Source organism: Salvelinus alpinus, chromosome 17, assembly GCF_045679555.1.
Source record: "Salvelinus alpinus chromosome 17, SLU_Salpinus.1, whole genome shotgun sequence".
Lineage (NCBI taxonomy): Eukaryota > Metazoa > Chordata > Actinopteri > Salmoniformes > Salmonidae > Salvelinus > Salvelinus alpinus.
In genome coordinates, this window is record NC_092102.1 from 53,595,059 (window position 1) to 53,667,147 (window position 72,089).

Here is a 72,089-nt window from a genome sequence, read left to right on the forward strand (position 1 = left end):
TTGACTAATCACTAAACCAATAGATGAGTATCTGGATTGACTGAACGACAGACGACTAAGTGCCCAGAGTTGGAATAAGCACAGTCCACCTCTGTCTCTCCAGCCCCTACACACAGATTACACCGTAGAATCTATTCATTTGAATGAGGCATTCTTTTTCTGTGAATGGAACACACGGAAAGCTGCTTGTTTCTGTGCTGAGCAGACATAGTTATATAGCTCTGTAGCTGTCTCCAGACATAGTTATATAGCTCTCTCTCTCTGTCTCCAGACATAGTTATATAGCTCTGTAGCTGTCTCCAGACATAGTTATATAGCTCTGTAGCTGTCTCCAGACATAGTTATATAGCTTTGTAGCTGTCTCTGTCTCTAGACATAGTTATATAGCTCTCTCCCTCTGTCTCCAGACATAGTTATATAGCTCTGTAGCTGTCTCTGTCTCCAGACATGGCTCTGTAGCTGTCTCCCTCTGTCTCCAGACATAGTTATATAGCTCTCTCTCTCTGTCTCCAGACATAGTTATATAGCTCTGTAGCTGTCTCCAGACATAGTTCTGTAGCTGTCTCTGTCTCCAGACGTAGTTATATAGCTCTCTCTCTCTGTCTCCAGACATGGTTATATAGCTCTGTAGCTGTCTCTCTCTGTCTCCAGACATAGTTATATAGCTCTCTCTCTCTGTCTCCAGACATGGTTATATAGCTCTGTAGCTGTCTCTGTCTCCAGACATAGTTATATAGCTCTGTAGCTGTCTCTCTCTGTCTCCAGACATAGTTATATAGCTCTCTCTCTCTGTCTCTAGACATGGTTATATAGCTCTGTAGCTGTCTCTGTCTCCAGACATAGTTATATAGCTCTCTCTCTCTGTCTCTAGACATGGTTATATAGCTCTGTAGCTGTCTCTGTCTCCAGACATGGTTATATAGCTCTGTAGCTGTCTCTGTCTCCAGGTATATAGCTCTGTAGTTGTCTCCAGACATGGTTATAAAGCTCTGCAGCTGGGTATCTCTGTCTCCAGACATGGTTATATACAGTGGGGAGAACAAGTATTTGATACACTGCCGATTTTGCAGGTTTTCCTACTTACAAAGCATGTAGAGGTCTGTAATTTTTATCATAGGTACACTTCAACTGTGAGAGACAGAATCTAAAACAAATATCCAGAAAATCACATTCTATGATTTTTAAGTAATTAATTTGCATTTTATTGCATGAAATAAGTATTTGATACATCAGAAAAGCAGAACTTAATATTTGGTACAGAAACCTTTGTTTGCAATTACAGAGATCATACATTTCCTGTAGTTCTTGACCAGGTTTGCACACACTGCAGCAGGGATTTTGGCCCACTCCTCCATACAGACCTTCTCCAGATCCTTCAGGTTTGGGGGCTGTCGCTGGGCAATACGGACTTTCAGCTCCCTCCAAAGATTTTCTATTGGGTTCAGGTCTGGAGACTGGCTAGGCCACTCCAGGACCTTGAGATGCTTCTTACGGAGCCACTCCTTAGTTGCCCTGGCTGTGTGTTTCGGGTCGTTGTCATGCTGGAAGACCCAGCCACGACCCATCTTCAATGCTCTTACTGAGGGAAGGAGGTTGTTGGCCAAGATCTCGCGATACATGGCCCCATCCATCCTCCCCTCAATACGGTGCAGTCGCCCTGTCCCCTTTGCAGAAAAGCATCCCCAAAGAATGATGTTTCCACCTCCATGCTTCACGGTTGAGATGGTGTTCTTGGGGTTGTACTCATCCTTCTTCTTCCTCCAAACACGGCGAGTGGAGTTTAGACCAAAAAGCTATATTTTTGTCTCATCAGACCACATGACCTTCTCCCATTCCTCCTCTGGATCATCCAGAGGGTCATTGGCAAACTTCAGAAGGGCCTGGACATGCGCTGGCTTGAGCAGGGGGACCTTCCGTGTGCTGCAGGATTTTAATCCATGACGGCGTAGTGTGTTACTAATGGTTTTCTTTGAGACTGTGGTCCCAGCTCTCTTCAGGTCATTGACCAGGTCCTGCCGTGTAGTTCTGGGTTGATCCCTCACCTTCCTCATGATCATTGATGCCCCACGAGGTGAGATCTTGCATGGAGCCCCAGACCAAGGGCGATTGACCGTCATCTTAAACTTCTTCCATTTTCTAATAATTGCGCCAACAGTTGTTGCCTTCTCACCAAGCTGCTTGCCTATTGTCCTGTAGTCCATCCTAGCCTTGTGCAGGTCTACAATTTTATCCCTGATGTCCTTACACAGCTCTCTGGTCTTGGCCATTGTGGAGAGGTTTGAGTCTGTTTGATTGCGTGTGTGGACAGGTGTCTTTTATACAGGTAACGAGTTCAAACAGGTGCAGTTAATACAGGTAATGAGTGGAGAACAGGAGGGCGTCTTAAAGAAAAACGAACAGGTCTGTGAGAGCCGGAATTCTTACTGGTTGGTAGGTGATCAAATACTTATGTCATGCAATAAAATGCAAATTAATTACTTAAAAATCATACAATGTGATTTTCTGAATTTTTGTTTTAGATTCCGTCTCTCACAGTTGAAGTGTAACTATGATAAAAATTACAGACCTCTACATGCTTTGTAAGTAGGAAAACCTGCAAAATCGGCAGTGTATCAAATACTTGTTCTCCCCACTGTAGCTCTGTAGCTGTCTCTGTCTCCAGGCATGGTTATATAGTTCTGTAGCTGTCTCTCTCTGTCTCCAGACATGGTTATATAGCTCTGTAGCTGTCTCTGTCTCCAGACATGGTTATATAGCTCTGTAGCTGTCTCCAGACATGGTTATAAAGCTCTGCAGCTGGGTATCTCTGTCTCCAGACATGGTTATAAAGCTCTGTAGCTGTCTCTGTCTCCAGGCATAGTTATATAGTTCTGTAGCTGTCTCTCTCTGTCTCCAGACATGTTTATACAGCTCTGTAGCGGTCTCTGTCTGCAGGAATGGTTATATAGCTCTGTAGCTGTCTCTTTCTCCAGCATGGTTATACAGCTCTGGAGTTGTCTCTGTCTCCGTACATGGTTATACAGCTCTGTAGCTGGGTATCTCTGTCTCCAGGCATGGTTATATAGCTCTGTAGCTGTCTCTCTCTGTCTCCAGGCATGGTTATTTAGCTCTGTAGCTGTCTCTCTCTGTCTCCAGGCATGGTTATATAGCTCTGTAGCTGTCTCTCTCTGTCTCCAGGCATGGTTATATAGCTCTGTAGCTGTCTCTCTCTGTCTCCAGGCATGGTTATATAGCTCTGTAGCTGTCTCTCTCTGTCTCCAGGCATGGTTATATAGCTCTGTAGCTGTCTCTTTCTGTCTCCTGGCACGGTTATATAGCTCTGTAGCTGTCTCTCTCTGTCTCTAGACATGGCTATATATAGCTTTGTAGCTGAATATCTCGGTCTCCAGACAGAAATGCATACTGGCTGTTGTATTGTAAAAGTCAGAGTAGAGCCCGGTGGTATGTCTATATCATATACATGTATCTCATATCATATCCCCATTAGGTACTGGGGGCCTGAGGCAGTGGTGGTGGATGAGCTGAGTTCATCCCCATATAACCTAAAGCGCTTTATGCAGCTGTTAAAGCACTACAGACAGTCCATTCGTCCACGAGTCCGTTACGACACCGTAGACTAGACATCTGTAAAGATCTTCTTGCTAATGCTGATGCTGTTCGCTGTGATGTTGTGTGTCACGGTTGTCATGGTAGCAGCGGTTGTCATTGAGAAGTTCTGCTGCTGTTTGAAGGTACTGCTGTTCAGTGCTCTGTGTTCCTCTATTACCATGTACTCACTCTTACTGAGCAATGAAGAGCTGCTCCTCTTCCTCACCCCCTGCCCTTCGTCCATCTCGGCCGCCAGTGGCTGACAGCTGCCCACGTGGAGGTACTGCGTCTGCTCCTCCCCCTCCGTCTCCCGGTGGTAGAAGTAGTTGAAGTTGGACACGATGACGGGGACGGGCAGGGCGATGGTCAGCACGCCAGCGATGGCGCAGAGAGAGCCAACAATCTTCCCGCCTATGCTAATTGGGTGCATGTCGCCGTAGCCAACGGTAGTCATGGTGACCACGGCCCACCAGAAGGCGTCTGGGATGGAGCTGAAGCCGGAATCTGGGTCATCGGCCTCTGCAAAGTAAACAGCACTGGAGAAGAGGATGACTCCAATGAAGAGGAAGAAGATGAGGAGGCCAAGCTCCCGCATGCTGGCCTTCAGGGTCTGGCCCAGGATCTGGAGCCCCTTGGAGTGTCTGGACAGCTTGAAGATCCTGAACACCCTGACCAGACGGATGACCCTGAGGATGGCGAGGGACATGGCCTGCTGCCCATTCCCCTGCTGCTCTGCCAGCTCTGTGCCCAGCGTTATAAAATATGGTATTATGGCCACGATATCTATAATGTTCATGATGTTCCTAGAGAAGGTGGCCTTGGAGGGACAGGCGAAGAACCGGACCAGCAGCTCAAAGGAGAACCAGATGATGCACAGCGTCTCCACCACGAAGAACGGTTCGGAGAACGGAGAGGAGAAGTACGGCTCGGTGCCGTTAGTTACGGGAGCCAACGGGACTGGCTCCTTGTGGTCCTCCCTGAACTCCGGTAACGTCTCCAGGCAGAAGATGACGATGGAGATGAGGATGACGAGGACGGAGACGATGGCTATCCCCCGCGCCGGACCACTGCTCTCAGGGTACTCAAACAGCAACCACACCTTTAGGATGAGAGGAGATATACTGTATTAACCACACCTTTAGGATGAGAGGAGATATACTGTATTAACCACACCTTTAAGATGAGATATACTGTATTAACCACACCTTAAAGAGGAGATATACTGTATTAACCACACCTTTAAGATGAGATATACTGTATTAATCACACCTTTAAGAGGAGATATACTGTATTAACCACACCTTTAAGATGAGATATACTGTATTAACCACACCTTTAAGATGAGATATACTGTATTAACCACACCTTTAAGATGAGATATACTGTATTAACCACACCTTTAAGATGAGATATACTGTATTAACCACACCTTTAAGAGGAGATATACTGTATTAACCACACCTTTAAGATGAGATATACTGTATTAACCACACCTTTAAGATGAGAGGAGATATACTGTATTAACCACACCTTTAAGATGAGAGGAGATATACTGTATTAACCACACCTTTAAGATGATAGGAGATATACTGTATTAACCACACCTTTAAGATGAGATATACTGTATTAACCACACCTTTAAGATGAGAGGAGATATACTGTATTAACCACACCTTTAAGATGAGATATACTGTATTAACCACACCTTTAAGATGAGATATACTGTATTAACCACACCTTTAAAGGAGATATACTGTATTAACCACACCTTTAAGAGGAGATATACTGTATTAACCACACCTTTAAGATGAGATATACTGTATTAACCACACCTTTAGGATGAGAGGAGATATACTGTATTAACCACACCTTTAGGATGAGAGGAGATATACTGTATTAACCACACCTTTAGGATGAGATATACTGTATTAACCACACCTTTAAGATGAGATATACTGTATTAACCACACCTTTAGGATGAGAGGAGATATACTGTATTAACCACACCTTTAAGAGGAGATATACTGTATTAACCACACCTTTAAGAGGAGATATACTGTATTAACCACACCTTTAAGAGGAGATATACTGTATTAACCACACCTTTAAGATGAGATATACTGTATTAACCACACCTTTAGGATGAGAGGAGATATACTGTATTAACCACACCTTTAGGATGAGAGGAGATATACTGTATTAACCACACCTTTAGGATGAGATATACTGTATTAACCACACCTTTAAGATGAGAGGAGATATACTGTATTAACCACACCTTTAAGATGAGATATACTGTATTAACCACACCTTTAAGATGAGATATACTGTATTAACCACACCTTTAAAGGAGATATACTGTATTAACCACACCTTTAAGAGGATATATACTGTATTAACCACACCTTTAAGATGAGATATACTGTATTAACCACACCTTTAGGATGAGAGGAGATATACTGTATTAACCACACCTTTAGGATGAGAGGAGATATACTGTATTAACCACACCTTTAGGATGAGATATACTGTATTAACCACACCTTTAAGATGAGATATACTGTATTAACCACACCTTTAGGATGAGAGGAGATATACTGTATTAACCACACCTTTAAGAGGAGATATACTGTATTAACCACACCTTTAAGAGGAGATATACTGTATTAACCACACCTTTAAGAGGAGATATACTGTATTAACCACACCTTTAAGATGAGATATACTGTATTAACCACACCTTTAGGATGAGAGGAGATATACTGTATTAACCACACCTTTAGGATGAAAGGAGATATACTGTATTAACCACACCTTTAGGATGAGATATACTGTATTAACCACACCTTTAAGATGAGATATACTGTATTAACCACATCTTTAAGATGAGATATACTGTATTAACCACACCTTTAAGATGAGAGGAGATATACTGTATTAACCACACCTTTAAGATGAGATATACTGTATTAACCACACCTTTAAGATGAGATATACTGTATTAACCACACCTTTAAGAGGAGATATACTGTATTAACCACACCTTTAAGAGGAGATATACTGTATTAACCACACATTTAAGATGAGATATACTGTATTAACCACACCTTTAAAGGAGATATACTGTATTAACCACACCTTTAAGAGGAGATATACTGTATTAACCACACCTTTAAGATGAGATATACTGTATTAACCACACCTTTAGGATGAGAGGAGATATACTGTATTAACCACACCTTTAGGATGAGAGGAGATATACTGTATTAACCACACCTTTAGGATGAGATATACTGTATTAACCACACCTTTAAGATGAGATATACTGTATTAACCACATCTTTAAGATGAGATATACTGTATTAACCACACCTTTAGGATGAGATACCCTGTATTAACCACACCTTTAGGATGAGAGGAGATATACTGTATTAACCACACCTTTAGGATGAGAGGAGATATACTGTATTAACCACACCTTTAAGAGGAGATATACTGTATTAACCACACCTTTAAGAGGAGATATACTGTATTAACCACACCTTTAAGATGAGAGGAGATATACTGTATTAACCCCACCTTTAAGAGGAGATATACTGTATTAACCACACCTTTAAGAGGAGATATACTGTATTAACCACACCTTTAAGATGAGAGGAGATATACTGTATTAACCACACCTTTAGGATGAGAGGAGATATACTGTATTAACCACACCTTAAAGAGGAGATATACTGTATTAACCACACCTTTAAGATGAGATATACTGTATTAACCACACCTTTAAGAGGATATATACTGTATTAACTACACCTTTAAGAGAAGATATACTGTATTAACTACACCTTTAAGAGAAGATATACTGTATTAACCACACCTTTAAGATGAGAGGAGATATACTGTATTAACCACACCTTTAAGAGGAGATATACTGTATTAACCGCACCTTTAAGAGGATATATACTGTATTAACCACACCTTTAAGATGAGAGGAGATATACTGTATTAACCACACCTTTAAGATGAGAGGAGATATACTGTATTAACCACACCTTTAAGAGGAGATATACTGTATTAACCACACCTTTAAGATGATAGGAGATATACTGTATTAACCACACCTTTAAGAGGAGATATACTGTATTACCCACACCTTTAAGAGGAGATATACTGTATTAACCACACCTTTAAGATGAGAGGAGATATACTGTATTAACCACACCTTTAAGAGGAGATATACTGTATTAACCACACCTTTAGGATGAGATATACTGTATTAACCACACCTTTAAGATGAGAGGAGATATACTGTATTAACCACACCTTTAAGAGGAGATATACTGTATTAACCACACCTTTAAGATGAGAGGAGATATACTGTATTAACCACACCTTTAAGATGATAGGAGATATACTGTATTAACCACACCTTTAAGAGGAGATATACTGTATTAACCACACCTTTAAGATGAGATATACTGTATTAACCACAACTTTAAGAGATATACTGTATTAACCACACCTTAAAGAGGAGATATACTGTATTAACCGCATCTTTAGGATGATATATACTGTATTAACCACACCTTTAAGATGAGATATACTGTATTAACCACATCTTTAGGATGAGAGGAGATATACTGTATTAACCACACCTTTAGGATGAGAGGAGATATACTGTATTAACCACACCTTAAAGAGGAGATATACTGTATTAACCACATCTTTAGGATGAGATATACTGTATTAACCACACCTTTAAGATGAGATATACTGTATTAACCACACCTTAAAGAGGAGATATACTGTATTAACCACACCTTTAAGATGAGAGGAGATATACTGTATTAACCACACCTTTAAGATGAGATATACTGTATTAACCACACCTTAAAGAGGAGATATACTGTATTAACTACACCTTAAAGAGGAGATATACTGTATTAACCACACCTTTAAGATGAGATATACTGTATTAACCACACCTTTAGGATGAGAGGAGAAATACTGTATTAACCACACCTTTAAGATGAGATATACTGTATTAACCACACCTTTAAGATGAGATATACTGTATTAACCACACCTTAAAGAGGAGATATACTGTAAATAAAATGCAAATTAATTACTTAAAAATCATACAATGTGATTTTCTGGATTTTTGTTTTAGATTCCTTCTCTCACAGTTGAAGTGTACCTATGATAAAAATTACAGACCTCTACATGCTTTGTAAGTAGGAAAACCTGCAAAATTGTCAGTGTATCAAATACTTGTTCTCCCCACTGTATATATATATTCTTAAAATATATGTGTTGAACGAATATAAGCAAAGTGATGTCTGCTAAATAATCAAGTTAGGTTTCTCCAGAAATAAATAATTCTAAATAACAAACTGGCTTTATTTACAAATTATTGAGAAGATCTCACCCCATGTTCAAGAATTGCCTTTTTCCCACTCACCCTAGGTTAAATAAAAATGAATTAGTTACTCTTTAAACAAAGTGATTATTGTTATTAGTTTTATTTTAGTATTATTTTATTAATTTATAATTATATAAAAGCCCCTTAGATATTAATGTAGAATCGTCCAATCCTCTATATGTAGTTATTGGCGGAGAGTCACATCATTGAAACAACTATTTTTAGATTTTTACCGTAGACTAAAATAGTATTGGTTACACTACAATTAGGGTGTGGAAGTGTTATGCCCCTTAGATTGTAATTTAGGATCCTCCAATCCTCTTATGTTGTAGCCTTCTCCCGACCTTCACGTTTAACGGTGCAATATTTTCCATTCCATCCTAACGGAAACTAAAGGGTTTCGTTTTTCGTTAGAAACACCATAATGTTAAATGTTAATGTTAAAAGTGGCTGACAATTAAATAACGTGCCATAGAATGCTGCAACAGCACGGTGTGCTGCAGTATTTCGCAACTTTTAAAGAGGAACCACTGCACGGTGTGCTGCAGTATGACGCAACTTTTAAAGAGGCACCACTGCACGGTGTGCTGCAGTATTTCGCAACTTTTAAAGAGAAACAGGGGGTACCGGTACAGAGTCCATGTGCACCGGTTAGTCGAGTTAATTGAGGTAATATGTACATGTAGGTAGATTTATTAAAGTGACTATGCATAGATAATAACAGAGAGTAGCAGCGGTGTAAAAGAGGGGAGACAATGCAAATAGTCTGGGTAGCCATTTGATTAGATGTTCATGAGAATTATGGCTTCGGGGTAGAAGCTGTTTAGAAGCCTCTTGGACCTAGACTTGACGCTCCGGTACAGCTTGCCGTGCGGTAGCAGAGAGAACCGTCTATGACTAGGGTGGCTGGAGTCTTTGACAATATTTAGAGCCTTACACCACCTGCTATAGAGGAACTGAATGGCAGGAAGCTTGGACTCTGTGATGTACTGGGCCGTACGCACTACCCTCTGTAGTGCCTTGCGGTCAGAGGTTGAGCAGTTGCTTTACAGGCAGTGATGCCACCCGTCAGGATGCTCTTGATGGTGCAGCTGTAGCACCTTTTGAGGATCTGAGGACCAATGCCAAATATTTTCAGTATCCTGAGGAGGAATAGGTTTTGTCGTGCCCTTTTCCCGACTGGCTTGGTGTGCTTAGACCATGTTAGTTTGTTGGTGATGTGGACACAAAGGAACTTGTGTCTCTCAACCTGCTCCACTACAGCCCTGTTGATGAGAATGGGGGTGTGTTCAGTCCACCTTTTCATGTAGTCCACTTTCATCTCCTTTGTCTTGATCACGTTGAGAGAGAGGTTGTTGTCCTTGCACCACATGGTCAGGTCTCTGACATCCTCCCTATAGGCTGTCTCGTTGTTGTCGGTGATCAGGCCTACCACTGTTGTGTCATCTGCAACCTTAAGGGCCCGTATGAAAGTCCAGGATACAGTTGCAGAGGGAGGTGTTTAGTCCCAGGGTCCTTAGCTTGGTGATGAGCTTTGAGGGTACTCTGGTGTTGAACGCTGAGCTGTAGTCAATGAATTGCATTCTAACATAGGTGTTCCTTTGTCCAGGTGGGTAAGGGCAGTGTGGAGTGCATTAGACATTGCATCATCTGTGGATCTGTTGGGGCGCTTGGAGTGTGTCTAGGGATTCTGGGAAAATGGTGTTGATGTGAGTCATGACCAGCCTTTCAAAGCACTTCATGGGCCACAGACGTGAGTGCTATGGGTCGGTAATCATTTAGACTTGTTACCTTGGTGTTCTTGGGCACAGGGACTATGGTGGTCTGCTTGAAACATGTTAGTATTACAGACTTAGACAGGGAGAGGTTGAAAATGTCAGTGAAGACACTTGCTAGTTGGTCAGCGCATGCTCGCAATACACTTCCTGGTAATCCATCTTGCCCTGCGGCCTTGTGAATGTTAACCTGTTTAAAGATCTTGCTCACATTGGCTGCAGAGAGCTGATCACACAGTCATCCGGAACATCTGATGCTCTCATGCATGTTTCAGTGTTGTTTGCCTTGAAGCGAGAACAGAAGTAGTTTAGCTCGTCTGGTAGGCTTTAGTCACTGGGCAGCTCTCGGCTTTGCTTCCCTTTGTGGTCTGTAATGGTTTGCCCTGCCACATTCGACGAGTATCAGAGTCGGTGTTATACGATTTGATCTTAGTCCTGTATTGATTCTTTACCTGTCTGAAGGTTCGGCAGAGGGCATAGCAGAATTTCTTATAAGTGGCAGCTCTACCCTTTAGCTCGGTGCAAATGCTGCCTGTAATCCATGGCTGTACGTACAGTCACTGTGGGGATGACGTCATTTTTGCACTTATTGATGAAGCCAGTGACTGATGTGGTGTACTCCTCAATGCCATCGGAAGAATCCCGGAACATATTCCACTCTGTGCTAGCAAAACAGTCCTGTAGCTTAGCATCTGCTTCACCTGACCACTTTCTTATTGACCGAGTCACTGGTGCTTCCTGCTTTAATTGTTGCTTGTAAGCAGGAATGAGGAGTGTATAATTATGGTCAGATTTGCCAAATGGAGGGTGAGGCAGAGCTTAGTATTGTCTCCGTGTGTGGAGTATAGGTGGTCCAGAGTTTACGAAAATACAGATTAACTGTCTAGGTAGATAGTGTGGTCTACAACTTATCATGACATACTCTACTTCTGGCGAGCAAAACCTTGAGACATCCTTAGATATTTCGTGCACCAGCTGTGTTTACAAATATATATAGACGGTCACCCTTTTTCTTACCAAAAACTGCTGTTCTGTCCTGCCGATACAGTGTACAACCCGCCAGCTGTATGTTATTAATGTCGTCGTTCAGCTACGACTCAGTGAAACACTGAGATATTACAGTTTTCAATGTCCCATTGGTAGGATATATGTGCTTTTAGTTCGTCCCATTTATTTTCCAGCGGTTGGATGTTGGCTAATAAGACAGATGGCAAAGGCAGATTAGCCACTCGTCGCCTGATCCTCACAAGGCATCCCGATCTCCTTCTGCAAAATATCTGTCTCTTTCTCCCCCGAATGACGGGGATGAGGTCCTGTTCGGGTGTCTGGAGTAAATCCCTCTCATCCGACTTATAAAAAAAAAAAAATCTTCGTCCAATTCAAGGTGAGTAATCGCTGTTCTGATGTCCAGAAGCTGTTTTCGGTCATAAGAGACGGTAGCAGCAACATTATGTACAAAATAAGTTACATACAATGTGAAAAAATAAATAAATAGCACGGTTGGTTAAGAGACAATAAAACGGCAGCCATCCTCTCCGGCGCCATTAAGGTTAGGTCAAAAAAGAAGATAAGAGATAAGATAAGAGAAGACATAGTGTTTTAACCTTTAAGATGAGATGAGAAATACTGTATTAACTTCACTGGGGTAGGGGGCAGCATTCTGACTTGGATGAATAGCATGCCCAAATTAAACTGCCTGCTACTCGGGCCCAGAAGCTAGGATATGCATATAATTGGTAGTATTGGATAGAAAACACTCTAAAACTGTTAAAATATTGTATGTGAGTATAACAGAACTGATATGGCAGGCGAAAACCTGAGGAAAGCCCATCCAGGAAGTGGGATTTTTTTGATGTGGGTGGTTTTCCATTGAAAGCCTATTGCATATCTAGTGGGTTAGGACCCAGATTGCAGTTCCTATGGCTTCCACTAGATGTCAACAGTCTTTAGACATTGTTTCAGGCTTGTTTTCTGAAAAATGAAGAAGAATGAGACCTTTCTGTCAGTGGACTGTAGAATCATGCAGTGCTGGTTTGTGTGCGCCCTTCGTTGTTTTTCCTTTCTATTGAATACGCTCCGGTATCCGGTTGAAATATTATTGATTATTTAGACAATTGACAACCTGAGGATTAATTCTAAACATCGTTTGACAAACTTTACCGAAACTATTAGAATGTATTCGTCTGCGTGTTTTGACCGCCTTTGAGCCAGTTGATTACTGAACAAAACGCGACAACAAAACAGAGTTTTTGGGATATAAAGAGGGACTTTATCAAACAAAACAAACATTTATTGTGTAGCTGGGACTCTTCTGACTGCAACCATATGAAGATCTTCAAAGGTAAGGGATTCATTTTATCGCTATTTCTGACTTTCGGTACTCCTCTACTTGGTTGTAAAATGTTTGTATGCTTTTGTAAGCGGGGGGCTGTCCTCAGATAATCGCATGTAAAGCCTTTTTTGAATTCTGACAAAGCAGCTCGATTAACAAGACGTTCATCTTTAAGCCGATGTATTTGTATTTTTATGAATGTTTATTATGACTATTTCTGTATTTTGAATTTGGCGCTCTGCAATTTCACCGGATGATGTTGAGGTGGGTCGCTAGCTGTAACGGCAGCCTTCCTCCTCTTCAAGCGGAAGAGGAGGATCGGACCAACACGCAGCGTAGCCAGTGCTCAACATGTTTAATAGACGAAAACAGTGAACACTTACAACAATACAAAATAACAAAAATGTGGCAAACCGATACAGCCCTATCTGGTGCAGAGAAAACACAAAGACAGGAAACAACCACACACAATCCCCAACACAAAACAAGCCACCTAAATATGATTCCCAATCAGAGACAACACAAAACACCTGCTTCTGATTGGGAACCATATTAGGCCAAACATAGAAACAGACAAACTAGACACACAACATAGAATGCCTACCCAGCTCACGTCCTGACCAACACTAAAACAAGCAAAACACACAAGAACTATGGTCAGAACGTGACACTAGCGGAATGACTGCGCCAGAGAGGTTAAGATAACTTGTTATGGCTGCAGGGGGCGTATTGAAAAACTGGAAAATATGTGCCCATTTTCAAATGGCCTCTTACTCAATTTTTGCTCGTACAATATGCATATTATTATTACTATTGGATAGAAAACACTGTCTAGTTTCTAAAACAGGTTTAATTATTTCTCTAAGTGAAACATAACTCTTTTTACAGCCCATTTTCTATCCGGAAGTGAAATTTCCAAGAAGCTATGTCTCTCTTCAAGATACTCTCTATAAAAGGCCTTGGCACTTAGGACTGTAGAAACACGTCACACGCCTTCCCCTGGGTGTCATGCGGAAGTGAGAGAAGAAATGACTTGATTATCTCTGTCAGGGACTGAAAACAACATCTTGGAGTGAGAAGTGCGCACTTTATTTTTTTTTCTGGGCGCGAAGTAGGAACTGGACTGCACTCCTGGAAAACCCTCGTTATAGGTGAATATGACCTCCGGCTTCGATTTTATTTGATACATGTCACAATATCATCCTAAAGTATGTTTTTTCAATATACTTTAATTATATTATTGAAATTTATTCTGGACTTTAGACGTGATGCGACGCAAGAATTTTGTCAAGACGGAGAGGTTAGCACGGCATGGCCAGTGTGCATGCTAATTCAAGAGGGACATCGTTCGTTCTGGGTCCAAATGAAGACGGTTCTGAACAAAGGACCCTTTGGAGAACATTCTGATGGAAAATCAACAAAGATAAGGACCCAATTTGGGATGTTTTTTCATATATCTGTCGAACTGTGCTATCGCTAGCGTTTGACTAGAATCAATGCTGCTGTGTGTTAGCTATTGTAGTAAGCTAATATAACGATATATTGTGTTTTCGCTGTAAAACACTTCAGAAATCGGAAATATTGTCTGTATTCACAAGATCTTTCTCTTTCATTAGCTATCCACCATATATTTTTCTGAAATGTTTTCTGATGTGTAATTAGTAGTTGACGTTGGTGTCTGTATTTTCTCTGGCTACTCCCGTGCGATTTCTGACTGTAGCTATGATGGTAGCAGTAATGTAAAACTGATTTATAGCTAAAATATGCATTTTTTTTTAACAAAACATAGATTTATTGTGTAACATGTTATAGGACTGTCATCTGAGGTAGTTTTTTCTAGGTTATTTAGGTTGGTTCTAGGTTAGTTAGGTTGGCTTGTGCATGCTACTTGGATCCTACTTGTGCTGTGAAAAATGTCTGTCTCTTTTTTATTTGGTGGTGAGCTAACATAAATATATGTGGTGTTTTCTCTGTAAAACATTTAAAAAATCGGACATGTTGGCTGGATTGACAAGATGTTTATCTTTCAAATGCTGTATTGGACTTGTTAATGTGTGAAAGTTAAATATTTTAAAAAAATTGATTTTGAATTTCGCGCCCTGCATTTGAGCTGGATGTTGTCATAGGTGTACCGGTGTCGGGCTGCAGCCATAACAGGATAAGATAAGAAATACCATATATATTACTTGAAGATAAGAAAGAGAATACATACAATATTAACTACACCTTTAAGACAAGATATACTATATTAACCACACCTTGAAGATAAGAGAAGACATACTGTATTAACCACAACCTTTAAGATGAGAAAGAGAAGACATACAATATTAACTACACCTTTTAAGGTGTGATTTTCATCTATAAGTCTTTGCTAGGTAAAGCCCCGCCTTATCTCAGCTCACTGGTCACCATACAAAACCCACCCGTAGCACACGCTCCAGCAGGTATATCTCACTGGTCATCTCCAAAGCCAACACTTCCTTCGGCCGCCTTTCCTTCCAGTTCTCTGCTGCCAATGACTGGAACGAATTGCAAAAATCTCTGAAGTTGGAGTCTTATATCTCCCTCACTAACTTTAAGCATCAGCTGTCTGAGCAGCTTACCGATCACTGTACCTGTACACAGCCAATCTGTAAATAGCCCACCCGACTACCTCATCCCCATATTATTACTTATCCTCTTGCTCTTTTGCACCCCAGTATCTCTACTTGCACATTCATCATCTGCACATCTATCACTCCAGTGTTAATCCTAAAATTGTAATTATTTTTGCCACTAGGGCCAAAATATTTCCTACTTCCCTACTCTTCTACATTTGCACACCCTGTATAAAGATTTTTAAATTTTTCTTCTGTGTTATTGACTGTACGTTTGTTTATGTGTAACTCTGTGTTGTTGTTTTTGTCGCACTGCTTTGCTTTATCTTGGCCAGGTCGCAGTTGTAAATGAGAACTTGTACTCAACTGGCCTACCTGGTTAAATAAAGGTGAAATAAATAAAATAAATACAATTAAAATAAGAGAAGACATACTGTGTTAACCTTGAAGATGAGAGGAGAAATACTATATATTAGTTTACACAAGATGGAGCACAAACAAAAGTTCATGCTGGATAGCAAACAAACACAAAAAGCCTTTGTGCAAAATCAAGGCATCATGGAACAATTAAAAGCCTTTATTTATTTTACAGCGTATGTACAGCAAGCATAAAAAACGTCCTGACTCGTTGCGGCTTCAAAGACCTTTGTGAGGGTGACAGAGAATAGGGGTGGACAGACAGGTTATTCACAGCTCTCACAGGAAGTGACTCAATTAATTAGCATATGTAATTGATGAACTAAAGAGAAAGCTTGGGGGGAAAAAAACGACATTCAAGATACAAAATAAGTACAAACCACACCTTTCTCTGCAGTTCGTTGTCGGGTAGTGGTCTCTCCTCTTCCTTAATAAAACCCTCATCCTCTCTGAACTTCTCCATGGCCTCCTCTCCCAGCTCGTAGAAGCAGATCTCCTCGGAGAAGATGTCTATGGGCACGTTGACGGGTCTCCTGATACGCCCGCCCGACTGGTAGTAGTAGAGGATGGCGTCAAAACTGGGCCGGTTCCTGTCAAAGAAATACTCGTTCCTCAGAGGGTCAAAGTACCTGGAGAGGGGGGGTGACAGAGCAAGAGAGAGGGAGGACAGAGAAAGCGAGAGAGGGGACAGAGAAAGCGAGAGGGGTGACAGAGAAAGAGAGGGGGGGACAGAGAAAGAGAGAGAGGGGGATAGAGAAAGAGAGGGGGGACAGAGAAAGAGAGAGGGGGACAGAGAAAGAGAAAGGGGGGATAGAGAAAGAGAGAGGGGGACAGCGAAAGAGAGGGAGAGAGGGAGCGAGACATATACAAATGAAGTAATACTTTATTGATTAACAGACAGACAGAGGCAACAAAAGAGACAAAGAAAGAGAGACATAGAGAGAGAGACAAGCACATAAATAGACATAAATACATTTATATATTACTACATAATTGATTAATTGTCAGCAGTAAACTCGACACACGTTAAGACAACACAAAACATAGTAAACAGTAACCAGTAACTAGTAGAGTAAATATTAAGTGCTTCCCTACCTCATCCTCTTGTTGGGGTTAGAGTTAGGGTTATGATCAATACAGGATAATAACATATATAAGTGGTATAGTTACCTCATCCTCTTGTTGGGGTTAGAGTTAGGGTTATGATCAATACAGGATAATAACCTATATAAGTGGTATAGTTACCTTATCCTCTTGTTGGGGTTAGAGTTAGGGTTATGATCAATACAGGATAATAACCTATATAAGTGGTATAGTTACCTAATCCTCTTGTTGGGGTTAGAGTTAGGGTTATGATCAATACAGGATAATAACATATATAAGTGGTATAGTTACCTAATCCTCTTGTTGGGGTTAGAGTTAGGGTTATGATCAATACAGGATAATAACCTATATAAGTGGTATAGTTACCTCATCCTCTTGTTGGGGTTAGAGTTAGGGTTATGATCAATACAGGATAATAACCTATATAAGTGGTATAGTTACCTAATCCTCTTGTTGGGGTTAGAGTTAGGGTTATGATCAATACAGGATAATAACCTATATAAGTGGTATAGTTACCTAATCCTCTTGTTGGGGTTAGAGTTAGGGTTATGATCAATACAGGATAATAACATATATAAGTGGTATAGTTACCTAATCCTCTTGTTGGGGTTAGAGTTAGGGTTATGATCAATACAGGATAATAACATATATAAGTGGTATAGTTACCTAATCCTTTTGTTGGGGTTAGAGTTAGGGTTATGATCAATACAGGATAATAACCTATATAAGTGGTATAGTTACCTCATCCTCTTGTTGGGGTTAGAGTTAGGGTTATGATCAATACAGGATAATAACCTATATAAGTGGTATAGTTACCTAATCCTCTTGTTGGGGTTAGAGTTAGGGTTATGATCAATACAGGATAATAACCTATATAAGTGGTATAGTTACCTAATCCTCTTGTTGGGGTTAGAGTTAGGGTTATGATCAATACAGGATAATAACATATATAAGTGGTATAGTTACCTAATCCTCTTGTTGGGGTTAGAGTTAGGGTTATGATCAATACAGGATAATAACCTATATAAGTGGTATAGTTACCTAATCCTCTTGTTGGGGTTAGAGTTAGGGTTATGATCAATACAGGATAATAACCTATATAAGTGGTATAGTTACCTTATCCTCTTGTTGGGGTTAGAGTTAGGGTTATGATCAATACAGGATAATAACCTATATAAGTGGTATAGTTACCTTATCCTCTTGTTGGGGTTAGAGTTAGGGTTATGATCAATACAGGATAATAACCTATATAAGTGGTATAGTTACCTTATCCTCTTGTTGGGGTTAGAGTTAGGGTTATGATCAATACAGGATAATAACCTATATAAGTGGTATAGTTACCTTATCCTCTTGTTGGGGTTAGAGTTAGGGTTATGATCAATACAGGATAATAACCTATATAAGTGGTATAGTTACCTTATCCTCTTGTTGGGGTTAGAGTTAGGGTTATGATCAATACAGGATAATAACCTATATAAGTGGTATAGTTACCTAATCCTCTTGTTGGGGTCCCCCAGCAGAGTTTCAGGGAACTGGGAGAGGGTCTTCAGCTGCGTCTCGAAGCGCAGCCCGGAGATATTGACGACTACACGCTCGCAGCACTCGTGGTCCGGTTGGGTCCGTTCGTAACTGTCCAGAGAGTGGTGACCTGGTAAAGCTCCCGACTCCTCCAGCATGTTGTCTCCTCCGCATGCCACGACCATCGTCACGTCGATGTCTGTCTCCGTGAATCCGTGGTTCACAAGGGTGTCGCGGTTCCGCAGGTTGGGGTGGTCCCGATGGGTCTTGGTAACAGAATGAGGTGGGGATTGCAGGATGCTGAGGTGGTCGTCCATGGGAACACTGAGATGGAGATGTATGCAGGGGCACCAGCTGCAACCCCCTGTTAACCTGACACCGCCATGGCTTCTCCTCTCTCTCTCTCTCTCTCTCTCTCTCTCTCTCTCTCTCTCTCTCTCTCTCTCTCTCTCTCTCTCTCTCTCTCTCTCTCTCTCTCTCTCTCTCTCTCTCTCTCTCTCTCTCTCTCTCTCTCTCTTTCTTTCTGTCTATCTCTCTCTCTTTCTGTCTATCTCTCTCCTCTCTCTGTCTCTCTCTCTCTCCCTATTTCTGTCTGGTCTTCTCTCCCTCGGACTCTCTCCAATTGGTGTCCCCGCCCACGACATGAGAGCTGGGGTTTATAAACACGAACGTTACTCTGAGCTGGGGTTTATAAACACAAACGTTACTCTGACCTGGGGTTTATAAACACAAACGTTACTCTGACCTGGGGTTTATAAACACCACCACTAAAACACCAGGACTAAAACACCACCACTAAAACACCAGGACTAAAACACCACCGCTAAAACACCAGGACTAAAACACCACCACTAAAACACCAGGACTAAAACACCAGGACTAAAACACCAGGACTAAAACACCAGGACTAAAACACCAGGACTAAAACACCAGGACTAAAACAACAGGACTAAAACACCAGGACTAAAACACCAGGACTAAAACACCACCACTAAAACACCACCACTAAAACACCAGGACTAAAACACCAGGACTAAAACACAACCACTAAAACACCACCACTAAAACACCAGGACTAAAACACCAGGACTAAAACACCAGGACTAAAAGACCAGCACTAAAACACCAGCACTAAAACACCAGGACTAAAACACCAGGACTAAAACACCACCACTAAAACACCAGGACTAAAACACCACCACTAAAACACCAAGACTAAAACACCACCACTAAAACACCAGGACTAAAACACCACCACTAAAACACCACCACTAAAACAACAGGACTAAAACACCAGGACTAAAACACCAGGACTAAAACACCAGGACTAAAACACCAGGACTAAAACACCAGGACTAAAACACCACCACTAAAACACCACCACTAAAACACCAGGACTAAAACACCAGGACTAAAACACCAGGACTAAAACACCACTAAAACACCAGGACTAAAACACCACCACTAAAACACCAGGACTAAAACACCACCACCAAAACACCAGGACTAAAACACCAGGACTAAAACACAACCACTAAAACACCACCACTAAAACACCAGGACTAAAACACCAGGACTAAAACACCAGGACTAAAAGACCAGCACTAAAACACCAGCACTAAAACACCAGGACTAAAACACCAGGACTAAAACACCACCACTAAAACACCAACACTAAAACACCACCACTAAAACACCAAGACTAAAACACCACCACTAAAACACCAGGACTAAAACACCACCACTAAAACACCACCACTAAAACAACAGGACTAAAACACCAGGACTAAAACACAACCACTAAAACACCAGGACTAAAACACCAGGACTAAAACACCAGGACTAAAACACCACTAAAACACCAGGACTAAAACACCACCACTAAAACACCAGGACTAAAACACCACCACTAAAACACCAGGACTAAAACACCACCACTAAAACACCAGCACTAAAACACCAGGACTAAAACACCACCACTACAACAACAGGACTAAAACACCAGGACTAAAACACCAGCACTAAAACACCAGGACTAAAACACCACCACTAAAACACCAGGACTAAAACACCAGGACTAAAACACCAGTACTAAAACACCAGGACTAAAACACCAGGACTAAAACACCAGGACTAAAACACCAGGACTAAAACACCAGGACTAAAACACCACCACTGAAATACCAGGACTAAAACACCAGCACTAAAACACAAGGACTAAAACACCAGGACTAAAACACCAGGACTAAAACACCACCACTAAAACACCAGGACTAAAACGCCAGGACTAAAACACCAGGACTAAAACACCAGGACTAAAACACCAGGACTAAAACACCAGGACTAAAACACCAGGACTAAAACACCAGGACTAAAACACCAGCACTAAAACACCAGGACTAAAACACCAGCACTAAAACACCAGCACTAAAACACCAGGACTAAAACACCAGGACTAAAACACCAGGACTAAAACACCAGGACTAAAACACCAGCACTAAAACACCACCACTAAAACACCAGGACTAAAACAACAGGACTAAAACACCAGCACTAAAACACCACCACTAAAACACCAGGACTAAAACACCACCACTAAAACACCACCGCTAAAACACCAGCACTAAAACACCAGGACTAAAACACCAGGACTAAAACACCAGGACTAAAACACCAGGACTAAAACACCAGGACTAAAACACCAGGACTAAAACACCACCACTAAAACACCAGGGCTAAAACACCAGGACTAAAACACCAGCACTAAAACACCACCACTAAAACACCAGGACTAAAACACCACCACTAAAACACCAGGACTAAAACACCAGGACTAAAACACCAGGACTAAAACACCAGGACTAAAACACCATCACTAAAACACCAGGACTAAAACACCAGGACTAAAACACCAGGACTAAAACACCAGGACTAAAACACCAGCACTAAAACACCAGCACTAAAACACCAGGACTAAAACACCAGGACTAAAACACCAGGACTAAAACACCAGGACTAAAACACCAGGACTAAAACACCAGGACTAAAACACCAGGACTAAAACACCATGACTAAAACACCATCACTAAAACACCACCACTAAACACCACCACTAAAACACCACCACTAAAACACCACCACTAAAACACCAGCACTAAAACACCAGGACTAAAACACCAGGACTAAAACACCAGGACTAAAACACCACCACTAAAACACCACCACTAAAACACCACCACTAAAACACCAACAGGACTAAAACACCAGGACTAAAACACCAGGACTAAAACACCACCACTAAAACACCAGGACTAAAACACCACCACTAAAACACCAGGACTAAAACACCAGGACTAAAACACCAGGACTAAAACACCAGGACTAAAACACCAGCACTAAAACACAAGGACTAAAACACCAGGACTAAAACACCAGGACTAAAACACCAGGACTAAAACGCCAGGACTAAAACACCAGGACTAAAACACCAGGACTAAAACACCAGGACGAAAACACCAGGAAAAAAACACCACTAAAACACCAGGACTAAAACACCAGGACTAAAACACCACCACTGAAATACCAGGACTAAAATACCAGCACTAAAACACAAGGACTAAAACACCAGGACTAAAACACCAGGACTAAAACACCAGGACTAAAACACCAGGACTAAAACACCAGGACTAAAACGCCACCACTAAAACACCAGGACTAAAACACCAGGACAAAAACACCAGGACTAAAACACCAGGACTAAAACACCAGGACTAAAACACCAGGACTAAAACACCAGGACTAAAACACCAGGACTAAAACACCAGGACTAAAACACCAGGACTAAAACACCAGGACTAAAACACCAGGACTAAAACACCAGGAATAAAACACCAGGAATAAAACACCAGCACTAAAACACCAGCACTAAAACACCAGCACTAAAACACCAGGACTAAAACACCAGGACTAAAACACCAGGACTAAAACACCAGGACTAAAACACCAGCACTAAAACACCACCACTAAAACACCAGGACTAAAACACCAGGACTAAAACACCAGCACTAAAACACCACCACTAAAACACCACCGCTAAAACACCAGGACTAAAACACCACCGCTAAAACACCACCGCTAAAACACCAGCACTAAAACACCAGGACTAAAACACCAGGACTAAAACACCAGGACTAAAACACCAGGACTAAAACACCAGGACTAAAACACCAGGACTAAAACACCAGGACTAAAACACCAGGACTAAAACACCAGGACTAAAACACCAGGACTAAAACACCAGGAATAAAACACCAGCACTAAAACACCAGCACTAAAACACCAGCACTAAAACACCAGGACTAAAACACCAGGACTAAAACACCAGGACTAAAACACCACCACTAAAACACCAGGACTAAAACACCAGGACTAAAACACCAGGACTAAAACACCATGACTAAAACACCATCACTAAACACCACCACTAAAACACCAGGACTAAAACACCAGCACTAAAACACCACCACTAAAACACCACCACTAAAACACCACCACTAAAACACCACTACTAAAACACCAGCACTAAAACACCACCGCTAAAACACCACCACTAAAACACCACCACTAAAACACCACCACTAAAACAACACCACTAAAACACCAGGACTAAAACACCACCACTAAAACACCAGGACTAAAACACCACTAAAACACCAGGACTAAAACACCACCACTAAAACACCAGGACTAAAACACCACCACTAAAACACCAGGACTAAAACACCAGCACTAAAACACCACCACTAAAACACCACCACTAAAACACCACCACTAAAACACCACCACTAAAACAACACCACTAAAACACCAGGACTAAAACACCACCACTAAAACACCAGGACTAAAACACCACTAAAACACCAGGACTAAAACACCACCACTAAAACACCAGGACTAAAACACCACCACTAAAACACCAGGACTAAAACACCAGGACTAAAACACCACCACTAAAACACCAGCACTAAAACACCAGGACTAAAACACCACCACTACAACAACAGGACTAAAACACCAGGACTAAAACACCACAACTAAAACACCAGGACTAAAACACCACCACTAAAACACCAGGACTAAAACACCAGGACTAAAACACCAGGACTAAAACACCAGGACTAAAACACCAGGACTAAAACACCAGGACTAAAACACCACCACTGAAATACCAGGACTAAAATACCAGCACTAAAACACAAGGACTAAAACACCAGGACTAAAACACCAGGACTAAAACACCAGGACTAAAACGCCACCACTAAAACACCAGGACCAAAACACCAGGACAAAAACACCAGGACTAAAACACCAGGACTAAAACACCAGGACTAAAACACCAGGACTAAAACACCAGGACTAAAACACCAGGACTAAAACACCAGGACTAAAAAAACACCACTAAAATACCAGGACTAAAACACCAGGACTAAAACACCAGGACTAAAACACCAGGACTAAAACACCAGGACTAAAACACCAGGAATAAAACACCAGGAATAAAACACCAGCACTAAAACACCAGCACTAAAACACCAGCACTAAAACACCAGGACTAAAACACCAGGACTAAAACACCAGGACTAAAACACCAGCACTAAAACACCACCACTAAAACACCAGGACTAAAACACCAGGACTAAAACACCAGCACTAAAACACCAGCACTAAAACACCACCACTAAAACACCAGGACTAAAACACCACCGCTAAAACACCACCGCTAAAACACCAGCACTAAAACACCAGGACTAAAACACCAGGACTAAAACACCAGGACTAAAACACCAGGACTAAAACACCAGGACTAAAACACCAGGACTAAAACACCATCACTAAAACACCAGGACTAAAACACCAGGACTAAAACACCAGGACTAAAACAACAGGACTAAAACACCAGGAATAAAACACCAGCACTAAAACACCAGCACTAAAACACCAGCACTAAAACACCAGGACTAAAACACCAGGACTAAAACACCAGGACTAAAACACCACCACTAAAACACCAGGACTAAAACACCAGGACTAAAACACCAGGACTAAAACACCATGACTAAAACACCATCACTAAAACACCACCACTAAACACCACCACTAAAACACCAGGACTAAAACACCAGCACTAAAACACCACCACTAAAACACCACCACTAAAACACCACCACTAAAACACCAGGACTAAAACACAACCACTAAAACACCAGGACTAAAACACCAGGACTAAAACACCAGGACTAAAAAACCAGCACTAAAACACCAGGACTAAAACACCAGCACTAAAACACCAGGACTAAAACACCAGGACTAAAACACCAGGACTAAAACACCAGGACTAAAACACCAGCACTAAAACACCAGGACTAAAACACCATCACTAAAACACCAGGACTAAAACACCAGGACTAAAACACCGGGACTAAAACACCAGGACTAAAACACCAGCACTAAAACACCATCACTAAAACACCAGGACTAAAACACCAGGACTAAAACACCAGGACTAAAACACCACCACTAAAACACCAGGACTAAAACACCAGGACTAAAACACCAGGACTAAAACACCAGCACTAAAACACCAGCACTAAAACACCAGGACTAAAACACCAGGACTAAAACACCAGGACTAAAACACCAGGACTAAAACACCAGGACTAAAACACCAGCACTAAAACACCAGGACTAAAACACCAGGACTAAAACACCAGGACTAAAACACCAGGACTAAAACACCAGGACTAAAACACCAGGACTAAAACACCAGGACTAAAACACCAGGACTAAAACACCAGGACTAAAACACCAGGACTAAAACACCAGGACTAAAACACCAGGACTAAAACACCAGGACTAAAACACCAGGACTAAAACACCAGGACTAAAACACCATGACTAAAACACCATCACTAAAACACCACCACTAAACACCACCACTAAAACACCACCACTAAAACACCACCACTAAAACACCAGCACTAAAACACCAGGACTAAAACACCAGGACTAAAACACCAGGACTAAAACACCACTAAAACACCAGGACTAAAACACCACCACTAAAACACCAGGACTAAAACACCACCACTAAAACACCAGGACTAAAACACCAGCACTAAAACACCAGCACTAAAACACCAGGACTAAAACACCACCACTACAACAACAGGACTAAAACACCAGGACTAAAACACCATGACTAAAACACCATCACTAAAACACCACCACTAAACACCACCACTAAAACACCAGGACTAAAACACCAGCACTAAAACACCACCACTAAAACACCACCACTAAAACACCACCACTAAAACACCAGGACTAAAACACAACCACTAAAACACCAGGACTAAAACACCAGGACTAAAACACCAGGACTAAAAAACCAGCACTAAAACACCAGGACTAAAACACCAGCACTAAAACACCAGGACTAAAACACCAGGACTAAAACACCAGGACTAAAACACCAGGACTAAAACACCAGCACTAAAACACCAGGACTAAAACACCATCACTAAAACACCAGGACTAAAACACCAGGACTAAAACACCGGGACTAAAACACCAGGACTAAAACACCAGCACTAAAACACCAGCACTAAAACACCAGGACTAAAACACCAGGACTAAAACACCAGGACTAAAACACCAGGACTAAAACACCACCACTAAAACACCAGGACTAAAACACCAGGACTAAAACACCAGGACTAAAACACCAGCACTAAAACACCAGCACTAAAACACCAGGACTAAAACACCAGGACTAAAACACTACCACTAAAACACCTCCACTAAAACACCAGGACTAAAACACTACCACTAAAACACCACCACTAAAACACCAGGACTAAAACACCAGGACTAAAACACCAGGACTAAAACACCACCACTAAAACACCAGGACTAAAACACCAGCACTAAAACACCAGGACTAAAACACCAGGACTAAAACACTACCACTAAAACACCTCCACTAAAACACCACCACTAAAACACCACCACTAAAACACCACCACTAAAACACCAACACTAAAACAACACCACTAAAACACCAGCACTAAAACACCAGGACTAAAACACCAGGACTAAAACACCACCACTAAAACACCACCACTAAAACACCACCACTAAAACACCAGGACTAAAACACCACCGCTAAAACACCAGGACTAAAACACCAGGACTAAAACACCAGCACTAAAACACCAGGACTAAAACACCACCACTAAAACACCACCACTAAAACACCACCACTAAAACACCAGGACTAAAACACCACCGCTAAAACACCAGGACTAAAACACCAGGACTAAAACACCAGCACTAAAACACCAGGACTAAAACACCACTACTAAAACACCAGGACTAAAACACCAGGACTAAAACACCAGGACTAAAACACCACCACTAAAACACCAGGACTAAAACACCACCACTAAAACACCACCGCTAAAACACCACCACTAAAACACCACCACTAAAACACCACCACTAAAACACCAGGACTAAACACAATTTTAATGCTGCACGTGCCCACTGTTTACCATTCCAATAAATATGCTCTGGTTGCATGCCAATTGGGTTCAAGTCATACACACACTGCCTCATGGTAAAAAATGTATAACAGCTTATCCAGATCTGACTGTCAATGGAAGTGGTTTGTGACATCTTCAGTTGTTTAGGTTGTTCAGAATGTAAGCAACAGTTTAGAGATAATAGCCAAAAACATAAGGAATATGTTTCTAAACATGTCCGTCCGTCCGTCCGTCTCTCTGTCTGTCTCTCTGTCTCTCTCTCTCTCTCTCTGTTTCTCTCTCTCTGTTTCTCTCTCTCTCCCTCTGTTTCTCCCTCTCCTTTTTTTCTCTCCTTTCTTTCTCTCTCTGTTTCTCCCTCTCCTTTCTCTCTCTCTGTTTTCTCTCTCCCTCTGTCTATTACCAGCCCTACCTGCCTCACACACACAGGAAGGAGAGTAGGAGGAACATTGAGGTAATTCTGAGTGATCATTGATGTTACTGGGCATCTGCTTCCTGTAATATGAGAGAGAGAGAGAAAGAGAAAACTCTAAACTAACAACAACACAAAGAGTTATCTATCCAAAACTGAGATGTATGAATTAACCACTTCTTCAATCTTTTTGGCCCTACCACAAAGAACAAACAGTAAAAACATATACACGATCAAATACAAATTTTAGAATAAACTATTAAAGACTCCCAGCGGCGTCTTGTAAGACAAGGGGTGGCGGTCTACGTATTTTTGTAAACAACACAGTATCTATGGACGTCTCGAGCTATTGATCGCCTGAGGTAGAGTATGTCATGATAAGCTGTAGACCATACTACCTACCCAGAGAGTTTTCAACTGTATTCTTTGTAGCTGTTTACGCAACAACACAGTCAGAGGCTGGCACTAAGACAGCATTGAATGAGCTGTATTCCGCCATAAGCAAACAAGCAAACGCTCACCAAGAGGCGGCGCTCCTAATAGCCGGGGACTTTATAATGCAGGGAAATTTCAATCAGCATGTTACATGTGCAACCAGAGGAAAAAAAACTCTGGACCACCTATACTCCACACACAGAGACGCATACAACGCTGTCCCTCACCCGCCATTTGGCAACTCTGACCATAATTCTATACTCCTGATTCCTGCTTAAAATTAAAGCATGAAACACCAGTGACTAGATCAATAAAAAAGTGGTCAGATGAAGCAGATTCTAAGCTACAGGACTGTTTTGCTATCACAGACTGGAATATGTTCCGGGATTCCTCCGATGGCATTGAGGAGTAAACCACATCAGTCATTGGCTTAATCAATAAGTGCATTGATGACGTTGTCCCCTCAGTGACTGTACGTATATACCGTACATACCCAAACTACAGGCAGAATCCACACTGAGCTAAAGGCTAGAGCTTCCACATTCAAGGAGCGGGACTCTAACCCGGAAAATTATAAGAAATCCCGCTTCGCCCTCTGACGAACCATCAAACTGGCAAAGCGTCAAAACAGGACTAAGATCGAGTCGTACAACACCGGCTCTGACGCTCGTCGGATGTGGCAGGGCTTGCAAACCATTACAGACTACAAAGGGAAGCACCGCCGAGAGCTGCCCAGTGACACGAGCCTACGAGATGAGCTAAACTACTTCTATGCTTGCTTTCGAGGCAAATAAAACTGAAACATGCATGAGAGCACCAGCTGTGATCACGCTCTCCGCAGCCGATATGAGAAAAACCTTTAAAAAGGTCAACATTCACAAGGCCGCAGGGCCAGACGGATCACCAGGACGTGTACTGCAAGCATGCGCTGACCAACTAGCAAGTGTCTTCATTTCATTGGCTAATGTCTTCACTGACATTTTCAACCTCTCCCTGTCCGAGTCTGTAATACCAACATGTTTCAAACAGACCAGCATAGTGCCTGTGCGCAAGAACATTAAGGTCCTGCCTAAATGACTACCGACCCGTAGAGCTCATGTCTGTATCCATGAAGTGCTTTGAACGGCTGGTCATGGCTCACTTCAACACCATATTCCCAGAAACCCTAGACCCACTCCAATTTTAATAGCACCCTAAAAGATTCACCATCACCATCATTAACACCATCATTAAGTTTGCCGATGACACAACAGTGGTAGGCCTGATGACCGACAACAACGAGACAGCCTGTAGGGAGAGAAACCTGGCCGTGTGGTGCCATGACAACAACCTCTCCCTCAACGTGATGAAGATAAAGGAGATGATTGTGGACTACAGGAAAAAGAGGACCGAGCACGCCCCCATTCTCATCAACAGGGCTGTAGTGGAGCAGTTTGAGAGTTTCAAGTTCCTAGGTGTCCACATCACCAACAAACTAACATGGTCCAAGCACACTAAGGCAGTTGTGAAGATGGCACGACAAAACCAGTGTGCACACTGCAAAAAACACAAATTTCTTTCCACAGGTCCGTGGGGTGAGACAGGGATGCAGCTTAAGCCCCACCCTCTTCAACATTTTTATCAACAAATTGGTGAGGGCACTAGAAAAATCTGCAGCCCCCGGCCTCAACCTACTGGACACAGAAATTAAATGTCTACTGTTTGCTGATGATCTGGTGCTTCTGTCCCCAACCAAGGAGCACAGCCACACCTAGATCTTCTGCAAAGATTCTGTCAGACTTGGACCCTGACAGTAAATCTCAGTAATACCAAAATAATGGTGTTCCAAAAAAGGTCCAGTTGCTAGGACCACAAATACAAATTCCTTCTAGACACTGTTGCCCTAGAGCACACAAATAATTACACCTCGGCCTAAACATGTAACTTTGACAAGGCATGATCTAAGAGACAAGCCAAGAAGGGCCTTCTATGCCATCAATAGGAACATAAAAAAGCTCAACATCCCAATTAGGATCTGGCTACAAATACTTCAGTCAGGTATCGAACCCATTGCCCTCTATGGTTGTGAGGTCTGTTGTCAACTCACTAACCAAGAATTCACACAATGGGACAATTGAGACTCTGCAAGCAGAATTCTGCAAAACTATACTTTGTGTAGATTGAAAAACCCCCAAAAATGCATGCACAGCAGAATTAGGACTATACCCACTAATTATCAAAATCTAGAAAAGAGCTGTTCAATTCTACAACCGCCTAAAAGGAAGCGATGCCCACACAGTCCAACTCAAAGCCCTCACCTACAGAGAGATTAACCTGGAGAAGAGTCCCCTCAGCCAGCTGGTTCTGGGGCTCTGTTCACAAATACAAACAAACCCCACAGAGCCCCAGGACAGAAGCACAATTAGACCCAACCAAATCATGAGAAAACAAAAAGATAATTACTTGACACATTGGAAAGAATTAACAAAAAAACAGAGCAAACTAGAATGCTATTTGGCCCTAAACAGAGAGTACACAGTGGCAGAATACCTGACCACTGTGACTGACCCAAACTTAAGGAAAGCTTTGACTATGTACAGACTCAGTGAGCATAGCCTTGCTATTGAGAAAGGCCACCGTAGGCAGACATGGCTCTCAAGAGAAGACAGGCTATGTGCTCACTGCCCACAAAATGAGGTGGAAACTGAGCTGCACTTCCTAACCTCCTGCCCAATGTATGACCATATTAGAGAGACATATTTCCCTCAGATTACACAGACCCACAAAGAATTCGAAAACAAATCCAATTTTGATAAACTCCCATTTCTACTGGGTGAAATACCACAGTGTGCCATCACAGCAGCAAGATTTGTGACCTGTTGCCACAAGAAAAGGGCAACCAGTGAAGAACAAACACCATTGTAAATACAACCCATATTTATGCTTATTTATTTTCCCTTGTGTACTTTAACCATTTGTACATTGTTACAACACTGTATATATATAATATGACATTTGTAATGTCTTTATTGTTTTGAAACTTCTGTATGTGTAATGTTTACTGTTAATTTTTATTGCTTATTTCACTTTTGTATATTATCTACCTCACTTGCTTTGGCAATGTTAACACATGTTTCCCATGCCAATAAAGCCCCTTGAATTGAATTGAATTGAATTGACAGAGAGAGAGAGACAGAGAGAGACAGAGAGAGAGACAGAGAGAGACAGAGAGAGAGAGAGAGAGAGAGAGAGAGAGAGAGAGAGAGAGAGAGAGAGAGAGAGAGAGAGAGAGAGAGAGAGAGAGAGACAGACAGACAGACAGACAGACAGACAGACAGACAGACAGACAGACAGACAGACAGACAGACAGACAGACAGACAGACAGAGACAGACAGAGACAGACAGACAGACAGACAGACAGACAGACAGACAGACAGACAGACAGACAGACAGACAGACAGACAGACAGACAGACAGACAGACAGACAGACAGACAGGCAGACAGACAGACAGACAGACAGATGGAGAGTCTATGTACAGTATCAGTCAGAGATTTGCTGTCACTATTGAGGCCAGTACAGTACTGCTCAGTATTATAAGGCCCTGTGTCCAGAGGGACTGAAGCTAAGGGACAGGGACAGCCAGAGGCTCTTTAAAATGGGTTCCTCTCTTTCAGTACTATATATAGGGTCTCCAACCACTCGATTAACCTCAGGAACTAGGCTACATCCTCAGCACTCCTCATGGCTCTACATTATACACTTACATTAGCGTGTCTCACAGCTGAAAGACATGGAAACAACCACAGATAACTGCTGAATGTAGTACATGAACTGGGTCTTGGTCTGGCTGCAGAAAGTCAAATGGACCTGTTAGAGTGACAGACACCATTTAATGTAATGATAATACTAGTCTGAGAGGATGAGAAAAATTCGCAATGAGACTGCCTCTATGTCCCAAATCCACTCCAATCTTTTTAATGCCTAAACACTAATGACATAGTAGTGACAGATGAGGAGATGAGGAAAGGCAATATTTCAATCAGAAGGTCCTGGCTTCTAGTGTGAGAGTCCCATAGCTACTGACTGAAGGTCTAGATGGGATGTGGTAGCTAACAGAGTCCCATAGCTACTGACTGAAGGTCTAGATGGGATGTCGTAGCTAACAGAGTCCCATAGCTACTGACTGAAGGTCTAGATGGGATGTGGTAGCTAACAGAGTCCCATAGCTACTGACTGAAGGTCTAGATGGGATGTCGTAGCTAACAGAGTCCCATAGCTACTGACTGAAGGTCTAGATGGGATGTCGTAGCTAACAGAGTCCCATAGCTACTGACTGAAGGTCTAGATGGGATGTCGTAGCTAACAGAGTCCCATAGCTACTGACTGAAGGTCTAGATGGGATGTCGTAGCTAACAGAGTCCCATAGCTACTGACTGAAGGTCTAGATGGGATGTCGTAGCTAACAGAGTCCCATAGCTACTGACTGAAGGTCTAGATGGGATGTCGTAGCTAACAGAGTCCCATAGCTACTGACTGAAGGTCTAGATGGGATGTCGTAGCTAACAGAGTCCCATAGCTACTGACTGAAGGTCTAGATGGGATGTCGTAGCTAACAGAGTCCCATAGCTACTGACTGAAGGTCTAGATGGGATGTCGTAGCTAACAGAGTCCCATAGCTACTGACTGAAGGTCTAGATGGGATGTGGTAGCTAACAGAGTCCCATAGCTACTGACTGAAGGTCTAGATGGGATGTCGTAGCTAACAGAGTCCCATAGCTACTGACTGAAGGTCTAGATGGGATGTCGTAGCTAACAGAGTCCCATAGCTACTGACTGAAGGTCTAGATGGGATGTCGTAGCTAACAGAGTCCCATAGCTACTGACTGAAGGTCTAGATGGGATGTCGTAGCTAACAGAGTCCCATAGCTACTGACTGAAGGTCTAGATGGGATGTCGTAGCTAACAGAGTCCCATAGCTACTGACTGAAGGTCTAGATGGGATGTCGTAGCTAACAGAGTCCCATAGCTACTGACTGAAGGTCTAGATGGGATGTCGTAGCTAACAGAGTCCCATAGCTACTGACTGAAGGTCTAGATGGGATGTCGTAGCTAACAGAGTCCCATAGCTACTGACTGAAGGTCTAGATGGGATGTCGTAGCTAACAGAGTCCCATAGCTACTGACTGAAGGTCTAGATGGGATGTCGTAGCTAACAGAGTCCCATAGCTACTGACTGAAGGTCTAGATGGGATGTCGTAGCTAACAGAGTCCCATAGCTACTGACTGAAGGTCTAGATGGGATGTCGTAGCTAACAGAGTCCCATAGCTACTGACTGAAGGTCTAGATGCGATGTCGTAGCTAACAGAGTCCCATAGCTACTGACTGAAGGTCTAGATGGGATGTCGTAGCTAACAGAGTCCCATAGCTACTGACTGAAGGTCTAGATGGGATGTCGTAGCTAACAGAGTCCCATAGCTACTGACTGAAGGTCTAGATGGGATGTCGTAGCTAACAGAGTCCCATAGCTACTGACTGAAGGTCTAGATGGGATGTCGTAGCTAACAGAGTCCCATAGCTACTGACTGAAGGTCTAGATGGGATGTCGTAGCTAACAGAGTCCCATAGCTACTGACTGAAGGTCTAGATGGGATGTCGTAGCTAACATAGTCCCATAGCTACTGACTGAAGGTCTAGATGGGATGTGGTAGCTAACAGAGTCCCATAGCTACTGACTGAAGGTCTAGATGGGATGTCGTAGCTAACAGAGTCCCATAGCTACTGACTGAAGGTCTAGATGGGATGTCGTAGCTAACAGAGTCCCATAGCTACTGACTGAAGGTCTAGATGGGATGTCGTAGCTAACAGAGTCCCATAGCTACTGACTGAAGGTCTAGATGGGATGTCGTAGCTAACAGAGTCCCATAGCTACTGACTGAAGGTCTAGATGGGATGTCGTAGCTAACAGAGTCCCATAGCTACTGACTGAAGGTCTAGATGGGATGTCGTAGCTAACAGAGTCCCATAGCTACTGACTGAAGGTCTAGATGGGATGTCGTAGCTAACAGAGTCCCATAGCTACTGACTGAAGGTCTAGATGGGATGTGGTAGCTAACAGAGTCCCATAGCTACTGACTGAAGGTCTAGATGGGATGTCGTAGCTAACAGAGTCCCATAGCTACTGACTGAAGGTCTAGATGGGATGTCGTAGCTAACAGAGTCCCATAGCTACTGACTGAAGGTTTAGATGTGTTGTCGTAGCTAACAGAGTCCCATAGCTACTGACTGAAGGTCTAGATGTGATGCCGTAGCTAACAGAGTCCCATAGCTACTGACTGAAGGTCTAGATGGGAGGTGTGGATGGAGTGATGGAGGGAAGGATTGTGGATAGATGGTGAGATGAGGGATGGAGGGAATAGAAGGATGAGGATATGGAGGGATGAGGATATGGAGGGATGATGGATGGATGGAGTTATGGAAGGATGAGGATATGGAAGGATGGGGAAATGGAGGGATGATGGATGGAGGGATGTAGTATAGATGGTGAGATGAGGGATGGAGGGATGAGGATATGGAGGGATGATGGATGGATGGAGGGATGTAGTATAGATGGTGAGATGAGGGATGGAGGGATGAGGATATGGAGGGATGATGGATGATGGAGGGATGTAGTATAGATGGTGAGATGAGGGATGGAGGGATGAGGATATGGAGGGATGATGGATGGATGGAGGGATGTAGTATAGATGGTGAGATGAGGGATGGAGGGATGAGGATATGGAGGGATGAGGATATGGAGGGATGAGGATATGGAGGGATGATGGATGGATGGAGGGATGTAGTATAGATGGTGAGATGATGGGGACAACAGACATGTCAATCTCTTTCCATTTTTCTCTGTTGTCAATCAGTCAGACATCAGAGTACCCATCACTCACCTCTAACCTACATTAGACTGGTTTAACCTTTAGATTAAAAATCTCTTCCTGTGACTCAACAAATCAAGCACTCACCCCTGCCCCCGGCCCCACCCCCGCCCCTTCCCAAGCCAATGGGGGTTACCTGGAGGAGGTGGTGGTTGTTAAAAGATACAGAACAGTGGTACTCAGTTGATCATCAGCTGTCTTAGACAGGAGGAGAAGGACAAGGTCATCTGTAGAGCAAAGTCTCCCCGGCCAGGAGTTGCCGTGCCGTAACCCAGGAACCAGAGGATGAGAGAAAATGAGTGATGACAGAAAGAGAGAGCGAGAGAGAGGTCTGGTCTTGGCCGCTTGTTATTGTGTGACATAATCAGCATCTCAACACAATGACAGAGAAGAACAGTTAGAAAGCATTATATACACACACACAATGCTGTGCAACCTGATCTCATAGTTTCACTTCTTGATTTGACGTAATTGACCTAGGTCTATTTTACAAATGCAACCAATACAGTGGTCTCCAAAATTACTGGCACCCTTGACTGGCACAAACAATACTTACAAAAATATAAACAATATGATTTTAGAGAGAAACTCAAAATACCAACTTAACAACAGAAATACTGTACCAAAATCATAAAATGTTTTATGCAAAATACATTTCACCAGAATCAATGTTTCATTATTATTGGCACTCCTCATTTAGTACTTAGTGCAACCACCTCTGGCAAGGATAACAGCATGGAGTCTTTTCCTGTAATGTTTGACAAGGTTAAGGAACACATTTGGAGGGATTTTGAACCATTCCTCATGCAGATCCTTTCAAGATCCTTCACATTCTTGGGTTTGCGCTTATCAACTGCCCTCTTCAACTCAGCCCACAGGTTTTCGATTGGATTGAGGTCCGGCGACTGAGATGGCCATGGCAGAACATTGATTTTGTTGTCACAGAACCATTTCTGTGTGAATCTTGAGGTATGTTTTAGGTCATTGTCTTGTTGGAAAGTCCACCTACGTCCAAGTCCCAGCCTTCTGGCAGAGGCAACCAGATCGTCAGCCAAAATGGCCTGATACTTGGTGGATTTCATTATGCCATCAATCTTAACCAGTGCCCCTGGACCTCTGGAATTAAAACAGCCCCAAAACATCTCTGACCCACCACCATATTTCACCGTGGGTATGAGGTGCCTCTCCTTGTATGCATCTCTGACCCACCACCATATTTCACCGTGGGTATGAGGTGCCTCTCCTTGTATGCATCTCTGACCCACCACCATATTTCACCGTGGGTATGAGGTGCCTCTCCTTGTATGCATCTCTGACCCACCACCATATTTCACCGTGGGTATGAGGTGCCTCTCCTTGTATGCATCTCTGACCCACCACCATATTTCACCGTGGGTATGAGGTGCCTCTCCTTGTATGCATCTCTGACCCACCACCATATTTCACCGTGGGTATGAGGTGCCTCTCCTTGTATGCATCTCTGACCCACCACCATATTTCACCGTGGGTATGAGGTGCCTCTCCTTGTATGCATCTCTGACCCACCACCATATTTCACCGTGGGTATGAGGTGCCTCTCCTTGTATGCATCTCTGACCCACCACCATATTTCACCGTGGGTATGAGGTGCCTCTCCTTGTATGCATCTCTGACCCACCACCATATTTCACCGTGGGTATGAGGTGCCTCTCCTTGTATGCATCTCTGACCCACCACCATATTTCACCGTGGGTATGAGGTGCCTCTCCTTGTATGCATCTCTGACCCACCACCATATTTCACCGTGGGTATGAGGTGCCTCTCCTTGTATGCATCTCTGACCCACCACCATATTTCACCGTGGGTATGAGGTGCCTCTCCTTGTATGCATCTCTGACCCACCACCATATTTCACCGTGGGTATGAGGTGCCTCTCCTTGTATGCATCTCTGACCCACCACCATATTTCACCGTGGGTATGAGGTGCCTCTCCTTGTATGCATCTCTGACCCACCACCATATTTCACCGTGGGTATGAGGTGCCTCTCCTTGTATGCATCTCTGACCCACCACCATATTTCACCGTGGGTATGAGGTGCCTCTCCTTGTATGCATCTCTGACCCACCACCATATTTCACCGTGGGTATGAGGTGCCTCTCCTTGTATGCATCTCTGACCCACCACCATATTTCACCGTGGGTATGAGGTGCCTCTCCTTGTATGCATCTCTGACCCACCACCATATTTCACCGTGGGTATGAGGTGCCTCTCCTTGTATGCATCTCTGACCCACCACCATATTTCACCGTGGGTATGAGGTGCCTCTCCTTGTATGCATCTCTGACCCACCACCATATTTCACCGTGGGTATGAGGTGCCTCTCCTTGTATGCATCTCTGACCCACCACCATATTTCACCGTGGGTATGAGGTGCCTCTCCTTGTATGCATCTCTGACCCACCACCATATTTCACCGTGGGTATGAGGTGCCTCTCCTTGTATGCATCTCTGACCCACCACCATATTTCACCGTGGGTATGAGGTGCCTCTCCTTGTATGCATCTCTGACCCACCACCATATTTCACCGTGGGTATGAGGTGCCTCTCCTTGTATGCATCTCTGACCCACCACCATATTTCACCGTGGGTATGAGGTGCCTCTCCTTGTATGCATCTCTGACCCACCACCATATTTCACCGTGGGTATGAGGTGCCTCTCCTTGTATGCATCTCTGACCCACCACCATATTTCACCGTGGGTATGAGGTGCCTCTCCTTGTATGCATCTCTGACCCACCACCATATTTCACCGTGGGTATGAGGTGCCTCTCCTTGTATGCATCTCTGACCCACCACCATATTTCACCGTGGGTATGAGGTGCCTCTCCTTGTATGCATCTCTGACCCACCACCATATTTCACCGTGGGTATGAGGTGCCTCTCCTTGTATGCATCTCTGACCCACCACCATATTTCACCGTGGGTATGAGGTGCCTCTCCTTGTATGCATCTCTGACCCACCACCATATTTCACCGTGGGTATGAGGTGCCTCTCCTTGTATGCATCTCTGACCCACCACCATATTTCACCGTGGGTATGAGGTGCCTCTCCTTGTATGCATCTCTGACCCACCACCATATTTCACCGTGGGTATGAGGTGCCTCTCCTTGTATGCATCTCTGACCCACCACCATATTTCACCGTGGGTATGAGGTGCCTCTCCTTGTATGCATCTCTGACCCACCACCATATTTCACCGTGGGTATGAGGTGCCTCTCCTTGTATGCATCTCTGACCCACCACCATATTTCACCGTGGGTATGAGGTGCCTCTCCTTGTATGCATCTCTGACCCACCACCATATTTCACCGTGGGTATGAGGTGCCTCTCCTTGTATGCATCTCTGACCCACCACCATATTTCACCGTGGGTATGAGGTGCCTCTCCTTGTATGCATCTCTGACCCACCACCATATTTCACCGTGGGTATGAGGTGCCTCTCCTTGTATGCATCTCTGACCCACCACCATATTTCACCGTGGGTATGAGGTGCCTCTCCTTGTATGCATCTCTGACCCACCACCATATTTCACCGTGGGTATGAGGTGCCTCTCCTTGTATGCATCTCTGACCCACCACCATATTTCACCGTGGGTATGAGGTGCCTCTCCTTGTATGCATCTCTGACCCACCACCATATTTCACCGTGGGTATGAGGTGCCTCTCCTTGTATGCATCTCTGACCCACCACCATATTTCACCGTGGGTATGAGGTGCCTCTCCTTGTATGCATCTCTGACCCACCACCATATTTCACCGTGGGTATGAGGTGCCTCTCCTTGTATGCATCTCTGACCCACCACCATATTTCACCGTGGGTATGAGGTGCCTCTCCTTGTATGCATCTCTGACCCACCACCATATTTCACCGTGGGTATGAGGTGCCTCTCCTTGTATGCATCTCTGACCCACCACCATATTTCACCGTGGGTATGAGGTGCCTCTCCTTGTATGCATCTCTGACCCACCACCATATTTCACCGTGGGTATGAGGTGCCTCTCCTTGTATGCATCTCTGACCCACCACCATATTTCACCGTGGGTATGAGGTGCCTCTCCTTGTATGCATCTCTGACCCACCACCATATTTCACCGTGGGTATGAGGTGCCTCTCCTTGTATGCATCTCTGACCCACCACCATATTTCACCGTGGGTATGAGGTGCCTCTCCTTGTATGCATCTCTGACCCACCACCATATTTCACCGTGGGTATGAGGTGCCTCTCCTTGTATGCATCTCTGACCCACCACCATATTTCACCGTGGGTATGAGGTGCCTCTCCTTGTATGCATCTCTGACCCACCACCATATTTCACCGTGGGTATGAGGTGCCTCTCCTTGTATGCATCTCTGACCCACCACCATATTTCACCGTGGGTATGAGGTGCCTCTCCTTGTATGCATCTCTGACCCACCACCATATTTCACCGTGGGTATGAGGTGCCTCTCCTTGTATGCATCTCTGACCCACCACCATATTTCACCGTGGGTATGAGGTGCCTCTCCTTGTATGCATCTCTGACCCACCACCATATTTCACCGTGGGTATGAGGTGCCTCTCCTTGTATGCATCTCTGACCCACCACCATATTTCACCGTGGGTATGAGGTGCCTCTCCTTGTATGCATCTCTGACCCACCACCATATTTCACCGTGGGTATGAGGTGCCTCTCCTTGTATGCATCTCTGACCCACCACCATATTTCACCGTGGGTATGAGGTGCCTCTCCTTGTATGCATCTCTGACCCACCACCATATTTCACCGTGGGTATGAGGTGCCTCTCCTTGTATGCATCTCTGACCCACCACCATATTTCACCGTGGGTATGAGGTGCCTCTCCTTGTATGCATCTCTGACCCACCACCATATTTCACCGTGGGTATGAGGTGCCTCTCCTTGTATGCATCTCTGACCCACCACCATATTTCACCGTGGGTATGAGGTGCCTCTCCTTGTATGCATCTCTGACCCACCACCATATTTCACCGTGGGTATGAGGTGCCTCTCCTTGTATGCATCTCTGACCCACCACCATATTTCACCGTGGGTATGAGGTGCCTCTCCTTGTATGCATCTCTGACCCACCACCATATTTCACCGTGGGTATGAGGTGCCTCTCCTTGTATGCATCTCTGACCCACCACCATATTTCACCGTGGGTATGAGGTGCCTCTCCTTGTATGCATCTCTGACCCACCACCATATTTCACCGTGGGTATGAGGTGCCTCTCCTTGTATGCATCTCTGACCCACCACCATATTTCACCGTGGGTATGAGGTGCCTCTCCTTGTATGCATCTCTGACCCACCACCATATTTCACCGTGGGTATGAGGTGCCTCTCCTTGTATGCATCTCTGACCCACCACCATATTTCACCGTGGGTATGAGGTGCCTCTCCTTGTATGCATCTCTGACCCACCACCATATTTCACCGTGGGTATGAGGTGCCTCTCCTTGTATGCATCTCTGACCCACCACCATATTTCACCGTGGGTATGAGGTGCCTCTCCTTGTATGCATCTCTGACCCACCACCATATTTCACCGTGGGTATGAGGTGCCTCTCCTTGTATGCATCTCTGACCCACCACCATATTTCACCGTGGGTATGAGGTGCCTCTCCTTGTATGCATCTCTGACCCACCACCATATTTCACCGTGGGTATGAGGTGCCTCTCCTTGTATGCATCTCTGACCCACCACCATATTTCACCGTGGGTATGAGGTGCCTCTCCTTGTATGCATCTCTGACCCACCACCATATTTCACCGTGGGTATGAGGTGCCTCTCCTTGTATGCATCTCTGACCCACCACCATATTTCACCGTGGGTATGAGGTGCCTCTCCTTGTATGCATCTCTGACCCACCACCATATTTCACCGTGGGTATGAGGTGCCTCTCCTTGTATGCATCTCTGACCCACCACCATATTTCACCGTGGGTATGAGGTGCCTCTCCTTGTATGCATCTCTGACCCACCACCATATTTCACCGTGGGTATGAGGTGCCTCTCCTTGTATGCATCTCTGACCCACCACCATATTTCACCGTGGGTATGAGGTGCCTCTCCTTGTATGCATCTCTGACCCACCACCATATTTCACCGTGGGTATGAGGTGCCTCTCCTTGTATGCATCTCTGTTTCGACACCAAACTTGCCGATGCTGTATCTGACCAAAACGTTCAATTTTGGTCTCATCTGACCAGAGCACCTTCTTCCAGTCATAATTTAATTGCCGTTTGGCAAACTCCAAGCGCTTGCATCTGTGTCTTGGGGGTCAGAAAGGGCTTTCTTCTGGCAACCCTTCCAGAGAGCCTGTGGATGTGGAGGTGGCGTCTTCTGGCAACCCTTCCAAAGAGCCTGTGGATGTGGAGGTGGCGTCTGATGGGGCTTTTTGAAACCTGGTGACTCCAAGACGTGGTTTAATTTTGGTAGATGTTATTTACAATAATATTTAAGGGTGCCATTAATTGTGAAACCTTGATTTGGAGGACAGAGATTTTTTATTAAATCAATAAATTATGTTGGTGGGTTCCATTGAAACATTAATAAAGTACAGTGTTTCTCACATGTTGGTATTTCGAGTTTATCTCTATAATTATATTGTTTACATTTTTACAAGTATTGTTTGTGCATTGCTAGTCAGGTATTTTGTTGGTATTTTGAGTTTGTCACGTTCCTGACCTTATTTCCTTTATTTTGTCTTTGTTTAGTATGGTCAGGGCGTGAGTTGGGGTGGGCATTCTATGTTATGTGTTTCTATGTTGGGTTCAATGTATTAGCCTGATATGGTTCTCAATTAGGGGCAGGTTGGCAGACTCCTCATTGGCAGACTCGACAGCCTTGGTTTCTCTAATGATTGCCTCGCCTGGTTCACCAACTACTTCTCTGATCGAGTTCAGTGTGTCAAATCGGAGGGTCTGTTGTCCGGGCCTCTGGCAGTCTCTATGGGGGTGCCACAGGGTTCAATTCTTGGACCGACTCTCTTCTCTGTTTACATCAATGATGTCGCTCTTGCTGCTGGTGATTCTCTGATCCACCTCTACGCAGACGACACTATTCTGTATACTTCTGGCCCTTCTTTTGACACTGTGTTAACAACCCTCCAGGCGAGCTTCAATGCCATACAACTCTCCTTCCGTGGCCTCCAACTGCTCTTAAATACAAGTAAAACCAAATGCATGCTCTTCAACCGATCACTGCCTGCTCCTGCCCGCCTGTCCAACATCACTACTTTGGACGGCTCTGACTTAGAATATGTGGACACCTACAAATACCTAGGTGTCTGGTTAGACTGTAAACTCTCCTTCCAGACTCACATCAAACATCTCCAATCCAAAGTCAAATCTAGAATTGGCTTCCTATTCCGCAACAAAGCATCCTTTACTCATGCTGCCAAACATACCCTTGTAAAACTGACCATCCTACCAATCCTCGACTTCGGTGATGTCATTTACAAAATAGCCTCCAAAACCCTACTCAATAAATTGGATGCAGTCTATCACAGTGCCATCCGTTTTGTCACCAAAGCCCCATATACTACCCACCACTGCGACCTGTACACTCTCGTTGGCTGGCCCTCGCTTCATACTCGTCGCCAAACCCACTGGTTCCAGGTCATCTACAAGACCCTGCTAGGTAAAGTCCCCCCTTATCTCAGCTCGCTGGTCACCATAGCAGCACCTACCTGTAGCACGCGCTCCAGCAGGTATATCTCTCTAGTCACCCCCAAAACCAATTCTTCCTTTGGACGCCTCTCCTTCCAGTTCTCTGCTGCCAATGACTGGAACGAACTACAAAAATCTCTGAAACTGGAAACACCTATCTCCCTCACTAGCTTTAAGCACCAGCTGTCAGAGCAGCTCATAGATTACTGCACCTGTACATAACCCATCTACAATTTAGCCCAAACAACTACCTCTTTACCTACTGTATTTATTTATTAATTTATTTTGCTCCTTTGCACCCCATTATTTCTGTCTCTACTTTGCACTTTCTTCCACTGCAAACCAACCATTCCATTGTTTTTTTTTAGTTTTTATTTTACTTGCTGTGTTGTACTCACTTCGCCTCCATGGCCTTTTATATTTTTATTTATTTATACATATATTTGTTTGCCTTCACCTCCCTTATCTCACCTCACTTGCTCACATTGTATATAGACTTAATTTTTTTTTTTTTTTTTTTTTTTTTTTCACTGTATTATTGACTATATGTTTGTTTTACTCCATGTGTAACTATGTGTTGTTGTATGTGTCGAACTGCTTTGCTTTATCTTGGCCAGGTCGCAATTGTAAATGAGAACGTGTTCTCAATTTGCCTACCTGGTTAAATAAAGGTTAAATAAATAAATAAATAAAATAAATAAAAAAGGTGTTTTACGTTTCCTCTGATTGAGAACCATATTAAGGTAGGCTGTTCTCACTGTTTGTTTGTGGGTGATTGTTCCTGTGTCAGTGTTTGTACCACACGGGACTGTTTCGTTTCGTTCGTTCGTGTGTTCCGTCCTGTTCGTGCGTTCATGTGTTTTGTTCTCAAGTTCAGGTCTGTTCACGTCGTTTGTTATTTTGTAGTTTGTTCAAGTGTTTTTTCGTCTTCGTTTAAATAAACGTGATTATGTCTTTAAACTACGCTGCATATTGGTCCGATCCTTGCTCCTCTTCAGATGAGGAGAAAGACGAGCGTTACAGAGTTTATCTCTATAATTATATTGTTTACATTTTTACAAGTATTGTTTGTGCATTGCTAGTCAGGGGTGCCAGTAATTTGAGCCCACAACATAAATATACACATTAAACACAAAATATAAAACACAAAAACACAGTCATAGGAAGCACAAATAAAACATCACAAATACCCCAGAAAAACAGTTACATTCCTCCACAAATAAGTCCCCAATCAATACTTTAAACTGCCCTGAAGGCCAAGAACATCAAATCGGAGGGTCTGTTGTCCAGACCTCTGGCAGTCTCTATTGGGGGTGCCACAGGGTTCAATTCTCGGGCCGACTCTCTTCTCTGTATACATCAATGATGTCGCTCTTGCTGCTGGAGATTCTCTTGCACAAACAATACTTGTAAAAATGTAAACAATATAATTATAGAGATAAACTCTGTAACGCTCTACGCAGACGACATCATTCTGTATACCTCTGGCCCTTCTTTGGACACTGTGTTAACAACCCTCCAAACGAGCTTCAATGCCAAACAACTCTCCTTCCGTGGCCTCCAACTGCTCTTAAACACAAGTAAAACTAAATGCATGCTCTTCAACCAATCGCTGCCTGCACCTGCCCGCCCGTCCTGCATCACTACTCTGGACGGTTCTGACTTAGAATACGTGGACAACTACAAATGCCTAGGTGTCTGGTTAGACTGTAGACTCTGCTTCCAGACTCACATAAAGCATCTCCAATCCAAAATTAAATCTAGAATCAGCTTCCTATTTAGCAACAAAGTATCCTTCATTCATGCTGCCAAACATACCCTCGTAAAACTGACTATCCTACCGATCCTCAACTTCGGCGATGTCATTTACAAAATAACCTCCAACACTCTACTCAACAAATTGGATGCAGTCTATCACAGTGCCTTCCGTTTTGTCACCAAAGCCCCATATACTACCCACCACTGCGACCTGTACGCTCTCGTTGGCTGGCCCTCGCTTCACACTCGTCGCCAAACCCACTGGCTCCAGGTCATCTACAAGTCTTTGCTAGGTAAAGCCCCGCCTTATCTCAGCTCACTGGTCACCATAGCAGCACCCACCCGTAGCACACGCTCCATTAGGTATATCTCACTGGTCACCCCCAAAGCCAATTCCTCATTTGGCCACCTTTCCTTCCAGTTCTCTGCTGCCAATGACTGGAACGAACTGCAAAAATCACTGAAGCTGGAGACTCTTATCTCCCTCACTAGCTTTAAGCACCAGCTATCAGAGCAGCTCACAGATCACTGCACCTGTACCTAGCCCATCTGTAAATAGCCCATCCAACTACTTCATCCCCCATACTGTATTTATTTATTTATCTTGCTCCTTTGCACCCCAGTATCTCTACTTGCACATTCATCTTCTGCACCTCTACCATTCCAGTGTTTAATTGCTATACTGTAATTACTTCGCCACCATGGCCTATTTATTGCCTTACCTCCCTTATCTTACCTCATTTGCACACACTGTATATAGATTTTTCTACTGTATTATTGACTGTATGTTTGTTTATTCCATGTGTAACTCTGTGTTGTTGTATGTGTCGAACTGCTTTGCTTTGTCTTGGCCCGGTCGCAGCTGTAAATTAGAACTTGTTCTCAACTAGACTACCTGGTTAAATTAAGGTGAAATAAAAAAAATTAAAATGAATTGTGTTTTGAATTTTGTTCCAGCAATATGGTGCTTTAAAACTAAAAGCAGATTTACCAACTGTAGGAACCTCAACGTCAACCCTGTGAACAAGTTAGGCCAATCAGGTGTCTATTCTTCAACAGCAATGTTAGATTACACAGTCATTTATGAAGTAGAGTCTTGTAAACAAAATGGGAGTAATGGAGATCTATGGGTCTTTAAGTGAAGTCCGGCCAACCTTTTGATACAGGATGCAGTGATGAGTATCACAACTGTCACCTGTAACCAAAGAAAGGGCACTATGATAGATTGCATCCAAAGGTTTAAGAGTAGTAGCAGCTGCACATTATATACCAGGGTTGGCTGGCCTTCTCTAGTCACTTTATATACCAGGGTTGGCTGGCCTTCTCTAGTCACTTTATATACCAGGGTTGGCAGGCCTTCTCTAGTCACTTTATATAGCAGGGTTGGCTGGCCTTCTCTAGTCACTTTATATAGCAGGGTTGGCTGGCCTTCTCTAGTCACTTTATATACCAGGATTGGCTGGCCTTCTCTAGTCACTTTATATAGCAGGATTGGCTGGCCTTCTCTAGTCACTTTATATACCAGGGTTGGCTGGCCTTCTCTAGTCACTTTATATACCAGGGTTGGCTGGCCTTCTCTAGTCACTTTATATAGCAGGGTTGGCTGGCCTTCTCTAGTCACTTTATATACCAGGATTGGCTGGCCTTCTCTAGTCACTTTATATAGCAGGATTGGCTGGCCTTCTCTAGTCACTTTATATAGCAGGATTGGCTGGCCTTCTCTAGTCACTTTATATAGCAGGGTTGGCTGGCCTTCTCTAGTCACTTTATATAGCAGGGTTGGCTGGCCTTCTCTAGTCACTTTATATAGCAGGGTTGGCTGGACTTCTCTAGTCACTTTATATAGCAGGGTTGGCTGGACTTCTCTAGTCACTTTATATAGTGAAGGTTGGCTGGCCTTCTCTTGTCACTTTATATAGCAGGGTTGGCTTGCCTTCTCTAGTCACTTTATATAGCAGGGTTGGCTGGCCTTCTCTAGTCACTTTATATAGTGAAGGTTGGCTGGCCTTCTCTTGTCACTTCATGTACCAGAGTTGGCTGGCCTTCTCTAGTCACTTTATTTACCAGGGTTGGCTGGCCTTCTCTAGTCACTTTATATAGCAGGGTTGGCTGGCCTTCTCTATTCACTTTATATAGTGAAGGTTGGCTGGCCTTCTCTTGTCACTTTATATAGCAGGGTTGGCTTGCCTTCTCTAGTCACTTTATTTAGCAGGGTTGGCAGGCCTTCTCTAGTCACTTTATATAGCAGGGTTGGCTGGACTTCTCTAGTCACTTTATATACCAGGATTGGCTGGCCTTCTCTAGTCACTTTATATAGCAGGGTTGGCTGGCCTTCTCTAGTCACTTTATATAGCAGGATTGGCTGGCCTTCTCTAGTCACTTTATATAGCAGGGTTGGCTGGCCTTCTCTAGTCACTTTATATAGCAGGGTTGGCTGGCCTTCTCTAGTCACTTTATATAGCAGGGTTGGCTGGCCTTCTCTAGTCACTTTATATAGTGAAGGTTGGCTGGCCTTCTCTAGTCACTTTATATACCAGGGTTGGCTGGCCTTCTCTAGTCACTTTATATAGCAGGGTTGGCTGGCCTTCTCTAGTCACTTTATATACCAGGGTTGGCTGGCCTTCTCTAGTCACTTTATATACCAGGGTTGGCTGGCCTTCTCTAGTCACTTTTTCTGCCAGGGTTGGCTGGCCATTTTTGTTCAGTGTAGATAGTGAGATTATAGGTTATATACAGTGGGGAGAACAAGTATTTGATACACTGACGATTTTGCAGGTTTTCCTACTTACAAAGCATGTAGAGGTCTGTAATTTTTATCATAGGTACACTTCAACTGTGAGAGAAGGAATCTAAAACAAAAATCCAGAAAATCACATTGTATGATTTTTAAGTAATTAATTTGCATTTTATTGCATGACATAAGTATTTGATCACCTACCAACCAGTAAGAATTCCGGCTCTCACAGACCTGTTAGTTTTTCTTTAAGAAGCCCTCCTGTTCTCCACTCATTACCTGTATTAACTGCACCTGTTTGAACTCGTTACCTGTATAAAAGACACCTGTCCACACACTCAATCAAACAGACTCCAACCTCTCCACAATGGCCAAGACCAGAGAGCTGTGTAAGGACATCAGGGATAAATTGTAGACCTGCACAAGGCTGGGATGGGCTACAGGACAATAGGCAAGCAGCTTGGTGAGAAGGCAACAACTGTTGGCACAATTATTAGAAAATGGAAGAAGTTCAAGATGACGGTCAATCACCCTCGGTCTGGGGCTCCATGCAAGATCTCACCTCGTGGGGCATCAATGATCATGAGGAATGTGAGGGATCAGCCCAGAACTACACGGCAGGACCTGGTCAATGACCTGAAGAGAGCTGGGACCACAGTCTCAAAGAAAACCATTAGTAACACACTACGCCGTCATGGATTAAAATCCTGCAGCGCACGCAAGGTCCCCCTGCTCAAGCCAGCGCATGTCCAGGCCCGTCTGAAGTTTGCCAATGACCATCTGGATGATCCAGAGGAGGAATGGGAGAAGGTCATGTGGTCTGATGAGACAAAATTAGAGCTTTTTGCTCTAAACTCCACTCGCCGTGTTTGGAGGAATAGAAGGATGAGTACAACCCCAAGAACACCATCCCAACCGTGAAGCATGGAGGTGGAAACATCATTCTTTGGGGATGCTTTTCTGCAAAGGGGACAGGACGACTGCACCGTATTGAGGGGAGGATGGACGGGGCCATGTATCGCGAGATCTTGACCAACAACCTCCTTCCCTCAGTAAGAGCATTGAAGATGGGTCGTGGCTGGGTCTTCCAGCATGACAACGACCCGAAACACACAGCCAGGGCAACTAAGGAGTGGCTCCGTAAGAAGCATCTCAAGGTCCTGGAGTGGCCTAGCCAGTCTCCAGACCTGAACCCAATAGAAAATCTTTGGAGGGAGCCGAAAGTCCGTATTGCCCAGCGACAGCCCCGAAACCTGAAGGATCTGGAGAAGGTCTGTATGGAGGAGTGGGCCAAAATCCCTGCTGCAGTGTGTGCAAACCTGGTCAAGAACTACAGGAAACGTATGATCTCTGTAATTACAAACTAAGGTTTCTGTACCAAATATTAAGTTCTGCTTTTCTGATGTATCAAATACTTATGTCATGCAATAAAATGCAAATGAATTACTTAAAAATCATACAATGTGATTTTCTGGATTTTTGTTTTAGATTCCGTCTCTCACAGTTGAAGTGTACCTATGATAAAAATGACAGACCTCTACATGCTTTGTAAGTAGGAAAACCTGCAAAATCGGCAGTGTATCAAATACTTGTTCTCCCCACTGTATACAGTTGAAGTCGGATGTTTACTTACACTTAGGTTGGAGTCATTAAAACTCATTTTTCAACCACTCCACAAATTTCTTGTTAACAAACTATAGTTTTGGCAAGTCGGTTAGTACTTCCACTTTGTGCATGACACAAGTTATTTATCCAACAATTGTTTATAGACAGATTATTTCACTTAATCACAATTCCAGTGTGTCAAAAGTGTACATACACTAAGTTGACTGTGCCTTTAAACAGTTTGGAAAATTCCAGAAAATTGTATCAAATACTTAAGTCATGCAATAAAATGCAAATTAATTACTTAAAAATCATACAATGTGATTTTCTGGATTTTAGATTCTGTCTCTCACAGTTGATGTGTACCTATGATAAAAAGTACAGACCTCTACATGCTTTGTAAGTAGGAAAACCTGCAAAATCGGCAGTGATTCAAATACTTGTTCTCCCCACTGTATATGTTCTGGTCAGAGGGTGTTCTGGTAAGAGGGTGTGCTCCCATAGTGGGTAATCTGGTCAGAAGGTCTTCTCCCACAGTGGGTAATCTGGTCAGAAGGTCTTCTCCCACAGTGGGTAATCTGGTCAGAAGGTCTTCTCCCACAGTGGGTAATCTGGTCAGAAGGTCTGCTCCCATAGTGGGTAATCTGGTCAGAAGGTCTGCTCCCACAGTGGGTAATCTGGTCAGAAGGTCTTCTCCCACAGTGGGTAATCTGGTCAGAAGGTCTTCTCCCACAGTGGGTAATCTGGTCAGAAGGTCTTCTCCCACAGTGGGTAATCTGGTCAGAAGGTCTTCTCCCATAGTGGGTAATCTGGTCAGAAGGCCTGCTCCCACAGTGGGTAATCTGGTCAGAGTGTGTGCTCGCCCCGAGATGTTGTCAACGCAAGACCCTACTCCCAGAACAAAGAAAGGGCGGGAAAACCAAGCCCTTACTGGCGACCAGGCGGGAACCAAGCCCGAACTGACGACCAGGCGGGAACCAAGCCCTAACTGACGACCGGGCGGGAACCAAGCCCTAACTGACGACCGGGCGGGAACCAAGCCCTAACTGACGACCGGGCGGGAACCAAGCCCTAACTGAAGACCGGGCGGGAACCAAGCCCTAACTGAAGACCGGGCGGGAACCAAGCCCTAACTGACGACCGGGCGGGAACCAAGCCCTAACTGACGACCGGGCGGGAACCAAGCCCTTACTAACGACCGGGCGGGAACCAAGCCCTAACTGACGCCTGGGCGGGAACCAAGCCCTAACTGACGACCGGGCGGGAACCAAGCCCTAACTGAAGACCGGGCGGGAACCAAGCCCTAACTGACGACCAGGCGGGAACCAAGCCCTAACTGACGACCGGGCGGGAACCAAGCCCTAACTGACGACCGGGCGGGAACCAAGCCCTAACTGACGACCGGGCGGGAACCAAGCCCTAACTGACGACCGGGCGGGAACCAAGCCCTAACTGACGACCGGGCGGGAACCAAGCCCTTACTGGCGACCGGGCGGGAACCAAGCCCTTACTAACGACCGGGCGGGAACCAAGCCCTAACTGACGACCGGGCGGGAACCAAGCCCTAACTGACGACCGGGCGGGAACCAAGCCCTTACTGGCGACCGGGCGGGAACCAAGCCCTTACTAACGACCGGGCGGGAACCAAGCCCTAACTGACGACCGGGCGGGAACCAAGCCCTTACTGGCGACCGGGCGGGAACCAAGCCCTAACTGACGACCGGGCGGGAACCAAGCCCTTACTAACGACCGGGCGGGAACCAAGCCCTAACTGACGACCGGGCGGGAACCAAGCCCTTACTGGCGACCGGGCGGGAACCAAGCCCTAACTGACGACCGGGCGGGAACCAAGCCCTTACTGGCGACCGGGCGGGAACCAAGCCCTTACTAACGACCGGGCGGGAACCAAGCCCTAACTGACGCCTGGGCGGGAACCAAGCCCTAACTGACGACCGGGCGGGAACCAAGCCCTAACTGACGACTGGGCGGGAACCAAGCCCTAACTGAAGACCGGGCGGGAACCAAGCCCTAACTGACGACCTGGCAGGCACCAAGCCCTAACTGACGACCGGGCGGGAACCAAGCCCTAACTGACGACCGGGCGGGAACCAAGCCTTTACTGACTACCTGGCAGGAACCAAGCCCTAACTGACGACCTGGCAGGAACCAAGCCCTAACTGACGACCGGGCGGGAACCAAGCCCTAACTGACGACCGGGCGGGAACCAAGCCCTTACTGGCGACCGGGCGGGAACCAAGCCCTTACTAACGACCCGGCGGGATCCAAGCCCTAACTGACTACTGGGCGGGAACCAAGCCCTAACTGACGACCGGGCGGGAACCAAGCCCTAACTTACGACCGGATGGGCATGGAAGCGAGCACACCCATAACTATCAGGACCGGCACAGACACCACAGCATGAAACTACCAGAAACAGCACACACACCTCTCACAGCATGAAACTACCAGGACCAGACACACCTCTCACATCATGAAACTACCCATAACACACCTCTCACAGCATGAAACTACCAGGACCAGCAGACACACCTCTCACAGCATGAAACTACCAGGACCAGCAGACACACCTCTCACAGCATGACACTACCAGGACCAGCAGACACACCTCTCACAGCATGAAATTACCCATAACACACCTCTCACAGCATGAAACTACCCATAACACACCTCTCACAACATGAAACTACCAGGACCAGCAGACACACCTCTCACAGCATGAAACTACCAGGACCAGCAGACACACCTCTCACATAATGAAACTACCAGGACCAGTAGACACACCTCTCACAGCATGAAACTACCCATAACACACCTCTCACAGCATGAAACTACCAGGACCAGCAGACACACCTCTCACAGCATGAAACTACCCATAACACACCTCTCACAGAATGAAACTACCAGGACCAGACACACCTCTCACAGCATGAAACTACCAGGACCAGATACACCTCTCACAGCATGAAACTACCCATAACACACCTCTCACACCAGCTCCCATTGTGTCTCACTAGGGACTTGAACCTCTCCCAATACATTCTCCCATTGTGTCTCACTAGGGACTTGAACCTCTCCCAATACATTCTCCCATTGTGTCTCACTAGGGACTTGAACCTCTCCCAATACATTATCCCATTGTGTCTCACTAGGGACTTGAACCTCTCCCAATGCATTATCCCATGTTATCTCATTAGAGACCTCCCCATCTGCAACATTTCTGCCTTCATTTCCCCCCAAATAAACATTTTACACCACAATGTTTCCTCCTGACTGACTGTGGTCCTTTAAGTCCCCCAGCAACTCAATATTAGGAAGGTGTTCTTAATGTTTTGTACAGTCAGTGTATATTGATGTAGAGTATACTGTACTCTCTTAGAATAAAACGTGTTATCTAGAACCTAAAAGGGTTCTACCTGGAACCAAAAGGTGTTATCTAGAACCTAAAATGGTTCTACCTGGAACCAAAAGGTGTATCTAGAACGTAGAAGGTTTCTACCTGGAACCAAACAGTGCTATCTAGAACCTAAAAGGGTTCTTCGGCTGTCGCCATAGGAGAACCCTTTGAAGAACCCTTTTTGGTTGCAGGTAGAACCCTTTCAGGCTCGATGTAGAACCCTCAGTGGAAAGGGTTCTACATCGAACCCAAATGGGTTTTTACCTGGAACCAAAAAGAGTTCTCCTTTGGGGACCGCCAGAGAACCCTTTAGGAACCCTTTTCTCCTAGGCGTACAGTATACCCTGTACATAATTAATGGAGCCCATAAGAGACTTGCTTGTTTACAACAGAAAGAGGGTCTTCAGTACAGAAACCAATGAAACGCGGACATTACTCCCAATTCCACATTCCAGTAGCTCCCTCCCTCCCTCCCTCGCTCTCTCTCCTCCCTCTCTCTCCTCCCTCTCTCTCCTCCCTCCCCCTCTCCTCCCTCCCTCTCCCCTCCCTCTCCTCCCTCCCCCTCTCTCCTCCCTCCCTCCCTCTCTCTCTTCCCTCCCTCCCTCTCCTTCCTCCCTCTCCTCCCTCTCTCTCTCCTCCCTCCCTCCCTCCCTCCCTCCCTCCCTCTCTCTCTCTCCTCCCCCCATCTCCTCCCTCCCTCTCTCCCTCTCTCTCCTCCCTCTCCTCCCTCCCTCCCTCTCTCTCTTCCCCCTCTCCTCCCTCCCTCTCTCCCTTCCTCCCTCTCCTCCATCCCTCTCTCTCCTCTCTCTCCTTCCTCCCTTCCTTCCTCCCTCCCTCAACCATTTACACTGTCTAAACTGTTCCCATACTTCTCCCGTTCCAAAGGACCTCCAGAGGAGTGTGTGCGTCTTACTGGGAGGTAGAGAAGAAGAGTGGTATTTCAGCCTCAGGCTGTATGTTGCAGCTGGAGTCCTCAGAGGCTATAAGTCATTAATAGAGTCTGGTTGCTGTGGAAACACACTCACACAAACAAGTAGTTTCTTGGTGCCCTCTGTGATCTCTCTCAGGCTTTGTGGGTCATCATGACTTTACCAAGAGCTACCATGAGGACACATTCTCTCTCTCTCTCTCTCTCTCTCTCTCTCTCTCTCTCTCTCGTTGCACTTTTAAATTACACAGGCATGACATTTACATTTGTGTGTATGTGTGTGTGAGAGAGTCTACAACATCCAGTGTTCAACACACTGCTACAGAAGTGATGATTTCTGCCAATCAGCTGGGTTCTTGTATGCAGTTGATTGACAACTATACAGTATATCAGTCATGACCCCAGTGTTCAGTATATCAGTCAAGACTCCAGTGTTCAGTATATCAGTCATGACTCCAGTGTTCAGTATATCAGTCATGACTCCAGTGTTCAGTGTATCAGTCATGACTCCAGTGTTCAGTATATCAGTCAAGACTCCAGTGTTCAGTATATCAGTCAAGACTCCAGTGTTCAGTATATCAGTCATGACTCCAGTGTTCAGTATATCAGTCATGACTCCAGTGTTCAGTGTATCAGTCATGACTCCAGTGTTCAGTATATCAGTCAAGACTCCAGTGTTCAGTTTATCAGTCATGACTCCAGTGTTCAGTTTATCAGTCATGAATCCAGTGTTCAGTATATCAGTCATGAATCCAGTGTTCAGTATATCAGTCATGAATCCAGTGTTCAGTATATCAGTCATGAATCCAGTGTTCAGTTTATCAGTCATGACTCCAGTGTTCAGTATATCAGTCATGACTCCAGTGTTCAGTGTATCAGTCATGAATCCAGTGTTAAGTATATCAGTCATGAATCCAGTGTTCAGTATATCAGTCATGAATCCAGTTTTCAGTATATCAGTCAGAACTCAATTAGTAGAACTCATATTTTCCCCATCACCTGCTCCTATTGTCCTCATCATCAGCTCTGCTGTTAGCTCCTATTGTCCTCATCATCTTCTCTGCTGTTAACTCCTATTGTCCTCATCATCAGCTCTGCTGTTAACTCCTATTGTCCTCATCATTTGCTCCTATTGTCCTCATCATCTGCTCCTATTGTACTCATCATCAGCTCTGCTGTTAACTCCTATTGTCCTCATCATCAGCTCCTATTGTCCTCATCATCTGCTCTGCTGTTACCTCCTATTGTCCTCATCATCAGCTCTGCTGTTAGCTCCTATTGTCCTCATCATCTGCTCTGCTGTTAACTCATATTGTCCTCATCATCTGCTCCTATTGTCCTCATCATCTGCTCCTATTGTCCTCATCATCTGCTCCTATTGTCCTCATCATCAGCTCTGCTGTTAACTCCTATTGTCCTCATCATCAGCTCTGCTGTTAGCTCCTATTGTCCTCATCATCTGCTCTGCTGTTAACTCATATTGTCCTCATCATCTGCTCCTATTGTCCTCATCATCTGCTCCTATTGTCCTCATCATCTGCTCCTATTGTACTCATCATCAGCTCTGCTGTTAACTCCTATTGTCCTCATCATCAGCTCCTATTGTCCTCATCATCTGCTCTGCTGCTAGCTCCTATTGTCCTCATCATCTGCTCTGCTGTTAACTCCTATTGTCCTCATCATCTGCTCTGCTGTTAACTCCTATTGTCCTCATCATCAGCTCTGCTGTTAATTCCTATTGTCCTCATCATCAGCTCTGCTGTTAGCTCCTATTGTCCTCATTATCTGCTTTGCTGTTAACTCCTCTTGTCTTCATCATCAGCTCCTATTGTCCTCATCATCAGCTCTGCTGTTAACTCCTATTGTCCTCATCATCTGCTCCTTCTGTCCCCATCATCAGCTCTGCTGTTAACTCCTATTGTCCTCATTATCTGCTGAATGATTGCACACACACACACACACACACACACACACACACACACACACACACACACACACACACACACACACACACACACACACACACACACACACACACACACACACACACACACACACACACACACACACACACACACACACACACACACACACACACACACACACACACACACACACACACACACACATTGATTATGGCGCAGCAGCTGGCCTCAATCTCTAACAGACCTCTCTTACTGTCCTCCACCTGCCTCTCACACCTTTCCATACTCAACCTTAGTGTATGTGTGTATGCGTGTGTGCGTGTGGGTGTGTGTGTATGAATGCGTGTGTGTGTGTGTGTGTATGCATGCGTGTGGGTGTGTGTTAATGGGGAATCATCTCCGGTTGCAACTGAAACTGCTGAGTGATGATTGTCCCGAGGAATGTAATTTTAGGCGCGCAGCAGAACAGAGCTCTGTGGTAATTATCACCATCATTCGCTCTGGTCTGATTAGCATAATCACCCCCTGGTTGGGAGGGGCCATGAGGTCTGCTGGAGAACAAAGAGAGGGTTTATGGGTAAAATTAGTAGAGTAGGACACCAACGGAGATATATTTAAACGTTTGGGAGCTCTTTTAAGGTCAAGGTAACTAGCTCTATGTTTACCACTGGTGGGTCAAGGTAACTGGCTCTATGTTTACCACTGGTGGGTCAAGGTAACTGGCTCTATGTTTACCACTGGTGGGTCAAGGTAACTGGCTCTATGTTTACCACTGGTGGGTCAAGGTAACTGGCTCTATGTTTACCACTGGTGGGTGAAGGTAACTGGCTCTATGTTTACCACTGGTGGGTCAAGGTAACTGGCTCTATGTTTACCACTGGTGGGTCAAGGTAACTGGCTCTATGTTTACCACTGGTGGGTGAAGGTAACTGGCTCTATGTTTACCACTGGTAGGTCAAGGTAACTGGCTCTATGTTTACCACTGGTGGGTCAAGGTAACTGGCTCTATGTTTACCACTGGTGGGTCAAGGTAACTGGCTCTATGTTTACCACTGGTGGGTCAAGGTAACTGGCTCTATGTTTACCACTGGTGGGTCAAGGTAACTGGCTCTATGTTTACCACTGGTGGGTCAAGGTAACTGGCTCTATGTTTACCACTGGTGGGTCAAGGTAACTGGCTCTATGTTTACCACTGGTGGGTCAAGGTAACTGGCTCTGTGTTTACCACTGGTGGGTCAAGGTAACTGGCTCTATGTTTACCACTGGTGGGTCAAGGTAACTGGCTCTATGTTTACCACTGGTGGGTCAAGGTAACTGGCTCTATGTTTACCACTGGTGGGTCAAGGTAACTGGCTCTATGTTTACCACTGGTGGGTCAAGGTAACTGGCTCTATGTTTACCACTGGTGGGTCAAGGTAACTGGCTCTATGTTTACCACTGGTGGGTCAAGGTAACTGGCTCTATGTTTACCACTGGTGGGTCAAGGTAACTGGCTCTATGTTTACCACTGGTGGGTGAAGGTAACTGGCTCTATGTTTACCACTGGTGGGTCAAGGTAACTGGCTCTATGTTTACCACTGGTGGGTCAAGGTAACTGGCTCTATGTTTACCACTGGTGGGTCAAGGTAACTGGCTCTATGTTTACCACTGGTGGGTCAAGGTAACTGGCTCTATGTTTACCACTGGTGGGTCAAGGTAACTGGCTCTATGTTTACCACTGGTGGGTCAAGGTAACTGGCTCTATGTTTACCACTGGTGGGTCAAGGTAACTGGCTCTATGTTTACCACTGGTGGGTCAAGGTAACTGGCTCTATGTTTACCACTGGTGGGTCAAGGTAACTGGCTCTATGTTTACCACTGGTGGGTCAAGGTAACTGGCTCTATGTTTACCACTGGTGGGTCAAGGTAACTGGCTCTATGTTTACCACTGGTGGGTCAAGGTAACTGGCTCAATGTTTACCACTGGTGGGTCAAGGTAACTGGCTCTATGTTTACCACTGGTGGGTCAAGGTAACTGGCTCTATGTTTACCACTGGTGGGTCAAGGAAACTGGCTCTATGTTTACCACTGGTGGGTCAAGGTAACTGGCTCTATGTTTACCAGTGGTGGGTCAAGGTAACTGGCTCTATGTTTACCAGTGGTGGGTCAAGGTAACTGGCTCTATGTTTACCACTGGTGGGTCAAGGTAACTGGCTCTATGTTTACCAGTGGTGGGTCAAGGTAACTGGCTCTATGTTTACCACTGGTGGGTCAAGGTAACTGGCTCTATGTTTACCACTGGTGGGTCAAGGTAACTGGCTCTATGTTTACCAGTGGTGGGTCAAGGTAACTGGCTCTATGTTTACCACTGGTGGGTCAAGGTAACTGGCTCTATGTTTACCACTGGTGGGTCAAGGTAACTGGCTCTATGTTTACCACTGGTAGGTCAAGGTAACTGGCTCTATGTTTACCACTGGTGGGTCAAGGTAACTGGCTCTATGTTTACCACTGGTGGGTCAAGGTAACTGGCTCTATGTTTACCACTGGTGGGTCAAGGTAACTGGCTCTATGTTTACCACTGGTGGGTCAAGGTAACTGCCTCTATGTTTACCACTGGTGGGTCAAGGTAACTGGCTCTATGTTTACCACTGGTGGGTCAAGGTAACTGGCTCTATGTTTACCAGTGGTGGGTCAAGGTAACTGGCTCTATGTTTACCAGTGGTGGGTCAAGGTAACTGGCTCTATGTTTACCACTGGTGGGTCAAGGTAACTGGCTCTATGTTTACCAGTGGTGGGTCAAGGTAACTGGCTCTATGTTTACCACTGGTGGGTCAAGGTAACTGGCTCTATGTTTACCACTGGTGGGTCAAGGTAACTGGCTCTATGTTTACCAGTGGTGGGTCAAGGTAACTGGCTCTATGTTTACCACTGGTGGGTCAAGGTAACTGGCTCTATGTTTACCACTGGTGGGTCAAGGTAACTGGCTCTAAATAGAACTTTCAATATCCTGCATCCTTGGATGTGTTTGAAAGTGTACCGACACTAGCATTGGTAAGTGCTCTACAAGTTAATTTTGAGGGCAAAAGTTGTGTTTTAACCAAAAGGTTGTTGGTCACCTCCCAATTCTGTCACTACAGTGCTTCAGTCTTGGATGTAGAAAGATGTACAGTAGAGGCTGGCCTCCGGCACATAGAGAAGAGAGAGAGTTATTCTGACAGAGTAATGGAGCGAGGAGGACAGAGAGAGATAGAGAGAGGGCGGGAGTGAGTAGAGAGAGCGAGAAAGGAGAGAGACAGTGAGAGAGAGCGAGAGAGAGAGAGAGAAAGCGCGAGGGAGATAGCAGAGCGGATGCTAATTTGGTATGGAGCAGACCTAACTCACTTTATTAAATGAGTGAAAACAGGAACATTTTACATCTGGCTAGAAATTAATAAGGAAATGATCTCAACAGAGAAAAATGTCCTCCTGTGTGCTAACTACACCCCCCCCCCCCAATTGAATCCCCAATGACAGATTCTTCATCCTAGAAGGGGACATCAATCATTTCCAGGCCCAGGGACATGTAATAGTCAGTGGCGACCTAAATGTCAGAACTGGACAAGAACCTGACACCCTCAGCACACAGGGAGACAAACACCAACCTGGAGGTGACAGCTTTCCCTCCCCCAGACACAACTTTGACAAAACAACCAACAAAGACGGGTCACAACTGCTGCAGCTCTGTCGCCCGCTGGGTCTCTAAATCGCCAATGGTAGGCTTCGAGGGGACTGTTACAGTAGGTACACCTACAGCTCAGCGCCTTGGCAGTAGTACAGTAGACTACTTTATCACTGACCTCAACCCAGAGTCCTATGGTAGGTACACCTACAGCTCAGCGCCTTGGCAGCAGTACTGTAGACTACTTTATCACTGACCTCAACCCAGAGTCCTATGGTAGGTACACCTACAGCTCAGCGCCTTGGCAGCAGTACTGTAGACTACTTTATCACTGACCTCAACCCAGAGTCCTATGGTAGGTACACCTACAGCTCATCGCCTTGGCAGCAGTACTGTAGACTACTTTATCACTGACCTCAACCCAGGGTCCTATGGTAGGTACACCTATAGCTCATCTCTTGGCAGCAGTACTGTAGACTACTTTATCACTGACCTCAACCCAGTGTCTTTCAGAGCGTTCACAGTCAGCCCACTAACACCCCTATCAGATCACAGCAAAACCACAGTCTACTTGAACAGAGCAATAATCAATCATGAGGCATCAAAGGAAAAGCACTGAGTAATATTAGGAAATGCTTTAGATGGAATGAAAGTCATGTAGAAACCAACCAAAAAACAAGTAGGCAAAAACACATTCAGTCCCTTCCAGACAACTTCCTGAAAAAAATGTGAAGTGGTAAACTTAGCAGTAAAAAACCTAAACGGTATATTTGACCTCATAGCTTCCCTAGCAGACAACCCAAGAAAACTAACAACAATGACAAATGGTTTGATGAAGAATTCAAAAACCTAAGAAAGAAATTGAGAAACCTGTCCAACCAAAAGCATAGAGACCCAGAAAACCAGAGCCTACACCTTCACTATGGCACACCCTGACCCTGATCGTTTTAATTCTCTATTTGGTTAGGTCAGGGTGTGACTAGGGTGGGCAATCTAGTTTTCCTATTTCTTTGTTTGGCCTGGTATGGTTCCCAATCAGAGGCAGCTGTCTATCGTTGTCTCTGATTGGGGATCATACTTAGGCAGCCTTTTTTCCCACCTTAGTTTGTGGGATCTTGATTTTGTATAGTTGCTGTGTAGCCTGCAGAACTTTACGTTTGTTTTATATTTTGTTGTTTTTCGGTGTTCATTTTAATAAAAGTAAGATGTTCGCCTACCACGCTGCACCTTGGTCTCCTCATTCAAATGGCGTAACACAAAAACAATGCAGAAATACACTACGGAAAAATGTAATTGAAGAATTCATAGAATCGAACCACTTCTGGGAAAGTTGGAAAACACTAAACAAACAACAAAACTAGTTATCTATCCAAAATGGAGATGTGTGGATAAAACACTTTACAATCTTGTTGGCTCTATAACAAAGAACAAATAGCAAAAAACATCAACATGATAAAAAACAAAACTTAGAGTCAGCTATTAAAGACTACCAGAACCCCCTGGATTCTCCAATTACATTGAATGAACTACAGGACAAAATACAAACCCTCCAACCCAAAAAGGCCTGTGGTGTTGATGGTATCTTCAATGAAATGATAACATTTACAGACCACAAATTCCAATTGGCTATACTAAAACTCTTTAACATCATCCTCAGCTCTGGCATCTTCCCCAATATTTGGAACCAAGGACTGATCACCCAATCCACAAAAGAGGAGACAAATTTGACCCCAATAACTACCGTGGGATATGCATCAACAGCAACCGTGGGAAAATCCTCTGCATTATCATTAACAGACTCGTACATTTCCTCAGCGAAAACAATGTACTGAGCAAATGTCAAATTGGCTTTATACCAAATGACCCCTAATCACCCTAATCACCGTACGACAGACCATGTATTCACCCTGCACACCCTAATTGACAAACAAACAAAACAAAGGCAGTCCTCTCATGCTTTGTTGATTTCCAAAAAGCTTTTGACTCAATTTGGCATGATACAGGTGTGACAAGCTGTCCTCTGCTATACAAATTGATGGAAAGTGGTGTTGGGGAAGAAGACACGACATTATAAAATCCATGTATACAAACAAGTGTGCCGATAAAATTGGCAATAAACACAAACATATTCTTTTCACAAGGTCGTGGGGTGAGATGCAGCTTAATGTCTACTGTTTGCTGATGAGCTGGTGTTTCTGTCTCCAAACAAGGAGGGCCTACAGCAGCACCAAGATCTACTGCACAGATTCTGTCAGACCTGGGTCCTGACAGTAAATCTTAGTAAAACAAAAATAATGGTTTCCAAAAAAGGTCCAGTGGCCAGGACCACAAATACAAATTCCATCTAGACACCGTTGCCCCAGAGCACACAAAAAACTATACATACCTCGGCCAAAACATCAGCGCCACAGGTAACTTCCACAAAGCTGTGAACGATCTGAGAGACAAAGCAAGAAGGGCATTCTATGCCATCAAAAGGAACATAAAATTCCACATACCAATTAGGATCTGGCAAAAAATACTTGAATTAATTATAGAACCCATTGCCCTTTATGGTTGTGAGGTCTGGGGTCTGCTCACCAACCAAGAATTAACTAAATGGGGCAAACACCAAATTCAGACTATGCATGCAGAGCAGAATTAGGCCGATACCTGCTAATGATCAAAATCCAGAATAGAGCCGTTAAATTCTACAACCACCTAAAATGATTCCCAAACCTTCCATAACAGAGCCATCACCTATAGAGAGATGAACCTGGAGAAGAGGCCCCTAAGCAAGCTGGTCCTGGGGCTCTGTTCACAAACAGACCCCACAGAGCCCCAGGACAGAAACACAATTAGACCAAACCAAATCATGAGGAAACAAAAAGATAATTACTTGACACATTGGAAAGAATTAACAAAAACAAACGAGCAAACTAGAATGCTATTTGGCTCCAAACAGAGAGTTCACAGTGGCAGAATACCTGACCACTGTGACTGAAACAAAATTAAGGAAAGCTTTGACTATGTACAGACTCAGTGAGCATAGCCTTGCTATTGAGAAAGGACACCGAAGGCAGACCTGGCTCTCAAGAGAAGAAACGCTATGTGCACACTGCCCACAAAATGAGATGGAAACTGAGCTGCACTTCCTAACCTCCTGCCAAACGTATGACCATATTAGAGACTCATATTTCCATCAGAGTACACAGACCCACAAAGAATTCGAAAACGAATCCAATTTTGATAAACTCCCATATCTACTTGGTGAAATACCACAGTGTGCCATCACAGCAGCAAGATTTGTAGCCTGTTGCCACAAGAAACGGGCAACCACTGAAGAACAAACACCATTGTAAATACAACCCTTATTAATATTGGAACTTTAACTATTTGCACATAATATTATTTTGGAGTTTAATGTTTACTGTACATTTTTCTAATGTTTATTTCACGTGTGTGTGTGTGTTACCTGCAGAGTGTGTGTGTGTGTTACCTGCAGAGTGTGTGTGTGTGTTACCTGCAGTGTGTGTGTGTGTGTGTTACCTGCAGAGTGTGTGTGTGTGTTACCTGCAGAGTGTGTTCGATGGCGTTGGGGAAGTTCTTCAGTGTGCAGATGGGGATGGACTTCTCCGGGGGATCCTGAGAGGAGCTGTACGACTCTGTCAGGAAGGGGATGACCACCTGAACGTTCCCCTTGGTACCCAGAGTACCGGACTCTAACAGTTTGTTTATTATTTATTTCGTGTTCTTTAGCAATGTAGACATATGTTTCCATCTCAAAAAAGCCCTTAAATTAAAATTAAATTAAGAGAGCGAGAGAGAGCGAGAGAGAGCGAGAGAGAGCGAGAGAGAGAGAGAGAGAGAGAGCCCGATAGTCAGGTAGAGTTTCTACAACTTGATTGGAGTCCACCTGTGGTACATTCAGTTGATTGGACATGATTTGGAAAGGAACACACCTGTCTATATAAGGTCCTACAGTTGAAAGTGCATGAAAGTGCATGTCAGAACAAAAACCAGCCATGAGGTCGAAGGAATTGTCCGTAGAGCTCCAAGACAGGATTGTGTCGAGGCACAAATCTGGGGAAGGATACCAAAAAATGTCTGCAGCATTGAAGGTCCCCAAGAACACAGTGACCTCCATCATCCATCATTTGGAACCACAAAGACTCTTCCTAGAGCTGGCCGCCTGGACAAACTGAGCAATCGGGGTAGAAGGGCCTTGGTCAGGGAGGTGACCAAGAACCCGATAGTCACTCTGACAGAGCTCAAGAGTTCCTCTGTGGAGATGGGAGAACCTTCCAAAAGGACAACCATCTCTTCATCACTCAACCAATCAGGCCTTTATGGTAGAGTGGCTAGACAGAAGCCACTCCTTAGTAAAATGCAAATGACAGCCCGCTTGGAGTTTGACTAAAGGCACCTAAAAGAATCTCAGACCATGAGAAACGAGATCCTCTGGTCTGATGAAGCCAAAATTTAACTCTTTGCCTGAATGCCAAGCGTCACGTCTAGAGGAAACCTGGCACCATCCCTACGGTGAAGCATGGTGGTGGCAGCATCATGATGTGGGAATGTTTTTCAGTGGCAGGGACTGGGAGACTAGTCAAATCAAATCAAATCAAATTTTATTAGTCACATACACATGGTTAGCAGATGTTAATGCGAGTGTAGCGAAATGCTTGTGCTTCTAGTTCCGACAATGCAGTAATAACCAACAGTAATCTAACCTAACAATTCCACACTACTACCTTACACACACACACAAGTGTAAAGGGATAAAGAATATGTACATAAAGATATATGAATGAGTGGTGGTACAGAACGGCATGGCAGATGCAGTAGATGGTATAGAGTACGGTATATACGTATGAGATGAGTACTGTAGGGTATGTAAACATAAAGTGGCATAGTTTAAAGTGGCTAGTGGTACATGTATTGCATAAAGATGGCAAGATGCAGTAGATGATATAGAGTACAGTATATATACATAAGAGATGGGTAATGTAGGGTATGTAAACATTGTATTAAGTGGCATTGCTTAAAGTGGCTAGTGGTACATTTTTACATAATTTCCATCAATTCCCATTTTTAAAGTGGCTGGAGTTGAGTCAGTATGTTGGCAGCGGCCGCTAAATGTTAGTGGTGGCTGTTTAACAGTCTGATGGCCTTGAGATAGAAGCTGTTTTTCAGTCTCTCGGTCCCTGCTTTGATGCACCTGTACTGACCTCGCCTTCTGGATGATAGCGGGGTGAACAGGCAGTGGCATGGGTGGTTGTTGTCCTTGATGATCTTTATGGCCTTCCTGTGACATCGGGTGGTGTAGGTGTCCTGGAGGGCAGGTAGTTTGCCCCTGGTGATGCGTTCTGCAGACCTCACTACCCTCTGGAGAGCCTTACGGTTGTGGGCGGAGCAGTTGCCGTACCAGGCGGTGATACAGCCCGACAGGATGCTCTCGATTGTGCATCTGTAGAAGTTTGTGAGTGCTTTTGGTGACAATCCGAATTTCTTCAGCCTCCTGAGGTTGAAGAGGCGCTGCTGCGCCTTCTTCACAACGCTGTCTGTGTGGGTGGACCAATTCAGTTTGTCCGTGATGTGTACACCGAGGAACTTAAAACTTTCCACCTTCTCCACTACTGACCCGTCGATGTGGATAGGGGGGTGCTCCCTCTGCTGTTTCCTGAAGTCCACAATCATCTCCTTTGTTTTGTTGACGTTGAGTATGAGGTTATTTTCCTGACACCACACTCCGAGGGCCCTCACCTCCTCCCTGTAGGCCGTCTCGTCGTTGTTGGTGATCAAGCCTACCACTGTAGTGTCATCCGCAAACTTGATGATTGAGTTGGAGGCGTGCATGGCCACGCAGTCGTGGGTGAACAGGGAGTACAGGAGAGGGCTCAGAACGCACCCTTGTGGGGCCCCAGTGTTGAGGATCAGCGGGGTGGAGATGTTGTTACCTACCCTCACCACCTGGGGGCGGCCCGTCAGGAAGTCCAGGACCCAGTTGCACAGGGCGGGGTCGAGACCCAGGGTCTCGAGCTTGATGACGAGTTTGGAGGGTACTATGGTGTTAAATGCTGAGCTGTAATCGATGAACAGCATTCTCACATGGGTATTCCTCTTGTCCATATGGGTTAGCGCAGTGTGCAGTGTGGTTGCGATTGCGTCGTCTGTGGACCTATTGGGTCGGTAAGCAAATTGGAGTGGGTCTAGGGTGTCCGGTAGGGTGGAGGTGATATGGTCCTTGACTAGTCTCTCAAAGCACTTCATGATGACGGAAGTGAGTGCTACGGGGCGGTAGTCGTTTAGCTCAGTTACCTTAGCTTTCTTGGGAACAGGAACAATGGTGGCCCTCTTGAAGCATGTGGGAACAGCAGACTGGGATAAGGATTGATTGAATATGTCCGTAAACACACCAGCCAGCTGGTCTGCGCATGCTCTGAGGACGCGGCTGGGAATGCCGTCTGGGCCTGCAGCCTTGCGAGGGTTAACACGTTTAAATGTTTTACTCACCTCGGCTGCAGTGAAGGAGAGCCCGCAGGTTTTGGTAGGGGGCCGTGTCAGTGGCACTGTATTGTCCTTAAAGCGGGCAAAAAAGTTGTTTAGCCTGTCTGGGAGCAAGACATCCTGGTCCTCGACGGGGCTGGTTTTCTTTTTGTAATCCGTTATTGACTGTAGACCCTGCCACATACCTCTTGTGTCTGAGCTGTTGAATTTCGACTCGATTTTGTCTCTGTACTGAGACTTAGCCTGTTTGATTGCCTTGCGGAGAGAATAGCTACACTGTTTGTATTCGGTCATGCTTCCGGTCACCTTGCCCTGGTTAAAAGCAGTGGTTCGCGCTTTCAGTTTCACGCGAATGCTGCCGTCAATCCACGGTTTCTGGTTTGGGAATGTTTTTATCGTTGCTGTGGATACGACATCGTCAATGCACTTCCTAATGAACTCGCTCACCGAATCAGCATATTCGTCAATATTGTTGTTGGACGCGATGCGGAACATATTCCAATCCGCGTGATCGAAGCAGTCTTGAAGCGTGGATTCAGATTGGTCGGACCAGCGTTGAACAGACCTGAGCGCGGGAGGAACAAGGGAAAGATGAACGGAGCAAAGTAGAGAGAGATCCTTGATGAAACCCTGCTCCGGAGCACTGAGGGCCTCAGACTGGGGTGAACGACCCTAAGCACACAGTCAAGACAATGCAGGAGTGCCTTCGGGACAAGTTTCTGAATGTCCTTGAGTGGCCAAGGCAGAGCCCAGACTTGAACCCAATCGAACATCTCTGGAGATCACTGAAAATAGCTGTGCAGTGACGCTCTCCCTCCAACCTGACAGGTATTGGGAGGATCTGCAGAGATGAATATTAGAAACTGTCTAAATACAGGTGTGCCAAGCTTGTAGCATCATACCCAAGAAGGCTCAAGGCTGTAATCGCTGCCAAAGGGGCTTCAACAAAGTACTGAGTAAAGGGTCGGAATAAATGTGACCGACCGGCTCAAATCACAGAGCTTGAGAGGATCTGCAAAGAAGAATGGAAGAAAGTCCACAAATACAGGTGTGACAAGCTGTCCTTTGAAAGGCTGGCCATGGCTCACATCAACAGCATCCTCCCGGATACCCTAGAGCCCATTCACATACCACCCGAACAGTTTCACAGATGATGCGATCCATATTGCCCTTTCTCACCTGGACAAAAGGAACACCTATGTGAGAATGCTGTTCATTGAATACAGCAAAGCGTTCAACACCATAATACCCTCAAAGTTCATCAATAAGCTAAGGACCCTGGGACTAAACATCTCCCTCTGCAACTGGATCCTGGACTTCATGACGGGCCGCCCCCAGATGGTAAGGGTAGGCGACAACACATCTGCCATGCTGCCTCAACACTGGGGACCCTCGTGCTTAGTCCCCTCCTGTACTCCCTGTTCACCCTCGACTGTGTGGCCAAACACGACTCCAACACCATCATTAAATCCAAGATGGATACTTTTGTATTTTTTGTATTTTTTTGTATATATATATTCCAATTTATTTTTCAATCTCTTTTTCCATTTTTAAATTAAATATACCTTCCGGTAACCCGCCTCACTCAATGTGACACGGATCCGCAATTTCTTTAGACCCAATAGCCAAAACTTTCATCAGAAGGTAGTCAGATAATTAGCTACTAGCTATTTAGTCATTGTTAGCCACTGCTAGCGGCCTTTACCCTCTGCTCAGGCACCAGCCGTTTTTTTAGCCTGGATAATACCTGCCAGCAGCGGACTGTTTTTCTCCACTACAATGCTAGATTCCTGCCGTAAACCCTGGACCATTGATCATCACAGCTATCTAGCTATCTAGCTGCAACTGAGTTACCCAGCCCCGAAGCTAGCCCTGAGCCAGGCGCATCTTCCGACTAGCAAACAAAATTACCAAACTACAAAACCTCTTTCGCCATCTGGCCCGGTCCCTTCGTCGACATGGCGCCCCGCCGTACCACCACGACTGGTCCGTAATTCCATCAGCTGTGCCTTCAACCGGACGACGGAGCCTCTGCTTACCTCGCTAACTTTAAACGCTGTGTCTCCCGCGTAGTAACGACTACCTAGCGGCTTCCCTGTTTCATCTATTGCTGTTCACTGGACCCTATGATCACTTGGCTACATAGCTGATGCCTGCTGGACTGTTCATTTATCACGGTACTCCACTTTGTTTACCTTTGTTTATCTGTCGGCCCTAGCCCCGAACTCAGGCCCTGTGTGTAGTTAACCGACCCTCTCTGCCCATTCATTGCCATTTTTCCTGTTGTTGTTGACTTAGCTGATTAGCTGTTATTGTCTTACCCGTTGTTGACTTAGCTAGCCCTCCCAATCAACACCTGTGATTGCTTTATGCCTCGCTTTATGTCTCTCTCAAATGTCAATATGCCTTGTATACTGTTGTTAAGGAAAATTAACATTGTTTTAGTTTACTGTGGAGCCCCTAGTCCCACTGTACATGCCTTAGATTCCTCCTTTGTCCCACATCCCACACATGCGGTGACCTCACAGAGTAAAAATAAAATGTATTTAAAATCAAATCAAATGTATTTATATAGCCCTTCTTACATCAGCTTATATATCAAAGTCATGTAGAGAAACCCAGCCTAAAACCCCAAACAGCAAGCAATGCAGGTGTAGAAGCAAGCAATGCAGGTGTAGAAGCAAGCAATGCAGGTGTATAACCAGCATGTCCAAAGATGAAACCTCTCTTATCATCACTCAGGGCCTGGGCTTAACTCCACTGTACCCGCACCCCACCATACCCGCCTGCACATTATGCCCTGAATCTATTCTTCCACGCCCAGAAATCTGCTCCTTTTATTCTCTGTCCCCAACGCACTAGACGACCAGTTTTGCTAGCCTTTAGCCGTACCCTCATCCTACTCCTCCTCTGTTCCTCGGGTGATAGTGGAGGCTAACCCAGGCCCTGCGTGTCTGCAGTCCCCATTCACTCTCATTTGTTGACTTCTGTAACATTAAAAGCCTTGGTTTCATGCATGTCAACATCAGAAGCCTCCTCCCTAATGTAACAGTATAACTTTAGTACGTCCCCTCGCCCCGACACGGGCGCGAACCAGGGACCCTCTGCACACATCAACAACTGACACCCACGAAGCGTCGTTACCCATCGCTCCACAAAAGCCGCGGCCCTTGCAGAGCAAGGGGAAACCCTACTTAAGTCTCAGAGCAAGTGACGTAACTGATTGAAATGCTAGTAGCGCATACCCGCTAACTAGCTAGCCATTTCACATCCGTTACACTCACCCCCCTTTCAACCTCCTCCTTTTCCGCAGCAACCAGTGATCCGGGTCAACAGCATCAATGTAACAGTATAACTTTAAACCGTCCCCTCGCCCCGACACGGGCGCGAACCAGGGACCTTCTGCACACATCAACAACGGTCGCCCAAGAAGCATCGTTACCCATCGCTCCACAAAGGCCACGGCCCTTGCAGAGCAAGGGGAAACCCTACTTAAGTCTCAGAGCAAGTGACGTAACTGATTGAAATGCTAGTAGCGCATACCCGCTAACTAGCTAGCCATTTCACATCCGTTACACTAAGTTTGTTTTACTCACTGCTTTAGCACACTCTGTCACCCGGATGTCTTAGCCGTGTCTGAATCCTGGCTTAGGAAGGCCACCAAAAATTCTGAGATTTCCAAACCCAACTACAACATTTTCCATCAAGATAGAACTGCCAACTGAGGAGTTGCAATCTACTGCAGAGATAGCTTGCAAAGTTCTGTCATACTTTCCAGGTCTATTCCCAAACAGTTCGAGCTTCTAATTAAAAAAATTAATCTCTCCAGAAATAAGTCTCTCACTGTTGCCACCTGTTATAGACCCCCCTCAGCTCCCAGCTGTGCCCTGGACACCATATGTGAATTGATTGCCCCCCATCTATCTTCAGAGTTCATTCTGTTAGGTGACCTGAACTGGGATATGCTTAACACCCCGGTCGTCCTACAATCTCAGCTAGATGCCCTCAATCTCACACAAATTATCAAGGTACATCCCTAAGTCCGTAAACATGGGCACCCTTATAGATATTATCCTGACCAACTTGCCCTCCAAATACACCTCTGCTGTTTTCAATCAGGATCTCAGCGATCATTGCCTCATTGCCTGTATCCGCTATGGGTCCGTGGTCAAACAACCACCCCTCATCACTGTCAAAAGCTCCCTAAAACAGTTCTGCGAGCAGGCCTTTCTAATCGACCTGGCCCAGGTATCTGGAAGGATATTGACCTCATTACGTCAGTAGAGGATGCCTAGTCGTTCTTTAAAAGTAATTTCCTCACCATCCTAAATAAGCCCCTTTCAAAAAATGTAGAACTAAGAACAGATATAGCCCTTGGTTCACTCCAGACGTGACTGCCCTTGACAAGCACAAAACACAAACATACCCTCGTAAAACTGACCATCCTACCGATCCTCGACTTCGGTGATGTCATCTATAAAATAGCCTCCAACACTCTACTCAACAAACTGGATGCAGTCTATCACAGTGCCATCCGTTTTGTCACCAAAGCCCCATACACTACCCACCATTGCGACCTGTACACTCTCGTTGGTTGGCCCTCGCTTGATACTCGTCGCCAAACCCACTGGCTACAGGTTATCTACAAGTCTCTGCTAGGTAAAGCCCCGCCTTATCTCAGCTCACTGGTCACCATATCAGCACCCACTCGTAGCACACGCTCCAGCAGGTATATCTCACTGGTCACCCCCAAAGCAAATTCCTCCTTTGGTCGTCTTTCCTTCCAGTTCTCTGCTGCCAATGACTGTAACGAACTGCAAAAATCTCTGAAGCTGGAAACACTTATCTCCCTTACTAGCCTTAAGCACCAGCTGTCAGAGCAGCTCACAGATTACTGCACCTGTACATAGCCCATCTATAATTTAGCCTTTAGAAAGAGGAGGAAGGGAAGCGCTACTAAGGTACACTATAGTATATTTTGGTAGATAGAAGGTGCTCTTTGGTAAAAGGTGTAAATTGGTCATCAAAAAGAAAGGAGGACCAAGGCACTCTTCATATAATTAATTAAAATGCCTTTATTAGTATGGCATGTTCAATAGAAACAAAGTTGTTTAAAAACCGACGCGTTTCGGCTGCATGGCCTTCGTCAGGGAGTACAGAAAAAGGAGAATACAATGTCCTCTTTTGAAAGGCTTTTCCAATTAGCCCTAATTAGAAGAGGGAGTGGTTACCAAATTGGACACACCTAGTAAGCAATAATATACACATGAAAAGGTGAAATACTGTAGCTATGCTATCATGAGCATACAACTCCAAGCTAGAAGCATCAGAACACCCAGAGAGGCAGTTCCAACCCTAACCATGACTGGGAGAAGTGTCCAGAACAAGAAAGCAATATATTCCACAGTACTCCAGACCACAGCAAAACATGAACAACAGTCCAAACATAGCTAGAGGGCAATTGAGCAAAATGTCCACTAGATGACAGCAAATGGACCCATCGCGACCCTACAGGAAGGGTGAGAAATCCATATCTTCATTTAAACCAGGGTACTTAGTGGCCTGTAGTTTGTAAATCCAAAAACTTTCCCTTTGGTTTAACTGTTTAAGACGGTCCCCTTTTCTAATAGAGGCCGGAACATGATCAATACCCATAGCTTGTAGGGAGACAGGGTTACCATGGTGTAAGGACTTGTAGTGCCTTGCCATGGGGTAGTCTTCATTGTCTACCCGTATGGCGTACTTGTGTTCCGCCAAGCGATCTTGAAGGCGTCTCTTTGTCCGTCCAATGTAGAACACCTTGCACTGTGGACATTCCAGTCTATAGATGACATGAGTGGTTTTGCAGTTAATAAAATGCTTGAGGTAATACTCCATTTTAGAAGCTGTGTCAACAAAATACTTTTTCTGTACAATATTACTGCAATGGTTGCACTGGTAACATTTAAAAGAGCCCTTGGGTTTGTGGTCAAGCCAAGTTTTTTGAGAGTCACCCGGAAGATAACTGTGGACTAATTTGTCATTTAGGGTAGGACATCTCTTAAAGCTTATGACTGGTGGTTCAGGAAAGACTTGGCGTAGTAGCGTATCACTTTGGATGATTCCCCAATTATTTTTAATGATTCTTTTAATGTTCTCTGCTTCAGTGCTGTATTTTGTAACAAAATACACTCTCTCTGATGTATCACGAGGCACTCCTCTTCGTAACAAGTTCTCTCTGTCAAGTAATCCAGCCCTTATACCTGCATCTTTCAGGACCTGAACGCTGTAGCCCCGATCCAAAAAGCGATTCTCCAATTCAGCAGATTTGACACTGTAGTCTGTTTCCTGATCGCAAATTCTACGGACTCTTTGGAATTGGCCATATGGAATATTCTCTTTTAGCCTTTTGGGGTGAAAGCTGTCTGCCCTCAGAATGGTATTCCCATCTGTAGGCTTCCTAAAGATTGATGTGTGCAAATAACCTTTGTCATTTTTACTAATGTCGAGGTCCAAAAAATGAATGTTATCCTTGCTGTATTCCATAGTTAGTTTGATGTTAGGGTTAATGCTGTTAAGGTATTGGTGGAAGGAAATAAGTTCATCTTCTGAGCCGGACCAAAACAGGCAAACATCATCAATATAGCGTCCCCACCATATAATCCGGTCAAAGAAATGGTTATTAGAAGGATCCAAAATGAAGTCATTTTCCCATTTACCCAAGTACAAACCAGCGTAGGAAGGGCTGTAGCAAGCTCCCATGGCACATCCTTTGACCTGTTTGAAAATACGGTCCTGG

General features: G+C 44.6%; 1 protein-coding gene across 1 annotated transcript; it reads right to left on the reverse strand.

Moving 5' to 3' along the window:
- Window positions 1-2,647: 2,647 nt before the first annotated feature.
- Window positions 2,648-19,114, reverse strand: LOC139543166 (potassium voltage-gated channel subfamily A member 1-like). Its single transcript, XM_071349416.1, has 3 exons — window positions 18,727-19,114; window positions 16,517-16,760; window positions 2,648-4,687 (listed from the first exon to the last, which is right to left on the reverse strand). The coding sequence occupies exons 1-3, from the start codon at window positions 19,068-19,070 to the stop codon at window positions 3,617-3,619; spliced, it is 1,659 nt and encodes a 552-aa protein (XP_071205517.1). The 5' UTR covers window positions 19,071-19,114; the 3' UTR covers window positions 2,648-3,616.
- Window positions 19,115-72,089: the final 52,975 nt, after the last annotated feature.

What these genes read in the sequence shown, in the direction of transcription:
- LOC139543166 (XM_071349416.1), bottom strand. Translation starts at nt 19,070, where the DNA reads ATGGACGACCACCTCAGCATCCTGCAATCCCCACCTCATTCTGTTACC. An exon ending in GACCCCAACAAGAGGATTAG is followed by an intron (nt 16,761 to 18,726) that starts GTAACTATACCA and finishes CCCCCTCTCCAG; the next exon opens with GTACTTTGACCCTCTGAGGA. An exon ending in ACAACGAACTGCAGAGAAAG is followed by an intron (nt 4,688 to 16,516) that starts GTGTGGTTTGTA and finishes CTCATCCTAAAG; the next exon opens with GTGTGGTTGCTGTTTGAGTA.